The sequence below is a fragment of the Camellia sinensis genome, chromosome 8 (assembly GCF_055761805.1).
Source record: "Camellia sinensis isolate YWXY chromosome 8, ASM5576180v1, whole genome shotgun sequence".
NCBI lineage: Eukaryota > Viridiplantae > Streptophyta > Magnoliopsida > Ericales > Theaceae > Camellia > Camellia sinensis.
Window position 1 is genome coordinate 158,543,691 of NC_138968.1, and position 72,089 is coordinate 158,615,779.

Genomic DNA, 72,089 nt, shown 5'->3' on the forward strand with positions numbered 1-72,089 from the left:
ATGACAAGCCTCAGAGAAATAAAGCAGAACTACAGAGATGCCTGGAAGAAGATGGGTAAAGAGGCGGAACACACACTCCTCTAAGTGATCAATGTAGTCCACGAAAGGTCTATTAGTACTAACATTAGACCATCTAGAGATGCAAGGGAGAGAATGGTGCACATGTCTTATGACGGGTCGTCCCTCTGCATCTAGGACAGGACAACCGTCTATATCAAGGACTTCATCGGTGAAAAAGGGCTCATGCTCTTTAGGGACGGGGCCTATAGCAAGAAACCGCTTATAGAAAAAGGCGGTCATAAACTGAGTATGTACGAAGCTCCATACATCGTAACAGCCCATGGATCTCTCCATGTCCGAGTGAATGAGGTCCAGACGGAAGTATAAATTCCCTAAGAAGAAAAGAGCCAAGGGGATCTGACTGCCGCTGCAAAGTTTGACTCCAAGAGGGAACACCAAGGGATTGATGCTCTTAGCAAGGTTGCTGGAGAGGACAAAAAAGGAGATGAAATAACTGACAAAGGCAGCCAGGTACAAGTTGTCGCAGTAACCCGGGCCAACTATGAAGTCACAACTGTCCTCTGTAATGTCACCCACAACTAGTTGTATGTCCTTGAAAAAGTGTTTCAGCCAGGAGAGGTAGGTGGTTTTGTCTCTTTTGAGCCTCTCTTGAAGTAGTTTCCCAGTCTGAGATCGTACCAAGAGCCATACTTTCGTGCCTCCAGAAAGGCACCTTGGAGAGCAGTAACGGCAGTCTGTTCCGTAACAGTCAGGGATGCGGAATCAAAAGGGTAGTCCTCACGGGTGCTCAAGCAAAAGATAACAATAACATTTTCAAGAGTTGGGATTATCTCCCCCCAAGCCAGAACGAAGGTGTGAGTGTCGCTACTCCAGCGAGAAACAACCGTATCAGTATTGGTCTGTACCTTACGCACGAACCACTCCCTCAAAATCCAAATGGCATTGAAGAGACGGGGATCCCTCAAGCGCTACTTAAAACCATCATCTGCAATGATGTCATCAACCCAAAGGGACCAGTCTACTAAAGGGCCCGAGTGAGTGTGGTAATAGATGTACGAATGGAGAAAATCACCGCGTTCCACACGAAACCGCAACACAGAGATTGGGTTCACTATGTCAGCGTCATCCAAAGAGGCCTCACGAAGAAAGAGAAGAACTCTTCTAGAGGAGATGCGTCAGGAACAAAAGAATCAATGGCCTTCCAGAACAGGTCAGCAAGCCCCCTAAAGTATGGGGCCCTCCTCCACTCAGTACTGGGTAGGACAGCCCTATCGAGTAGAAACCTGGTGGTGGCCATGAAGAAGAATAAAGAAAAGTGAAGAAGACTTTGGAAGGTAGAGGCCAGAGAGAGAAGAAAACAAGGAGACAAGAAAGTGTGTTGTGGCAGAAGTGGGGGATCAGTGGACCCAAGAGGCACTATTTATAGGGAAAACGGAAAAAAATGCACCAACACGCTTCTCTAGACCCATAATGACCATCAATCAAAGGCACCTTTTCAGAGCCATTATGACTGTATAGAAAACTGACGTAACTCCTAGCCCAACCGACGCAACCCTTAGGTTGCTTGATGACGTCATGCACGCACGGGAAACAAGGAATGCGTCCCCGTGAGCTCAGGGGGCAAATGTAGAGGGTCAGAAAATTAAACTCCGAATTAAGTGTGGGCCTAAGTGTTGAGGTCGCCCCTTTAAGGCGACCAGGAATGACTAAAAGAGCATGGGCTAAAGCCCAAAGGAAGTGGGCCAACAGTGAGCCGAAACAGGTCCGACCCGCCAAGGATCCAAACAGACTCCACAAAGGAAAATGCTTAAGTGAAGTTACAGAGGCAACACATGCAGCGGTCAAGTTGCAAAGGCAACTCATGCAGTGGTCCAGTTGTTGAGACACTTTGCCTCAGCGTTGCCATTCCCCAATATTGTCGATTCCGCCGCCATCTGAAGTTACTAAAGGAAAAAGAAAAGCCGAAGCAACTAAGTTGCAGAGGCCATACTTGCGACAGCCAAGTTGCAGAGGCACTTTGTCTCAGCGTCGACATTCCAAGTATTGTCGGTACCGCCACCATTCCAAGTATTATCGGTACCACAGCAGCCTGGAGTTGCTGAGAGAATGAGAAAACCGAAGCAACTAAGTTCCAGAGGTAGTACTTGCAGCGCCCAAGTTACGGAGGCATTTTTGGCAGAGCCGCCATCTCCAATATTGTTGGTTTTACCATTTGAACTTTCTGCGGGACATGACTGCCACAGCAACTGCAGCCGCCGCAACTGACTTGCAGAGGAAATATCTCGCCAAGGTGATAGCAGCCATTGGGAGAAGCTTCCCCTCTACAAGTAGAAACTAATGCTTGGCGCTAATAGCAAGCTCCAAGGCATTTCTAGCCTAAGGCTGATAGCAGGCCCCAAAGTTCACTAACTTGGCACTAATAGAAGGCCCCACGGCTTACTAGTTGGAGTTGATAGCAGGCCCAGAGATACCAGTATACCGAGACAACCCCGCGAAGATGGGAGCAGGACAGCCCGAGCGCAAGGGACTCTCTTTCCATTTACCCAGGTTATGAATCTGTCTTGGTTGCGCAGGCAGGATCAAGAAAGCCCCCTTGGGCTTGGTACTAAGGCACAGCATGGCTGATAGTAGGTTTGGTTGTGGCTTTCGCCTTAGGAAATTGGGGAGTTTGTGGTTAGATGGGTAAGGGTAGAGGTTTCACCGAGGTGAACACGAACATAGCCGATAGCAAGCTAATAGAGTCCTGAGAATGCATGTACTGGCCAAATTGAACTGAGAAGTCAAGTACAGCAGCAAGGTTTACCGCTGCAAGTACACTTGTTGAGATTCAGGCTGAAAAGGCAAGTGCAGCGATAAACACTCCCACCACAATTGTGCTTGCTGAGGCTCAAAAGGGAGTTGCAGTGCCAAACACTACCGTCGCAACTACACCTGCTGAGGTTCAAAAAGATAGTCGCGAAGGAAAACAGATAGTACACGGTACATGCAGAGGGATATGTGACACCTTCAGCCTGGTGGCTCAAGACAGAATATTTGTGTGATCCTTAGGGACACATGTCTTCTCTCTGTTTGGCCACTTGATGTCATCTTGGTACTAAGGAAAAATCTATAAATATGACCCATTTCCCAAGGTCCAAGCAGAGGAATTTTGGAGATTTTTGGGAGATGCTGCCCATTTGTGCATTGCCATACACTTCTTCTTGAGCAATTTGCTCCACCCTCACCCGGCTGCTCACTCTCCAACCTCCCTGACAGTTACTGCAGCTCATCCTCCAGTCATTCCACCATTATTGAATCATCAACATAGTTTTGCCTTTCTAATCACCTTCCTAACCTTGAACCCCCCTACAGATACTTTGGGACTACTATGTGGTATTGTTTATGTAGTAGTCTAAACCAATAGTGTGGTGAGAAATCTTATGAGTTGAATACAATTAACTCATTATTTTCAAATAGTTGACAAATTACTTAATGTAATTTGTGATTTTTCATGCTTTGAGCATCACATATAGGCAACGCGATATGGTACTCTAAGACTATTTAATAATTTCCATTCAAAACACATCATTTATAAGCAATATCATCTCTTTAATATTTTCTATCAAATAAAAATTAAATATATTTTATAATAATTTGTGCTATAAATGATGTGTTTTTATTTTCTAAAATTATGAATTTTGATCTAGAATTTTTTGTGCTAAAATTAAAAACTTACATCACCATCGCGCACCGAGCTATTACACACTATTATAGAATTTTAGTTTGTTCCTATTAATAATGATTTTTAATTTCTTATATTTAAATTTAGCTCATAAAATTATTATTATCTTAATATTGATCATATTTTTTTAAAAATAAAAATTTGTAATTAATAAGTGCCTCCTCTAACTTAATTTCTTAATCTTGATCACATAATTCCTCACTCCTTTTTTTCATTAAAATTCATTAGTTATGTAGATGAAAAAATAATATACTAAATTGTATTTTTTTTCCCTCATTTATAATTGTGTTTTAACACTATTTATATCAATTTCGATCTCATTAGCTTTACTAAAAAGAAAGTTGATCGATACAGTTTTGTCAAAATCATTAAAATATATATTTTTTTTTTTCAAATATTAAGAGAAGTCAATGTAATTGACCTTATATTTTTTTATTATTAGAGTCCAAGACTATAAAAATATATATTTGCTCATCACCTCTTTTGATTTTTTAACCAGATGTGGGGATGCAAATTAGCATGGATTATTAATACTAATGGTCAAAGTATGTCTTTTATTGTACTTTAGCCTTTAATTTTATCAATTTAATATACAAACTATATCGTGTGTGTTTTTTCTTTTCTTTTTCTCTTTTTTTTCTTTTTTTTTTAACCCAATATCATGTGTGATTAAATAGTTCCTAATGCTTATGCAAATTTAGGGGTGAGTATGGTCCAGATTAGATTGTATTGGGGTAAAATCAGGACTAATCCATTATCTACGGTTCTTGAAAAATTAGAACCAATCCAATCTGTTTAAATCGTGGAACCAATCCAAACCAATCCATTTAAACACGGATTGGATCGGTTTAGGACCACGGATTTACATAATTAAATAACAAAAAATATATATATAACACTTAATTTCATAAAAATATAAATATAACACCATATTAGTTTCACAATAAAAACATGTCTTTTCATAATAGCGACATATTGTTCTAGAATTTAAACAATCATAAGAAAACTAGTTCCACCATAAGTATTTAGACCATTACAAATTAACGCTAAAAACTAGCAAACAAAAGTAATAAAAGAAGATACTATGCGAGTTTAGGTTTGGATTTAAGTTTTATATAAAATAAGAGAAGATACTATGGAGGAGGGTGTATAATAAAAATATAGACTATTTGTATACAGTCCGGATCGGTTCCAATCCGGAATCGTGGGGTTCAATCCGGAACCAATCCGTGAACTACGAATTTTTAATTCTTTAATCCGGAACCGAACCACATATTCAAAAAACCAATCCAAACCTACTGAATTGAACTGGACTGGATCGGATTACGAATTTTACTCTGCCCTAGTTAAATTGATTGACGAGAATTGGGGGTATTTTCTGAATTTAACATGAAATCTCTACAAAATATATATTATAAAAAATAAAAAATAAAAAATAAACTACCAATAGGCCCTAATAGTTTGACTTAATTATCATCAAGTCCTATTGAAAATAAGTCTTAGTAAAATTGTCGCTAAAATAATTTTTTTGTAACAATTTTTTATATATGTCGCTAAAAATTGACAATTAGTGACTTTTTTTTTGTCATGATTTTTATAAATAGTCACTAAAACTTATAATTAGTGACGTTTTCTTATGACAATTTTTTTTCATAAGATCTATTAGACAATAAATTTACTTATTAAGACCTATACGTAAGTATCCCAAAAAAAATGCTTGGGAGCAGGACTGGCTTTGGGCGCCACTTTGGGCCCTGAAAAATTGATTTAAAAAATCGAACTCAAAATTTTGTTAACTATTATATTAGTTTATAAAATAAAATAAAAAATCTCACTAGAATTTAAAGGGTCTCAATAAAATTCAATAATGATTTAAAATTAATAGATAATTGATGTGGTAAATTATTAAAACTAATAGATAGTTATTTTTAACTGAAAGAAACTAAAAAACTTATTGATGACGTGCATTGTTTGAAATTATTTAATGGTTATTTTCTAAATATATAGATTATGTATAGAATACGATTAACTATACTACTTACAATTTCTCTTTTCAAATTAAAGTTGATTAAATCTTACATTTGCTCAACTATATTAGATGAATTAGCAATTTTATCCATCGAAAATGATTTAGTTTATAATTTGGATTATGCGAACTAGAATTAGTAATTTTACAGCTACAAATGTGAGAAGAATGATGTTTAAGTGGTTTTTGTTACAGTTTGTTTAATTTTTATTTGGTACTTCGGTTTTAAATTATTTTGGTCAATTTTCTTATTGTAAATTTTAATATATATTTAAATAAATTTTAATAGATGTACACAGGAGGTAACATTTTCACGAGTACTATCAAATATCCACCAAAAAAAATTAGACACATAAATTTTTTTTTTTAAATATGGGTGAAAGGCCCCATGTTGAAAGTTCACTTTGAGTCCCGAAAAAGTTAGAACCGACTCTGCTTGGGAGTTCTAATTGAGTACCTCTAATCCATCTCTAATGATGTGAAATTGACCCCACTCCTTACTCCTCATTTTTTCTCTCTTTCACCTTATTAGAGGCTAAAATATAAGTGATATATTAAAAAATGTAATCCTACTCGTAACCAAAAAAAAAATTGTAGCCCTTTTTTATTTTTTTTTTGTAAAGTCCCAAAATTTCTTACCCACGTTAGTCAAATTTGACGGCATAAGAGTTAGGACCATTCAAACTCATATATTTTTATTGTAAGAAGCAAATTGACCAAAATTAAGAATTACAGTGCACAAAATCTGTTATTTAAGGACCATTGATGTAATTTGTGATACATGCACCAATTGAGTACTAGCATGAGTGATTATTATAACTTAACAAAATGAGATGAAAATTAGATGAAGTTATGAAATAGTTTGTAACAGTGAAGTGAGGTGGGACACAAATCAGTTTCAAAAATATTGATTGCACCATCTACCGAAAAAATTATTCCATGTCCCATACGACATTGGTTTCACACAAATAAATGACTTGAATTGATTTGTGATATTGTTTAGACAATGAATAATTGCTTTCTACTCTAAAGTAACTTCAACCACCATCACAGCCTATCTAATAGAAGTCTAGCCATACATATTGATTTATTTAGGCTTTGTTTAAATTATAAATTTAAGCATCATTTATGAAGAAAAAGATAACAAGGTTCATTTTTCTCTATAAATTCTTACTCACATTTTTAATTCAAATACAGCCAATTTAAGTAATGAAAAGCTAGAAATTGAATAGAAGATTGCTTTGATCATCTGCAACTACCCAAGGCATAAAATTATATGTTGTGGACCAGGCTCATTAGCATAAGCATTTTGTCAGAATCCCTTTCTAAAATACAAGCTCATATGAATACCAATTAAAAAAATGATGCATTGGTTTTGGGTCTCAAAGCAAATGTATCTCCCATTTCCTCCGTCCCATTTTCCGGCGTAATTACCGGCCGCTCATGTGCTCTCCCCACCACACCACCCTTTGTATTTTTTTTTTTGGTAATCCAAATTTGAAGTCGAAAGTGACTGATGTGTCGCGACATTGTTGGAGATTGATTATAGTGGGGCCCATCATCGGCCAATACATGACTGCCACCTTAATCAGTTTTGGACCGATATCGGGCCCCAATAGCAGTGTTAAAAAACACAACTCAAGGCACCCCAAACCACCACCCCTCCCTCTTTATATTTCATCTCTCTCTCCCTCTCTCTCTCTCTCCCCCTCCTTTGTTTCTTTCCATCTCTATAATGGGAAATTGCGTGACAAGTAACAAGATTTTAGGACAAGATGAGAAAGATGAGCAACCAAGAGAAGAAAGAGCAATTGAAAGGTCTGTGAGGCATGTTGATGGTGGAAAGAAGAAGAGTGTGAGGTTCAAACTACATGAAGAAGAAGAAGAAGAAGAAGAAGAAGAAGATGGTAATGGCGAAGAGAGACAAGGGTGTTCAAAAGGTGGGGCAGTGAGGATTAGAGTTGTGGTGACACAAAGAGAGTTGATTCAGATTTTGAATACCAAGTCTAAATACTCTTCTGTGGAGCAAATGTTGAGTGCAATGAAGCTGAAAAGCAGAAAGATTTCTCAAATCCGATCGAGTGACGATGAAGGCACAAATGGCAGTTGGAGGCCTGCTCTGGAGAGCATCCCAGAAGACCATTAATGCCCGGATTAGGATCTTCTGCAATGATCTTTCTAACTAACAGTTAAGTTTAAAGTTGAAGCAAAATGATGTTTTAAGAAGTGCGACCTTTTTTTTAAAAGAAAAAAAATGTGCATTTTGATTTCATTTTGCTTTAGTTTTAAACTTGGATCTTTAGATTATGTATTTTACTGACTTGTCTTGTTATGGTCTCTCTCTCATTTGTAAACAAGTTTTGACTTTAATGGGTGAAGCTAGTTTGGGCACCATGATGGTATTTGTTTGAAATTGGTACTAATTTTAAGATTGATTGGATGCTTGTCTTTTGTTATTGTATCTATTCTATATCATGGTAAATTTCTTGGCAATCTCACAAAATTATGTAACATATATATAAAACACCTTTAATTTGGAAATAGAAGTGTTGTTTTGAAGGCTATGACATAGAATTCATGTCTTGGAATTTAGAATATAAGAGTACAACCAATTTCACTTTCAATTAAGCAGTGGATTCCACAACATTTTTAATTTGGCTTTACAACTTTAGAAACAGTTAGTTGGGTTGTATGTCTAAATTTTGTTTGAATCAAAGATTTGAAAAGAGAATTGTGCAGGAGAGGGGAAAAAAGTGAACAAAATTTAGAAACAATTGTTAGCAAGAAAGTTTAGAAAAGCGATTTAGTTGTTTTGAACTAAGTTCTTAGGGATCAAGTTTTATGATTATATCAAATGTATAAACAATTGTATGGTGATCCCACTAGTAGATGCAAACTTAAACAAAACTAAAAAGGTAGTGATATTTAAAGATACTTTCCATTGCTCCGTTTGGATCAAGTGATTTGATTTGAATATGAAAGGTTATTCTTGTTAAACCCAAAAAAACAAAGAACTGTATCCTTTTTTTTTCTATAGATATGGAATCAATTTCTCTCTCTGTCGGCTGGAGGTGAGTACAAAAAGACTTGTTGGGTTAGCTTCATAAGATATTTGCATTGCTTGCTTATTTTTAAATGTATTTACTTGAGAATGATTTGGAGATGAAAGTAGGACATCAGGAATCATTCTAATGTCTCTCAGTATCAGTGATTGAACAAACCACTTTGTGAATTCGCATACACAAATGCCAACATCCACATTCCATACCACTCTGGTGGCACCAAACGGTAGTGCTACATGTACCAATTAGTATATTAACTAGTGTACCAACACTAGTTATGACGTATTATTGACCTCACTCATTAATCACATTACAAATTCCAAGAACCTCTTAAATTGTGTCACATCATTAATTAATACACTAGTTAATATACCAATTGATACATATAGCATTATTCGGCACCAAATGGCATTAGCTTGCACAACGGCTACATATGTCGACAATTTCAATTTAAGTATGACGATAATTTCTTTGTCAACCGTTACATTTCCAATTGTAAAAGGCTCTGCTAGGTTCCTTATCCTATTTGTCGGCGGCCTGCTCTAGCCCCTTTTTCATGGAAATTTACTTGTATAACTTATAAGAGTGTATTGGTATTGGGCAATAATTTTAATAAATATATAATATTTGTACCAAAAAATATAAAACGATATCTGAAAAACATCCCAATTCCAATATATACCATATCGATAGGAAAAACAGTATCTTATCTGGTATGAGATTACAATTTTACTACAGAGTTAATCTTCGTACTCATAGGATCCCAAGGAACAAATTCAAGCACCAAGTATAGACAATAATCTGAAGTGAAATATATATATATATACTAGTATGAAATGCCTATGCAAGGCACGGGCTATCGGCATAGACAAGCAATCCGGTTCAGTTAGAATATAAGAAAAAATTTAGTACCTTTTTTTTTTTTTATCAGCATGAAAAAAATAATAATTTTATAAAATTTTATAGAATCACACATTAAAATAAATGAAGGAAAATGATGAAAGTTACTCTATAAACACCTTTTTTTGAAGACATGTATTATTAATCACTTAGAATACTCACAGAATTGCGATATAAAAATATGTTAATCTATTCAAATAATACCAAAAATTAAAATTTGGGTTAATTTTCAACACTCATTGAGGTTCTGTCAATTCTTCTTATGAAACAATTAGAACAAATATGCATAAGAAAGTGACTTTTATATTTCCAAGAGTATAATCTCAGTTTGTTGAGACACAAGAATTACAAGGCAACTGAAAACTTTGTTGGAGTGTTCAATAACAGTGCCAGCTTTGGGCACAAGTACCGTTTTGGACTCTCGGAAATTGATTGAAAAAAAGGCTCAAAAAATTTGAAAACATATTAAATAAGTTTTGTTATTATTATTACTATTACATTTGCTTGCCCTTAAAAAAAACTTATTAACATGATGAATTACAAATTAATTGATGGTTATTTTTCAAATGTATAAATTGTGCTCTTTGTGTCTCAATTTGTTTGTCCATTATAAAAAATCTAACTTATTAAGGAGACCTGTAATCATTACATTTTAATTCAAATTTTGAAATATTTTTTCCATTATTGCCCTTTTATTTGAATTTTGAAATGTGTTTATAATGAGTTATAAGGGGTAATTTTGGAAATCTAACAAAATTTAGTATCTCAACCTGGAATGGGGACAAACATTTTAGGATAGACTAAAACGGAAATGTGGACCAACAAAATGGAACCTCCAATCACTACCCTACCACCTCACACACACACGTGGCGAGTGGTGATTGGAGAACAAGGGGAAAAAAAATAAAATAAAATAAAATCCAACCGATGAGAGAGAGAGTGAGTCAAAAGGGGTGGGAAAAAAATGGCGTCTTAGACACTTTTGTATTAATTATAGTTATTACATACAATTGTTTAGGGGAAAAAAAGGTTTCAAATTTAAAATTGATTAAATCATACATTCAGTGAAGTAATTGAATGAGTTTGATTGATAAATTGGATAAAACAAACTTGATTAGTAATTTTACAATTAAAAATGTGAAAGTCTAAAAAAGAAATAAAATTTGAATTACCAACTAGTCGGATTCTGTCAAAAAATGATTTAAAAATCGATTCATATTAGAGTTCTGCTTTGGGATATATGTATATATATATATATGTATGTATGTATGTATGCATGTATGTATGTATAAAAGGTATCGTATTAGAAATTTGCTTTGGGCCCCGAAAAATACAGAGTCAGCCCTGTTTATGACGATCATATTTTCTTAGAGATTTATTAGTTAACAAGTGTCTAACGACATTGGTAAATAATGCTTGAATTGATTGTGTATTATTTGTTACACATATTTTCATGGATTATTTGTACAGATTTTAAATTTCTTTACAAGTATCTTAAGGGTATTCATAAAAAATAGAAACATGCTAAGAATCCACCCTTACAGGTCCCAAATTTACCCCGAATGTGTTTGTGTGGTAAAAATTGAATTAATAAAGTGTAGAATCCACATATAAAATGAATCAGAATCATTGCTTTCTTCTTTTAAGTAAATTCTAAATTGATAAGAGTGGATTTGTGATATTGTTCTTAAAAAAATAACATGATGTAAAGCACTATTCCAATTACCCAAAATAGTTTTTCCCTTTTTCAAAAGTCAATTTTTTTTTTTTTGAATATAAAAATGTGCAAAAAAAAATAAAAAGATGATGACTCAAAAAGTTAAAAATCCAAAAAATTGATTTTTAACCCGGTTGACAAAATTGGCCAACATATGTGAGATAATTTCATCAAGGAAAACTCTACTTTTATGTAGCATTCTTACCAAAAATAAATAAATGGTGTGCCAATGTCCCTTTTCTAATTAAAAATTGGGTTACTATATTTTGCATTGTGCGCTTTCATGATAATTCTACTTGGTCCGTTCACTTTTAATTATAACAATTAATTCTTAACACTGTCAAGTTGTAATGTTAATGTTAGCCTTCATTTGGAAAGAGTTAATTTAACTTAACTTTTTGTTTTTTTTTTATTAATTCAACCTAACTTTTTAACTAATTTAACCTAACTTAACCTCGCTTAAAAAAAAACTATTAACTTTTCAGTTTGAATGTGATACTTATGAGGGAAAAAAATAATTATAATTAAATGTGACATTTTATCTTTATTTATTAGATTAGCCTATTTTATTTTTTTATACTTTTTTAGTCATTTTAGTCTTTCCCAAGCAAGGCTTAATAGGGTTTACTAAAATTATCATGCGAGTTAACCGTGACTTTTTTTTTTTTATCTCATTAGCACCTCTACATTTTTTTTTCAAAATTTTACTTTGATCCTCACACTTTTACTAACTCTCACTTTGATTCATACACCTTTAATTTTTGTTAACCGTATTAATGATAGATGAATGAAATAGTGAAATTAGAACTTAACTTAAAATGTAGATGAATGAAATAGTAAAATTATAACTTAAGAGTTATTTGGAGTGTCGTAAATAAGTGCACTTTTTGTCTTTTTAAACTAAAAAATTGAGGAAAAAATATGAATATTTAGATTAACTTTTCGACTTTTTATGAAAAAATGTATAATAAAAAATTATAAAAATTAATTTGTAGAAAAAAATTAAGATTGAGAGTTGTGCAACCGTAATTATTGACTTTTGATGAATAGTATTAACTTTTTAAGTAACTTTTTGATTTTTTTTAAATATCCCAAACTTGGCCTCCACTTAAAATGTGAAAGGTTGATTGTCACCATTGAAATCGGAGAAACTTCAGTTAGATTAAGCTAAGTACAATTAACCCATCAAATTTATTTCGTTGGTGTTTTCTCATTGAAATGCTTTATAATTTATATCTTACAATTCATCCATAATAATTGAATTGAATTTTACATGATTAAATTTGTAAATGGACACATAATTTATTATATTATTATTGGTACAACTATAAAACTCTAAATTGTGAATTTTTTTTTTTTTTTTAATATTAGTAATTTTTCCTCAAATTAAATAGGACAAAGGTTACATGGATGTCTGCCTCACAAAGCAACACGTATCAAAGGCATATGGGCAACAAAGTTAAAATCACAATTAATAAACCTATGTCAGAGAGTATAAGCCAGACCTCATAGGAGAGAACAAATCTTCTTAAGGGTAAATTAACATCTTCACTGGTATTCATCAGTATGATACGTAGCTTAGTAGTAGTGAAGGATATGACCAAAAAGAAAGCCAAAATACAAGCCAAAAACACTAGAGCAAAGTAGAAGAGCCTCTTATAGTACATAGGGAAGACATATTATTAAAAAATTGTTCTTCCTTTTGTTGGCAAGCTAACTTGCCTTTTACCTGGAAGAAATTTGAATCTAAGAAACTTTATTCCCTTCTCGCGTGTTGGAATTGAAAGAGCTCAACGGGAGGAGAGCATGGCTGCTGACTCAAAATCAATCAATTACTGCTTAGCAAGTTGCCGAATAACGTAAGGAAGTATGCCTCCATGGTTGAAATAAGCCAACTCCACCTGTAAATGCAATTAAAGGGTAGTCCAGTATTAATTCAGAGCTTATGCTTGCAAAAACAACTTCCCAATAGACCCAAGAAAAAAGAAAAAACCAACACGCACAGGTGGAATGTTGACAGTATTGTCTAGTACTTAATTCATATATATATATATATATATATATATATATTTCATTTATAATACTTTATTTCATGTATTGCTTCAGGGAATACAAAAACTAGTGTGTGGTTCAAGAAATTTACAGCAATGAAAAACTCAACTGCAATACATCATAGTTTATGAAAGTGTGAAACTTTTAAAACAACTGTAGAAAAATATTTTCGTTTTTTTTTTTTTTTTTTTTTTTTTTGTCATCAAACTGGTATTGCCCAAATACGTTGATTACATTAATATGTATTCTAGACAATGATTTCCATCAAAATCGACAGTCGTCAGAAGACAACTTGATTCTATGCAACACATCAATATTCTTGCTTTCCAAACATGCGATGAACAAATCCTATCACAGATTCTCTTTTTTATGTTTTTCTAATAAGAATCACATGCCACACTACCATTCCACAGCATGAAAACAGAACTTTAAAAAAGAGAAGTACCTCAGTATCAAAGCGAGCAGTGCAGGTAAAAGATTTTCCGGTGTCAGTCTTGACAGTAACATCTTGACCAGGCTTAATCTCACTAATTTTGCTTGCGAGGTCAATGGTATACCGCTCGTGACCTGTCAATCCAAGTGAGTCTGCATCCTCCCCAGCCTTGAAACAGAGTGGAATAATTCCCATTCCTACCAAATTACTGCGGTGGATCCTCTCAAAACTTTTTGCAATCACTGCCTTGACTCCCTGTTACATGCCAATAGTTTACCAAAAAGGACAGAAGACAAAACAAGATAAAGCCCAAATAGAAGAGGATGTGAGAACTAGTGAATTCCCATATACAAAGACTCACCAGCAACATTGGACCTTTAGCAGCCCAGTCGCGCGAGCTCCCACTTCCGTACTCTGCTCCAGCCAAGACAATAGTATCCTGTCCGGCAGCTTTGTACCTCTGAAGAAGGGGAGGGGAAATGATAGAACCCAAAAATTAGTAATGACTAGTAAATTCTGGAAGGGCATTGTGACTGTCTGCAGTTAGTGACATGTTATGAGTCAATCATTCTTACAAGTCAGTAGTTTACAGGAAAGTACTTCCAACTCACTAAATTAAAATTACATAAAATGAGTTTGATGTTCATATAATGAAAATGTCACACTAAGGGAGGTTAAGAAACAAACAGCTACAAACTCCTATGATGAAAATAATAATGCTTCCGGTTCACATTGACAAAGCATGTAATCAGATTGATTGAGCAAAATTGACAAAATACTATAGATGTAAAGAGGGCTCGTATTATGACAACGTCTCAAATCTTTCAGCTTCCATCAACGAATTCTGTTGTTTTACACAACGTTGCTGACAAATGTTCATTTGCCTGGCTTAAAATAGTAGTAAGAGTTCAATCTTATTAAAGAGAACTAGTAAATCACCCCAGGCATAGGACACAGGATGAATAGGCAAGATAAGAACATAAGTGCAAAAATATATATAATAATAAGATGTTGAATTATGAAACTCACCGTTGCTGCATCAAAGACATAAAGTTTCTCCCCTGTAGGAATATGAATTGTCTTTGGGCCAACCTCCCCATTTAATAGCTTGTTAACAATACGGATATTTGCAAAAGTTCCTCTTGCCATCACTTCATCATTACCCCGACGGCTACCATAAGAATTGAAGTCCTTGCGTTCCACCCCACGCTCAAGGAGGAACTTGGCGGCAGGACTATCCTTGTGAATGCTTCCTGCCGGGGAAATGTGATCTGTTGTAATACTATCACCAAAATTCAGTATGCAGTACGCATCCTTCACTCCACTTGGCCCTGGAGGATCCATAGTCATGTTCTTGAAATATGGTGGCTCATGAATGTAGGTAGAATTAGGGTCCCATGAGTACAGTTTGGATTCTGGAATTGATAGCTGATTCCACATGGGATTTCCCGTAGTGATAGCCTCATATGTACTCTTGAACATATCAGGCAACACACTGGTTTGAACAACCTACACAGCATTCCAGCCCAAGTTAGTTTATAATAACATAACTTAGCTCAAACATCTACAAGCTCATTGCTATGTACCTCTGCAATTTCTTCTGTAGAAGGCCAGATATCCCTGAAATAGACATTCTTGCCATCCTTCCCAACTCCAATAGGCTCCTTATCAAAGTCAATGTCAACCTATTAAGAAAAAAATTATACCATCATAAGCTTAGGCAAAGAGTCAAAACCGGCACCATGAAGGGTTATCACATGACAAAGTAAGAAATGCCCAACGGGTGTCCATAAAATTATACAATTTAACCTCCACATCCGCGCAATAAAGAGAAAGGCAGGTTAATTTGACCAAATAAATTATATTAACCAAGTCCAATACAAACAAGTAGGAAAAAGTGGACAGCACTTCCATCTGTTTTTGGAGAAGTTATTATATGAGCTGACCAACCCCAGGACGCCACATTTAAGTACTTCTTGTCAAGAACTGTACACAAACCACTGGATATAGTAGCTTCAGTTATATTGAGGAGAACATTGAACACATTAAATACATTGATCATGCAATCAGCTATCATTCCTGCACATCGGACACAGATTGCATTTTCTAATTCCTTGTACTTCCAAATTATGCCTCCTTAAGCATTATAGAATGTTTCTTCCTTAAGCTAATGTTGCCTATTGATAGTGTCTCTTGGTCATATTGCATTGTCAAGTGCATGTTGTCTCCTGCAAAATTGACACTGTTGGATGAATTGATTGGTAATGTCCAAGACAAGCTCTATATGGCTCCTTACATGTGGCTGTGGCTACAAGTGCAAACTGGGACACCAATGAAAGCCAAATATCTAGCAAACTTACCCAATTTAAAATTTTGATAATGTTACAAAATGGGCTTCCACAGTAGTATTTTATAGCTAGTTAACCATAGCTAGAAGGTATGCACATATAATGAAGATGGACCAGATAGAAGAGGATCTTCTCCCACAGGAAAGTGGGTCTTGTTGAGAGGATAGATGAAGTATGAATATAGCATTGTGGTGAGGCACAAAGATTCTTTCGTATGGAACTGGACTTAGTAATGGTATTTAATATGCTTTACACCCTAAGATTACAATATCAGACAACTTGAAGGCAATTATAGGCTGCGAAGCCTATAGGTGTAAAGACTAGGAAAAACTGTGAGAACATCCATCTCAAGTTGATGGTAATGCTTGGTGAATGTGGGTGAATTCCCACAGTGACAAGCATCCATCCTCAGAATCTATTTAAATTGTGTAGAATAGAGAATTCTTCAGCTTTGACTACTTTCACCTATTCCCACTTGCAATAGATTTCTCAAAACATGCAACAAAGAAACACAAAAACTTGGAATATTTTGTTTTAGTTACTTACAGTGCCAGCAAGGGCATAAGCAACCACCAAAGGAGGTGAAGCAAGATAGTTAGCTCTTGTCAGGGCATGAACACGACCCTCAAAATTCCGGTTCCCAGAAAGAACCGCAGCTGCAACAATGTCTGTGAAAGAAGACCACACATAAATTAGATGGGCATTTGCCAGTCAATATGATAATCCTGCAATAAGTGAGAAGCCGGCAGTGAGAATGCTCAATTTTATTTACAAACTCAAAGTACTAAAATGCAACACTACCATTTTCTGATATTGCTGAAGCAACTGATTCATCCAAGTCCCCAGAATTTCCAATACAAGTTGTGCAGCCATATCCAACAATATGGAAGCCCTGCTCATTGAAATATTTCTGCAGCCCACTGCATCAGGCAAAAACAAAATCATAATTTCTTTTTATCTCATTGGCAAACAGAACATCAAATTAAATTTAAAAAAAATAATACAACTTAATCTGTAAAAAATTAACAAGCAACACCTTTTAAGTAAATATTTTGTAACAACGCCAGAACCAGGGGCAAGGCTTGTTTTCACCCAAGGCTTGACCTGGCAAATTATCATTTAAGCAAATGTGAGAAGCAAATATCAAAGCCCAATAATATCATTTCACAGAAGAGGTAAATCCAATCAGAATTGAGCATGAAAAGAAATAGGGGAATAAATAAAAAAATAAACACCAGATCCTACGACATAAGTCGTTAGGCCATAGCTAACCTGCAAACCCAGTTCACAAGCCTTTTTCGCAACAAGGCCAGCCCCAAGCATGACACTAGGGTTTGATGTATTTGTGCAGCTGGTGATAGCAGCAATCACAACACTACCATGCTTAAGCTCTGCAGGCTGTCCATGGAACGAAAATTTTGCCACCTTGTCTTGAGCCTCTTTTGGTACAGCAAAGCCCTATATCATAATTGACATTAAGAACACTCATCTTCAGGATTTATCATTAGACACGGCTGGCAACACAACCAATATACAAATTCAACTTTACAAGCCTAAAGTTATCTGATATTTCCTTGTTAATGAATGATATTTTAGCATACTATCATCACTAAATGTCTTACATACAATTAATGAAACCTTTGATTCAAGGTTGTTAAGGTAAGAAAATATTTGCATTAAAAATTTTGAAGAAAAGAAAAATCTAACTTGCTAAAATAATTCAAAACAGCACTGCTCGGACATAAAAAAACAAGTAGGTTAATCAGGCAACAATATGATAAGAAGTCAACATCTCTTTAGGTTCAAAAAGTCACCTTGAATCCAACTTTGTTATCTAGACAAGAGTGCCAATCAGCCTTCATTTCTTTCAAAGGAACCCGATCATGAGGTCTGGCAATAAAAGCAAGTACAGTTAGATCTACACTAAACAAAATTTGTCACCGCCAATAAGTGAGAGTGTGATGAAGCATTAAGCACGCACCTTTTTGGACCAGAAACACAGGGTTCAACATTGGCAAGGTCTAGCTCTATATAGGATGAGTAAGCTCTTTGTTGTTGAGGCTGAAATTAGGGGCAAATAGTTATATCCCAAATGGAACTTAAAGGAGTAAATTATGAGAAGAGAAAGACAGAAAGTCTTACCTCATTATAGTCAACAAACATGTTATTTGCACGCAAATATGCTTCAATCATTGCCACCTGAATTTTAACACAAATAAGTACAACCTCGTGAAAATTTAAATAAAAGCAATAAGATGAGACATACATCAAACATCATGATCATTAGATTTATGCACACGCATGAAGGTTGAAAATACTTACAGTTTCATCACTTCTTCCAGTCAATTTCAGATATTGCAAAGTAACCTTGTCAACAGGAAAGAACCCCATTGTTGCACCATACTCTGGAGACATATTGGCAATAGTGGCCCTGTCAGCTAATGATATTTTACCCACGCCTTCTCCTACATGAAGGACATATTAGTGAGTTAGGACCTGTTGTGGACAAAATCATGGCAGTTGAAAATTACTAAGGCTTAAATTTTTATTACCATAGAACTCAACAAATTTGCCAACTACACCATGCTTCCTTAGCATTTGGGTCACAGTTAAAACCAAATCAGTAGCTGTGACACCATCGTTTAATTTTCCAGACAACTTGAATCCAACCACACCAGGTAACACCATACTCATTGGCTGTCATTGTGAAAAATATAGCATTAGAAAACCAAAATGCAGAACTCTTAAATGCACTAATTTTCAAAAGCAGTATAAAAGCTGCATGACTCATAGGTTCAAAGAACCTCGTGCAATTAGAAGTTAGTCTAAACAGTTAAATGGGCTCACAGAGTCCCTACATTACATTATTTTATTAAAGTATGAGGGAGGCCATAGCAAAAAAACTAAAAAGCATCTGATGAAAACAAAAGGCTCAAATGTGTTCCTTTCAGGATTGTGAATGGCAATGGGTGGATTTCAAAAACTTGGAAGAAGGGAGAGGATGAAGGAAAAGCCTGACTTTGACAAGATTAAAAGGCAGCATAGCATCATATTAACATTAACACACATTTCAGGTTTCAGAATATACCACCCCAACCTACATCTAATCCAGATATAGTGCCTGTTTGGCACAGCTTATACGCAGCTCAAATCAGCTTTTGGCTTAAAATAAGTCATTTTGGAGTGTTTGGTTGAGCTTATGAGAGATAGATTATAACTTAAATTAATTGATTTTGAGCTAAAAGTTGTAAGCTGCCTCAGAGGTGCTTTTTCTTTTAGCTTATGCGTGCAGCTCGTTGTGGAAGGGCGAAATGACTTAAATGCCCCTTCAAAAATTCAAAAATAACCAAAATACCACTATATAAACTTGACAATGAAACACTGTTCACGTCCACACAGAGAAAGAGAAAGCGTGAGAGGCGATTTCCGGTGGCCTGAGAGGCGATTTCCGGCAACTATTTCTGGCTAAGATTTCAAGCTATTCTCTCTCTATCTCTCCCTCTCTCTCTCTCCGGCGTTGGTTTGTCGCGCTGTTCTCTCTCTGTCTCTCTCTCTTCGATGTTGGTTCATCGCGAAGCCTTGGTTTGTCGCGATGTTCTCTCTCTGTCTCCCTCTCTCCGGAGTTGGTTCATCACGAAGCCTTGGTTCGGCGCTCTCTCTCTCTCTCTCTCTCTCTCTCTCTCTCTCCGGCGTTGGTTCGTCACCATCGCGATCTAAACCAACGCCGTCGTCGCAATTTACGTTGTTGTTGCTCTCTCTCTCTCTCTCTCTGTGTGCCTCCGTCGTCGTCCCCCATCCCCCATCGCAATCAGCCATGCGAGGCTATCTCAAACCCTAGCGCCGGTTCGTCGCCGCCGCTGTGCCTATCAAAGCTAGGGATTTCAGTTTTTTTTTTTTTTTTTTTTTGGGTGTGTGCGCGTGTGTGAGACACAAATTGACACAAATTAATTTATTAAGCCATTAATTTATAATAATCTATAATGAAAAAATGAAAATAAGCCATTAATTGACACAAATTAATTTATAATGAAAAAATAAAATAATTTTATACTAATTGATTTATAATGAAAGAATGGAAATAATAATCTATAACGAAAAAATGAAAATAAGCCATTAATTGACACTAATCAATTTATAATAAAACAATTTTATACTAATTGATTTATAATGAAAAAATAAAAATAAGCCATTAATTGACATTAATTAATTTATAATGAAAAAATGAAATAATTTTATACTAATCAATTTATAATGAAAAAATGAAAATAATAATTTATGTAATACTAATTATATTAACTTTTACTGAAAAAATGACAAAATAATCATTTTTATATCATATAAGAGCAAAAATGACAATTACACAGCAAAAAATTATTTTCCAGCTTATCAACCAAACACTACTCTCTTGCTTAAATTCATACTCCCACAGCTACACCAAACAGGTTAACAGCTTATATTCACAGCTATAAATTATAATCTGTTAAGCTATAATCTATAATCACTTTTCCACAACTCTACCAAACGGGACTATAGTTAATCATGTGATTAAATAATTCTTATTTAAACGTGTAATATGTATATACAAGAAAAGTACATGCAAAGGTGCACAAATGTAGAAGAAACGAGCTTAATATAGAAATAACATCCCAGCAAAGTTTTAAAAGGCTTTACTGAGGCTCGCCTCAATGCTCGCCTCGCCTCGAGGCTCAGGTGCAACAAAGCTTTGATTTTTAGGCTTTACTCCCCAAAGGCTAGCGCGTAACACCTTGAGACATGTGCCATGAGTGCGTCTTATACACCTTTTGCGCATAAGCATATGAGAAGTATGCATATGAAGAGGTCGCCTTAGGCTTTTGTTAAACTTAGTCTAGCAAATTGTTTAAACATAAAAAAGCAAAAAATAAAAATAAAAAAACCACCATTTTGCAAATTGTAAAAGAAAAATTAAGTAAATGACCAATCAAGAAAAAATACAATTAATTCTCAAGTGAGAAGCTCAATCACTAAAACTAGGCCTCGTTTGGGAACAGGCTAATTTAGTAATTTTTTGGCTATTTGGCTAAAATATGAGCTAAAAAAAACTAGTATGTTTGGGATGACTTTTTGACTTTTAACGAAAAGATGTGCAAAAAGTAGAGAGAAAAGAGAATCTCTGACTTTTTTGTATGGGTTGTTGGCTTTTTGGCTAATTTAGTAACTTTTTGGCTTTTTGACTAAAATGGAGGGTTCCCAAATGAGACCTAAGGATATTAATTTCACTTTCAATGAAAGAAAACTTCATTTTTTGCAATGAAATATTCAATACCTTAAGGAGAAAAGTATTTACACCTTTATATATTTATTTATTTTTACTATGTTAAAATATTTAATTTATTCACTAAATATTAAAATTTAAAATTCAAAATGCTTACGCCTCAATGTCTTAAGGCTTACGCCTCGCCTCATGAGGGGTAAAACATCTCGCACATTCGCCTTTAAAAACTTTGCATCACAGTAGGTCCCCCATACTGAACCCCCAGCCAGGCTTAAAAAAATTCCCTGGCCCAATCCCATTGGAAGAGGCATGGCCAAGAAATAATACTAAAGTAGAGAATATGATAATTAAGTTCCGTTATATGCAATACAGAATGCAGGACAATACAACTTAAAGCTTCTGCATCCAGAAGCTGCAATATTGACCATAATAAGCATATGTCATGGGGTGATGGGGTGATGCCTCATCCGGCGCTTCAATAGCATACAAGCAAGAAAATGAGTGTACTAACAAAACAGGCACAATCACCATAAACGAAGTAGTTATGATGAAATAATGCTTTTCAGAGAACAAAACAAATACAACATTCAATCATAGGTCTGGGAAAAACCTTCCTGTAGTTTCATCACATCAAGTGCATTATTTACCTGACCAAGCATCACTGCCTCTGCTTCAATACCTCCAACTCCCCAACCAGCAACTCCTAACCCATCTATCATAGTAGTGTGGGAATCAGTTCCAACCACACTATCGGGATAGAGCATGCCATCAGAGTTAAAAACAACCCTTCCAAGATATTCAAGATTAACCTGAATGTTCATCATGACAATCTACTTAGTAACATCATATTATATACAAGAAAATTTAACAAATTAACAAACTCACTTCACTCTAAAAATTAACTAAGCCTGAAAAGGAAAAACTTAAAAGAGTAAGCCAACTGAAATTATCAAAGCTTGCTTCACTTTGTACAAGAATTAAAATTTAAAAGTTTTCTTTTTTTAAAAAAAAACAAAGCCTGAAAAGGAAAGCTGGAAGTGTTTAAAGAAAATTGCATGAAAAACAAAAACAAAAAAAGAAGAAAAAGATAGATAAGCAATTCAATATATTGAAACACTATAATTTGCCAAAGCAGCTATGTTAACTCCCATACCTGATGAACAATACCAGAACCTGGAGGAACAACAAGCATGTTGTGAAAAGCACTCGACCCCCATTTCAGAAAAGCAAATCTCTCCTTGTTCCTTTGGAGTTCAAGCTCCATATTTGCCTGAACTGCATTTTCTGATCTAGTGACGTCAACTTGAACTGAATGATCAATGACAAGATCAACAGGAACCTGCATGCAGGATATACACAAACAGATCATTGGAAGAACAAAAAAGGTAATTAATAGCTCAATACAAATGCCAATGAGACAGATCATGATAGTTTGGAATGCAGCTTGAAATGAATGATGTATGTATGACACTAAATCATTCTAATAAGGTTATGTTTTATGGAGTTTTCTAGGGTTCCCACAGAAATTGTGACCTGGAAAGAAAATGTTCAACTTCAACCATATTATATTACACAAATAATAATGTAATCACCAAAAAATTGTTCAGTGCTTGTTATCTCACATGATGCAGTAGAGAAAAGGATTCAGTAAAAACATGACCTACAAGTTACTGATCTCAATTCGGTATGTTCCTGACCCACACTGGTAGTACTAGACCACTCCTGGGATTAGAAGGGCGGGGGTGCATGGGATAAATCTTCAGAAGGAACTCAATATAACTAATTCTTAGGGAACAATACAAAGGCAGTTGATGAGAATGGCACTCACCAAAGGATTGATCTTGTTAGAATCACTGCCAAGCTTGTTCATGGCATCACGCATACAAGCAAGGTCGACCACAGCTGGAACACCAGTAAAATCCTGACACAGAACAGAAGCTTTAGTTTAGAACCAGAATACATGTCTGATAACACTATGTGCCAATGTGGGATATCGTTGACCAATACCTGAAGGAGAACACGAGCAGGCTTGAAGGGAATTTCTACTTGCTTTGGAGAAGTGTTTTCCCAATCGATTATCTTCTCAACATCATCCTTGGTAACTTGGAAGTTGTCACAATTACGAATTGCTGATTCGAGAAGGATCCTAATAGAGTACGGCAGCTTATCTGTTATGGATACAGGGGCAACAATCAATTGTTTGGTAAGTCATTTGTGCAACAAAAAGAAGACCTCATAACCCAGACACTGTGAGAAAGTGTCTTAAAAAGTATATTTAATTAAAGATTTCATTGCTCTATATAAATCTTATGACTTATTATATAAATATAATCAATTTTAGTTGGGAATCCAGAAACAATACCAAAAATGGCTCAAAATTATACATAAAACTACAATGAAACAGGGAAAGAAAAAATCATTTCAAATAAAAATAAAATCTTATGCAACATGGCAAGTTGGCAACTGACTTTAGAATAAAAGGTAACTAACCTATCACCTGTGCTATGCACGGGATAACTATAGATATTTATATTTGCTTTAGAATTTTTTTAATATATAAATTATGTTTTTTAAGATTTTTTATAAAAATAATTTAACAACTTATCACTATATATAAATTATGTTTTTTAAGATTTTTTATAAAAATAATTTAACAATCCTATCACTAACCATAATGTGTGGAAAAAGTTGAAAAGGGTACTACAGTAACTATACCCGGATTGTATCTATAATCATTTATATAAGGAGATTTTAAATGCTGATCAGGGGATTTTGACCAGATCAATAAATGCAGGTATGTGGAAAGACATGTGGATTAAAAAAAGTTAATAAATGCTGATCAGAGGATTTTGACCAAATCAATAAATTCTAAGTTTTTTTTTTATATAAAATAAAAAATTTAGAAAATTCAGATTGGGATATTGAAGCTCCCACAGGCCTTGGGGGTTAAAAACCCTCTTTTGCTTAATATATAATATAGATATAGATATATATATATATATTGGTTATTTTATCAAATAAAAATTTTATGTTTGATTTTGGCTGATTTAGGTGACAAGGGGGAAAGTAAAAAATATATTTTAACAGCAACGGCCATTTTGATAAACGAAAAAAAAAAAAGAAAAAAGAGAGAGATTTGCATTTTTGTGTTTACCATTATCTATATATATGAATTTCGATTTTTAAATGTCTTCTTTTTTCTTTTTTTTTAAATGCCTTCTTTTTTTTCTTTTTTATATTATATTAAAGTTTAATATTTTGATAATAATCATCAATAATGCTACAGACCCCAGTACGGACGACCCCCACCGAACCCCCCCCCCCAGTGCCACGTGTCAGCCTGGGATTGGTCGGGAACTTAAAAAAAAAAAAAAAAAAAACTGTTTTTTTTGCCCAATCATGGGCGACCCCCAGCACCCCCAACTGGGGGGTCCAAGTCATTTTTCAATAATCATATGTATTAGACTTTTCAAGGAATTAAATGTCTTTTTTTTATTATATTATATTAAAGTTTAATATTTTGATAATAGTCATATGTTTTTGACTTTTCAAGAAATTTTTTTTATGCTTGTTCTTAATGCATTAAAGTGTTATTATGAGGGATAATAATCATATGTGTTGGGACTTTTCAAGAAATTCATATGTGTTGGATTTCAAAGAATTTCTTTTATGCTTGTTCTTAATGCATTAAAATGTTATCGCGAGGGTAAGACTTGGGGGTTGGGAGAAGTTAATAAATGCTAAGAGTTTTTTTTTTTTTTTAAATCAAAAAAACAGGAAATTTAGATTGGGAGATTGGGGCTCCCACAAGACTTGGGGTTAAAAACTCTCTTTTGCTTAATATATAGTATAGTATAGATTTACTTATTCTTTCTTTCTTTTCCTTTTTTTCATTTTTTTTCCCCCCTTTTATGAGCAACTTATATTATTCATGCAGTGAATATCAGCAAAGGAACCAAACAAAAATATTATATTGATCAAAACCTTAAAAAGATATTAAGAAACTTACCAATCCTTGGATCATTCAGTGCTGGTAGGCTATAGAACTTTCCAAACTCACCACCTCCTGCCTTGGGAAGACTGGTCAGAATTCCTTTGAAAGCATTCTCAGATGCTGAACACATACAGTAAAAACATAAAAATTGCATTCATATAGCCGATCACAACTTCTAAAAGTGACTCATTCGAACCAAAACTAAAAAAACCAATGGTTAGCAGGAAAATGAGATCAAATACCACCTAAAATGGTTTGCACCAGTACCATTATAACCTAATTCAAAATCCAAAATCTTTGAGTACAATAACTTTGAAGCAACTAGAAAAAGAAAAAACATGAAAATTCAGCACAAAACTATGATAAACTTTAGTCCACGTTAAGTAATGTATTCCTTTGTTTCTGACAAATATTTAAAACCAAATCACTGCTACTGGGCTTATATAATCCAAATCCACCAAAAAAAATCAAAAAACTATTCATCTCTTGTATAACAAAATTATCAATGCACCATTTAGGCCCCGATTGGATAGCAAAGTGAAAAATAACATAAATGAGTTTGAAAAAAGAAAATAAATGATTGTGATTTGTGACCGAAAAAAACAAAAAAACAAAAAAAAAAAACAAAAAAAAAAAAACAGCAACAACAACAACCAGTTAGTAGACATTAAACCTTTGGCATATGCACTGATTATCAACATATGAATAATAAATAAATAATAAATAAAAAGGACACATGTCATAAAATTTTATTTATTTTGTATTAGAATAATTGTAAAAAAAATTATAAAGAGCAATTTTGGTGTCAATAAAACTTAAGTTTTAAAATATTGCTCTTTCTCATCATTTTCTCAATAGTTCTCTCATCTCTTTAATCATTCAACAAGTGATGAGAGATTTTATTTTCTCTCAATTTCTTTTCTTCACTCAACAAAACCCCCAATCCAGCCTACATCATGTGCCAAAAATTCAAATATTAATAATATATTTTCCATCAATCGCAACACCCGCGAAAACTAACATCTAAGCTCTAGCGATCCCCATTAAAAAAAAAATAGCATTTGATTTCCATTTGTTCAACAACCAGATCAATCGAAACCACATCAGAAAACAGAATCACAAACAGAACAATCCAAGAATAAATCGTATCAAAATCACCAAAAAAATACCCATGGTGGCGATCTTGCGCTCGAAGCGACCGATAAGAGGAGAAGCAGTCCTGATCTGAGCAGTAAGACTGGCGGGGGAGTTCCAATCGACGCCGTGACTCCACCGCGGAACAGAGCAGCGGAGGTTGCGAAACGCGGAGGAGAAGCTGAAAGATCGGCACTGATTGGAAATAGAAGGAGAGGACAGAACAGGCGAAGAAGAGGAAGAATAGACGGGTTTAGAGAGAGAAGAGAAAGATGAGGAGAAAGAAGAAGGTCGAGTCCGTGACGCTCTGCGAAGCGCAGCTGAGGAATAGGTGGTTATATACATGACGATTGTCACGCATTCAAAGGCTTGAAGATAAGGATTGAATGCAAACAACGGAGTAATGGAGCTTGAAACGGTTGTCAATGGATTGATCTGCTAGAGAAGAAGGAGAGAGAGAGGGCGTGTGGAGGGCGAAGGTGAGATATGTATGGAAAAGTAAGACTTAGGGCTGCGTGCCGAGTTCTAGAAGAAAGAAACAACTACTGGTTGCGCAGAGAGAGGTGAGGACTGGGAATGGTAAGCTTCGTTGGCGCTTTGCCTTGCTTTTCTTGGTTAAAATATGTGACTAGTCCTAATTCGTTGGCTTCGGAGGAGAAAATTCGCAGTGGAATGGAATACAAGGCCATTTAGGCCCACCGAAGTTCAATTTTTTTTTATTATTATTAAATTACAAATATATTTTTTAAAATTTACTATTTAAAATATTAATTTTATTTGTAATTTTAAAAGTTATAAATATTCTTTTGTCATAATATTTTATTTAATAAAAACAATTGAAAAATAAAATTTTTAATTATTTTTTTATATAATGATAAAATTATATGAATTATTAATTAAAATAAATTTTAAATATCATTAAAAAATATTAATTAATTTTATGATTTAGGATAAATTACACTGATAATTCTTATATTTTGTCTTTTATGTCATTTTTGTTTCTACACTTTCAATTAACTCAATTTTTACTCTTAATTTTAAATTTTATATCAATTTGATCTAATTGATAACGTCATTAGTATTTTTTACAAAAATTGATCACTGAATTGCTTGAGGTTAACTCATTGAATTGAGAAAGTCTATAATTTTAACTTTAAAAATATGGCATGTGTCACTTATATGTATATTTTTTATTAAAAAAATACTAATAATTGTAAGTAATTTGACTAAATTGAGATAAAATTATAAATTCATTATCAAAATTAAGCCATTTAAAATCACAAGAATGAAAAAGACACACAGAACAAAATACAAATAGTCTCAACATAATTTGCCCTATGATTTATTAATAAAATTGGTAATGAAATTAAAATTTTCAAAAGGTGAGATATAATTTCTAAAATTAAATTATGGCAAATTGTATTTTAAGCAAACTTCAATCAGTGTATTTATATTTTACCCTTCTATTTTTTATGAAGCGACTCCTCTCTGGAATGCAATCGGATTAGAGAGGCGGGGTAGACTCATCATGAACTCATTTTAATAATTTAAATTATTTATTTTACATAAATTATTAAACATATTATTTATATTAAAAATTTAGTTAATTAAATATTAATAATCATTTGATCGAATTATACAATTAATTTATTTAGTTTCAAATAGATATAATCCGACTAAGTATTTATTGATGTGCAATTAATATATTTTTTCTATACATAATATATTCAATATACCTTATAAAATAAATAATTCAATTTATCTAGAGTAATCTAAAATATGATGAATGAGCCGAACCAAATAGCAATTATCTCTTATTTTTATATTAAAAAAATATTTAAATATATTTTTCATTTTCATAGGGCTATCCCAAAATCGAATGGTTATGTATAAACATATATCAAAAAGTAATTCAAGAAAAAAGCGTTAGACACTATCATGAGCAAACATACAATAAAAATATAAATAGAGAACCACTAATGCCGCGGTCAAAAATATAACTCTCCGCAACTTTTTGAGAATGACCCAATTGCCTCTCAATTACTTTATGGGTTTTAATTTGCCTCCGTTTGGCAAGAAAAAACCCAGATTTTTTTGGCTAAAATAGTCACAAAAAACAAAATAGGTTATTTTAGCCACAAAAAACAAAACATCAAATCCAACCTATAATCATTACAATCCTCTCTCACAAAAAAAGTCAAAAAAGCCAAAAAGCCAAAAAGCCCTTCCCAAACCAGGCTAAAATAGCCAAAAAGCCAAAAAGCCAACCCACTTCCCAAACGGAGGCATAAATTTAGACTCCGTTTAATAAGTTGGTGAAATTGGTTGGAGTTAAAATAATTAATAAGTTAAAATATTCAATTGCATCACTATATGTGCTTTTTTATATGTATTTTTGTAAAATATTAAAATAACAATTAAGATAATATATTCTTAAATACTTTTTTAATTTATCTTTTTCCTCCATCTTGTTCTTTCTATCTAGGGGTGTAATTTTGACCTGTGATCCGCAGGTGGCTAGCAACTGGCTCGCGGCCCGAGGTGGGACCAGTCCGTTTAGGCCCGGGCCAGTCCAACCCAGCCCAAGGCCAGGGCCATCGTTTTGAAGCCCGGCCTATGGGCCCAACCCGATTGGCTCAACCCGTGGCTCAGCCCGTCGACCCCCTCAAGGCCCGCTCAAAAGCCCGGCCCGAAACTCGGCCCGGTGTTATTTTTAATGAAAAATAATAAAATTTTGAAAAAAATAATAATAAATAATTTAAAATTTGTTTAGGCCTGCCCAAAAGCTCGAGCCCATACCCAAGCCCAGGGGCCCAACCCACAGCTCGAATACCCCTGGGCCTTGGCTTGGGCATGGGTCTAGTTTTCTGGTCCGTGGGACGGGCCAGGCCGGCCCGATTTTTTACGGGAACTCACAAGGCTTGACATGGGCCCAGCCCGAATAGACCAAGCCGGGCTAAAATTACACCCTTTTTATCACAAAAACAACACAAGACTAATATTTTAATAAGACAAGTTTTTCTATCTTTCTTCCAAACATCCGCAATTGGCCAAAGATCAAGTATATAACTTCACGTTCCTCTCTTCACAATCACCCCTACAAAGTTATATTTCCCCTTGCAATTCAAATTAGATCGGAATAAAATTTATTAAATATACATATCATAAAAGCCTACATATATGCATAAACCAATATATGTGTATGAATACATATCCATAAGAGGAATGGTAGGTTTCATTTGTATTGAGTTCATAACCCAAACCAAATTAAACAACTATATTTTGTCATCCTATTAATTTTTTACCCAACTCATTTTCGGTGGTAAAGTTTAGGAAGTCATTTGATCCCTCACTATATCCATATTTATACAATATATATAGATGACAATAATGGAATATGTGGTTTGACTAGATCGTAGATTGTAGTGTTTCTATAGGTAAAATGGAAGAGAGAGAGAGAGAGAGAGAGAGAGAGAGAGAGAGAGAGAGAGAGAGAGAGAGAGAGAGAGAGAGAGAGAGAAATTGGGACAAATATCCAAGCTTCAAGAGTCCAAAAAAATATGGACAAATGTCCTTTTAAAATAATACATATGGACTTCCGTCAAAAAAAAAAAAAAAAAACTAATACATATGGAATCATAACTTTATGTCGTGGCATATCCTCAGTTAGTCTAATTCATAAGGGAATGGCTTCTGTCCAGTTCTTAATCGGATTGGATTATGTTGTTGGGTCCGTGGAGGCCCACCACGGGTCCCGTTTTGATAATCTGAACCGTTCAATGTGTAGAACTCGTCGAGTAATATATGCCTATAAAAAATCACGTTGATCGAATATCGATAGCTATGTGATCAAAACAAATTTTTGTCAACCGTTAATTTATTCACTGTCCATTTTTTTATACAAAACTAATTTGATCACATAGCTATCGATATCTGATTAACGTGATTTTTTATAAACATATAGTACTCGACGAGTTCTACACATTAAACGATTCAGATTATCAAAACAGGACTCGTGATGAGCTCCACGGACCCAATAACACGGTTCAGTCCGATTAAGGACCGGACAGAAGCCATGCCCAATTCAAAATATGTCTTGACCTTTCATTTTCAGGAGCAATCATAAACAAAAAGAGAAGTGAATGAATAGTGCATCTTTCACGTGAATTTAAATTTAATGAGAGTTTAATTAATGTACATCTATCAGTAATCTTTCACGTAAGAAAAGGTTGATATATTTTTTCATAAATTCAAATTTCAAATTATAAATTCATTGAATGTTAAATATACAATTACTTGAGCTCAATTTTAATTTTATTACATTATTTTAATCAGCAAAAATATATGTTTTGCACACACACAACATTTTTGTTAACACTAATAATATTTTAATTTATTACTTTAGCTATTAATCAGCTTGTTTGGTTTCACTTTTTAGGATTAACTTTTTAAAAAATTGAAATTTTTTGGTTTTCGTATTTTTTTGTTTTTATTAAATTTTTTTAATATTTTAAGCAAATTTTTTTAATTCTTAGATACACCTAACATAAATACATTTAAAAAATATAATATTTGTTATTTTTTTTTTAAATTCACTAAATACAACAAAAGCAAAAACAAAAAATGAAAATCCAATACGTTTTTGTATTATTGTACTCCTATATTTATTGATTTTTTATAAATATTTTGTTTTTTAAATACATCTAAGTAAGATATATTTAAAAAAATAAAAAAATTACTGAAAATTTTAAAAACATTCACTAAAAACAAAAAAAAAATTAAAAAAATCAATTTTTAAAACATTAAATTCAAAAAATTAAAATCAAACACCATCAATAATTTTATTTATGACTTGGGCCCACCATTGGGCTGAAGTAGTATACTCCCGTCGCTTTGTTTTCACATGCTTTGCATGGGATGAAAACTATCACGTGTGCTAAAGGTGAGTTTTCTGTCACTAGACCAGCAATCCCCTGTTAGGTTAGGGTGGCACTCACGTTTATTTTAATTTTTTATTAAATTTAAATAAAAAATTGATGAAAATTTTCATATGACACATGTATTGCAATGCTAATTTTTTAAGTTTCATCAAATAATCAGTTGATCAAGAGGATAACTTGCAGGACAATTAATAACGGGCAAATTTGCAAACAACAATAGGCAACTTTGTAAGTAATCACTACAAGAAAAAATACCTTTGACGGCTAAATTTTGTCGTCAAAAGTTGACTTTTTAGTTTTTCTGACTAAATTTTTTAGTCACCGATTTTGTCGCAGAAACGTGGTCGCTGGAGGTATTGGCGACTAAAAAAAGTTTAGTCGGCAAAAAATAGGTCTTTAGCGACCAAAGTTTTGGTCGCCAATAGTCAGTTACACTTTTTAAAATTATACATTTACCGATTAATCTTTTAGTCGTCAATAGTCAATGAATCGCTGACCAAACCTTTTAGTCGCCAAAAGGAACACTTTTAACGACCAATAATTTTAGTCGCCAAAGCTCATTCCGTGAAAAAAAAAAACTTTTCTTTTTCTTTCGCCGAGATTCAAACCACCAACCTTCCACGTTCTAAACCTTAAGCAACACATTCTCTCCACTATGCCTCTACAACACCACATGATTATATATGCAACATATATTATTTATATAGTATATTGACCCGTATTAATATAAAACTATATATATAAACATAATTATTTTTATTCAATATAATTTATGTAAAAAATAAATTATTTACTAAAAAAAATAGGAGACAACTTTTGGCGACTAAATCTGTTTTTTAGTCGTCAATTCTATACTTTTGGCTACTAATTATTTTTTAGTCGCTAAAAGAATTATTTCCCGCCTAAAACCTCCACTTTTGGCGACTAATTGAATCTTAGTGGCCAATTGTAGACTTTTAGATACTAAATTTTTTTTAGTAGCCAAAAAGCTTCACTTTTGGCTACAAAATTTAATTTTGTCAGTAAAACATGTATAATCGGCAACTAAACTATTTTTTAGTCGCCAAAACCTGTACTTTTGGCTACTAAATTTTTTTAGTCGCCAAAAACCTTCACTTTTGGCTATCAAAAATTTTTTAGTCGCTAAAACCCATATAATCGGCGACTAAACTGATTTTTAGTCGCCAATAACTATACATTTGGCTACTGAACTATTTTAGTCGCCAAAAGTCTTCATTTTTGGCTACTAATTCCATTTTAGTCGCCAATTCTGCTACTTTCAGTGACGAAAATTCTATTTTTAGTTGCCAATTCTACTTTTTCTTGTAGTGAATGATTGTTCAGGAAGACAACCGGCTGTTCGTCCAATGTATGTGAAGTTTCAATGGCTATTTGCCAGAATTTTATGAATATTGAAATCTCCCTCAATTTGATGAAAATTTTGGATTTCCCCTCATTTGATATGGATTTTATGCCAACGTTGGAGCAAAAAAAGTGAATATTTTTCATCAAATTTAAATTTGATAAAAAGTCTAAGTAAAGATCGAAGACGCTCTTATTAACTCACATTTTGGTTATTTGGATATTAATTATTGAATAAAAAGTAATTATATTAATTATCGAATAAAAACCATTTGGGATGTTCTACATAAATGCACTTTTTAATTTCTTATAAAAAATGTGTAGAAAAATAGAGAGGAGATGTTGATTGATGTGACCTAAATAAGTGTATTTATGTAAAAAAAAAATATACTTTTTTAGTACATACTAAACACCTGCTATGTATTAAACTAATTTTTTGTTGGATAGTTAATATCTAAATAATTGATATTGGATATTACTTTGTCACAAATCCATAAAAAATAAATTTAAAAAAAATGAATTGGACTGACTATATTCACAAAATAAATAAATAAAACGCCTATGCTACTGTGTGGCAACTCTATCAAAGAGGAAAAAAAAAAACCACCCATTGGCCTGTTGGTTAAATTTAAAAATATTTTTATAATTAAAACACGTATACTTGTTGTGTTAAAATTCCATGAAATAATTAAATTTCAAACTTCTCCATCAAAACTTCTAGTTTATTTATTCAAACTCTTGGTTATAGCCTCAGCTAAAAAAATAAAAAAAATAGGATAAATTACACTCACCTCCCTTGAGGTTTCTAACCAATATAAGAACTTCCCTTGTGGTTTGAATAATTACATAAACTTCCCCTACTTTACCTGACATTCTCCAGATTCTCCCCTGTTGTAACTTCTATTAGCACAAGCAACAGAAAGTGCTAAGGTCATCAAAGACAATCTCAAAAATATCAATAATGCCCTCAGGGCTCTTAAGCCCAGCTATATATACCTAAGGAAATATCTCATCTTCAAAACCAAGCACAACACACAGAACTGAAAGTAAATAAAGCAAAAGACAGAGCTCCACAACCAAGCACAACACAGCTTCATAACCAAGCACGACACAGGTATGCTACCATTCACATTCACATTCACATTCACATTCACATTAAGTAATTATTTAAAATAAAAAATTAAAAAAAACAAAATCAAGTCCACAGTCCAACACAAGTCACAAATATAGCACAATCAAGCACAATAATGCAATATATGTTCTAAAAAATGTATTATAACTCTCATATTCCATGAAATGTAAGATCATATGGATATGTCATCATCAAGTAATGAAGGGGGATGATCAAGTATAGGAGTAAGATCTGTTATTGTGGGAGCAAAGTAACAATTAAAGTAGCTGAATCAGAGAAAAACAGAGGCAAATTATATTATTTATGCCCACATGGGAAATGCTTTTTCTGGGACTGGTGCAAACCAGTAAACTCATCTGTTGGAGGACAAATGATGATGGAAGACACTGAAGCTACTAATAACAGACACACTCTATCCTATGAAAAAGATACCACTACAGTGAATTTAATGAACCAAATAAGGGCTATGCAAACAAGAATGCAAGTACTTGAAGCAAACATGGGGTTTATGAAAATAGTAATGATCATGAATGTTGTATTGTGTTTGATTTCCTTGATGGTTACTCTGAAAATGTAATAGGAATTGCTAAGACTTTAAAGGTTTTATAATGTTTTGTAAGAATGTTTTATAATGGACTTTATGTGACCATCAATATATAAGTATGATGCAGTTTTTTTGACTATACATCATTCCATTACATTCCTAAAATATAAATATAAACACCAAGTGTGCACTATACATCATGCCATTACATTTTGTACTAGCTGCTATGTCTAATACAAAAATACAAAAAGTGGAACATTGTCTTCATGGTCTATGCTTATTATTTCATATCCACTACAAAAATACAAAAAATGGAACATGATTATCACTAATTGTGCACTAAAGCAATATGTATTATACACCTTGTACCAAAAACATCATCATCATCATAGCTAATTCATCTGCAAGAAACAATGAAACAAACAAAAAGAACCACTGTTAGATTCATGCTATGTGAACAAAAACTTACATGTGCATGCTAAAGTAATGTAATAGGTAGACTAAACAAATATGAAAAACTTACACTCAAACATGCTTGGCATTGGCCTTGCCTCTGCCTCTCCCAAATGATTTTTCGCTCTTAGTTGAAGTGCCCCTCCCAGATGAAGTGCCTCTTCTAGATGAACTGCCCCTTCCAACTGAATTGTCTCTCACAGAACCTCTACCTACTACTTGCCTTTATAGTTGATAATTAGATTAAAATAAGGAAATGCAGCCATACTGTGATCACAATGAGTAACAATTAATTACAAGAAAAAACAACTCCATTCAACAATTACTCACCTAAATGTAACAAAATTCATAAGCAGGAGACATAAAAAAAATAATAATAAAAACTCATATAATCATAGTTGCATAACAAAAACAATAAAAAATAAAATAAAATTCCTTAAATCATTATTCTAAGAAAATTAAGAAGGAAACTATTTTTTATGGTAAATTGACAAAACCAAATCCAAACTTTCATAACAAACATAAATAAAAGTTCATATAATATAATCATAATTGCATAAAATCAAAAATCATAACAAAAAGAAGACCCAAAAAAAATAAAAATGGCAAACGTGTAAAAAAAAAAAAAAAAAAGGCTTGGCCGGTTAATCGACCGGACGTCCAGCAGGACGTCCCCACGGACAACTGGTCACTCAACATCTCCTAGCTAAACTGCTCATCTGTTTGTAAAGGCATACAAATCTGAAAGGAACTACGAATCCGAAAGGGACTACAAATCTAGAGTTTCAAAATCAAAACAAACATGAGCTAGATGATTGTTACTCCAGAAAACAAACAAGATGAAGTATGAAAGAACTGGACTTACTCCAGAAAACCATTGAAGACGAAATATAAAAGGTTTGAAATCTTACCTAGAAGTCCTAAAACCAACTTCTCACTGATCGATCTCTTTCACATTTTGCACTGATAATGATGATCAAACCAAAATCTCAAGCTTATTCGTCGTTTGTTCACACTGATCGATTTTCTTCAAAGATTTCATCTCTCTCTCTTCTTTCTTTCACAAATTCCATCAAAATCAGAATAGATAGTAAACTAGGGATTTAGAGTACAAAGGTTATTATCATCTTTTTGTACTCCAAAGCAAGGCTAATAAGGTCATTTAGTATATGTAAGTAACGTCGTTTGTGCCAATTTGACGGAATGGGGGAACCTAGAGAATGTCAGATAAAGTAAGGGAAGTTTATGTAATTATTCAAATCACAGGAAAAGTCTCTGTATTTGTCAAAAACCTCAGGGGAGGTGAGTGTAATTTACCTAAAAAATAAAATTCTTTGATTCTTTCAAGTTATTCCATGTTGCTCTCGTCAACTTTCCAAAGAGAATCGAATACTTATGCATGCTTTTGGTAGCAAGTAGATGATTAGGTGCACAATTAACAGTTACGATTCCCCAATTAAGGAGCATGTGCTGACTGAAGTGTGTATCTCAAAGAAAGAAACAAAACAAAACAAACAATGTGTTTGGTTGTAATTTTTTAAAAATTGAATTTTTTATTTTTTGTATTTTTTTTTTATTTTTAGTAAATGCTTTTGGAATTTTAAGTATTTTTTAACTTTTTCAAATGCACATTACTTAGGTTATGTTTGGCATGCCCATTTGGGCTAAAATAGCCATATAAGACACCAAATAGGACAAAATATCACATTTAAATCATAATTATTTTATTTTTTCTCTCACAAAAGTAAAAAAAAGTCAAGAAAATTTATCTTAAACAAGGCTTTTTAGCTCCCAAGCTAAAATAATAAAAAAGCCAAAAAATCAGCCTACATTCCAAATGAAGGCTTAGATATATCTAAAAAGTAAAATATTTATGAAAAAATATTTTAAAAATTAATAAGTACACAAAAATATGAAAAATATATTGAAGTTTCATATTTTTTTTATATTTTTGGTATTTAGTGAATTTTTTTAAAGATTTTTTTCACAACAATCATACTTTTCAAATGCATTTATATTAGGTGTGTCTAAAAATTAAGTAACAACAAAAAAAATACAAAAATCAATAAAGTATAATTTTTTGAAAAGTGTTTTTAAAAAATTAAAACCAAACAAATTGATGTTATGATTTTTCAATATAGGGGGCTTAATGTGAAGCTTTCTCGTAGTTTTATATATTATATTTTGAATTTTTAAAAATATTTATATACCAGTTATATGGGCAGTTATGTCTTAAGTTTAATTTTTTTTTTTAGATCTTTGAATTTTTTACTTTTCTACAATTATTTTAATTTTTAGTTTTTGAATATAACCATACAGTTTATAATTTTATTTTTTGAAATAAAATGATGATATATGCAAGTATCACATGATCCATCACTTTTAATTATTTTATAAATGATGATTACAAGATAATATGAAATGTGACATTTTATTTATTAATTTGTGAGGAAATTCTATATGCACATTTGGTCATAATTTTTATATCTTTAGTTATGATTTATGGTATGATTAATTTGATTATAATATTATTTTAATTATAATTTATATGCATTATATTATGATTGTACGGGGAAGAAATAATTCTCCTCGTATAATCCTGTTGACCAAGTCCACGCTCCTCCGTACGACGTCGCTTTGTCACCTGAAAACACAAACGTGAGCTAGCCGGCGGGTGTGTGCCGGAAACCTCTCCGATGCCTAAGTCAGAAAACTTGACAAATAGACAAAGCTCTAAGTTCTCAGAAAGATTGTGTTCAATTACCTCCTCCAAGGTGATGCTTGTGAGCTTTTATAAGTTTCATATGGCACAATCCTAGTAGGACTTGTATTTCTCCATGCAGAGTCCTCCTAGGATTCAAACTCCTAAGGATAATGCTTATCCTTTTACACCCTCCCCCACTGCTTAAACCAAGTGGGATGGTTTTCTCCATAGCCGAACTACCACACGGCCGAAATAACACTGGCTATGCTGAGCCACAGAGAAGGCCGAACTATCCTTAGCTCGGTCTTCCCCTTTAACTCATTACTTCGGCTGCCCCTGTTCAACCTTGGTGTGCTTAGATCAAACTTCCAAGTAACAAGTTCTGACTGACCTAGCCAGAGTATGTTATGACCGGACTAACTCCGAAGCCGGTCTTCCCAGAACATACTGCGACCGGACTAACTCTAAGACCGGCCCTACTCCGAGTTGTCTCTGGACCGGAGTAGCCTTACTCTTCCTTGGGCCGAAGTAACTATCTCTTCTTGAGCCGGAATAAACTTACCTCCTTGGGCCGAAGTAACTTTGTCTCCCCAAGGCCGGAGTAACCTTGCCCTCTAGGCCTGAGTATTCAGTACGGCCTTTTTACGCAGTCCTACGCGTTTTGGGCCTTAATGCCCAACTCTCAGCTCGGCCCAATTTTTCCCAAAAATTACCCTCTCAATTGCCCCTTAATTCCATCTGTGCAACATGATTGGGATTACCAGTCTTCTGGCCGAGCTAGAGTTTGTCATACTTTTTCAGCCGAGCTAAAAACCCTTTAGCCTTTCCAGCCGAGCTAAGTTTACCTCGGGTACAACTATGTCCGGTCAAAACGTCTCTTCAATCACAGCGACTGTATCGCTTCCCATTCCCGTGACACGTGGCAAACTCTGATAGGCTATGGCCAACTGTCACGCCGTCCTTCAGAATTTTCGTACTGTTCCCGCCTCTTTTTGCCGCCTTTTTCTCTCTCCCCTTTACACAAAACAGCCCTTTTGATTCTGGAATCATTTACTCTATTGTTTTCATCTTCTTCTCTCTTTGTGCCTCTGCTTCTTCAGCCTCTGAGCCTCCCGAATCTGTGTTCTTCGTTGGTTCCGTTGCTCCTGTCCTCTGCTTCATCTTTTCCTGGTAAGCAATCCTTTTTCCTTTCCTTTGTTTTGCTTTCATATTTCGTTTTCCATGCTCTGCTTGTTTTTGCAAAACATTTTTCTTCTATCTCTAATTTGCTTTAGTACTTTCTATGAAGAAACCAGTAGAACTTGTATGTGTATGAACTGTTATGTAGAAAAACAAGCCTCAGATCCAAAATCGCATTGCGACCGAACTATGATTCTGTTTGCCCCTAATACGTAGACTTCTGTAGTCAATAACCGAACTAGAACTTGTAGGAATGTCAGTAGTTTCCTCTGAACCACTCTAGCCAAGATAAGATTTACCGAACAAGCTTGCACATACCGAACTAGGTACTTCGGTCTCCAACCGAGCTAAGACCTTGGGGCCAAGCCGGCTTTCTTAGTTCTGAAACCGAACTCAGAAAGCCGCCCCTAGGGCTTAGCCGGAGTAACTTTCCTCACATCGCAACCGATTTAGGCCTTGGGACTAAACCAGCTTTCTTAGATTTTTTGGACCGAACTTAGAAAGCTGGCCCTAGACGTTAAGCCGGTCTAAACTGCTCGAAACCGAGCTAAGAAACCTTCTGATGAGCCGAGGTAGAACAAACCCCTTTGAACCGAAGTAGGATTTGTATATCTTGCTTGTAATTTGCAGCGCGGTCCAACGATCTGTGCTTAACCCCTTTGTTTTCTACTTTGCAGACTTAGGTTGCCCAGGCACTCCCGCGTGTGCTCAACCGAGCTACCGAGCCAAATTTTTGTACCGAAATAATTTATTCGTAATTTATACAACAAATGGGTAAGTATAGATATTTAGTCGAAACCCCTGGTGGTATGGCCGAATTTAGGCAGGACTACCAGATTCCTGATGATGTCCAACTGGTATTGGCAAAAAAAGATGCTACTCCCTGGGACAATGAGGGCTTCGTCCCTTTTACCCTTCAATCTATAATAGAAACCGGACTACGGTTTCCTGTTCAACCGCTAATCTGCGAATTTCTTAGACAGACTAGGTTGTGCCCCACCCAACTGTCTACCAATACATATCGTATCATAATGGGAATAGCCGCATTAAATCATCAAACCGGACTAAATCTCGGCCTAGCCGAAATATTCCATCAGTATTCCATCGGTTCAAAGAATGCTGGGTGGGTATATTACCTTAGAATTCGCCGCCGCCGAGAGAAGATAATTAAGCACACTCCGGACAAAGATCTTAACGATGATGATTTCTTTTGGGTCTCTGGGAACTTTGAGGATTTTCAAGCTCAAATTCCTGGCCGACCTATAAATTGGAAAATGGGAGAGCCTGGTAATTTTACTTCGGTCTTCTGCTTTGTGTGTTATCTCGGTTATTTAGTCTACTAGCCGAACTAACACTTCTCTTTTTTGCAGATTTCGCCCATCTCCACTCCTTGTATAGCTATCCTAACCTCGGCGTTTTGCGAGCCGCATTTCGGGTTAAAGAAAGAGATTGGGCCAAGCTTTTAAATTTCGAACCGACCTACCGTTACAGCGGTCGACGGAAAGCAAAGGTAACCGATTTTCTTCTCGAGGAAGCACCGGAGCCGGACCCAACTTTGCCCGAGATAAGACTTGTTCCATTAACCGCTGAGGAAGAAATGGCAAAGAAGAGCAGAGTCAGGGCCCTTCTAACTTCAACAACTAGAGCCGACGTAACACCAACTACCGAGGTGCAGCCTGCCGTCGTGGCCCTTCCTTCACAACGGCCTTCTTCATCTCGCCCTTCAAAACGCGCCCGATCTACGTCAGCCGAACAACAACTTGTTGATGAAATCGAATCCGTCCCCCAAAGTCCTCATCCTGCGTCCCAACCAGAGCAAACTGACCGAGCTCGTTCTCCGAAGTGGGCTCCGCCTTTGATCTTCAATGACCGAAACATCAAGGCCACTGATTCGGTCGTGGCTGAAAAAGACCACCAACTGGCCTTTAACCTGGCCAAAAGTGTGTGCCTCCCCAAGGATATGGAGCACCACTTGAAGCAACTGAACACCGAAATGAAATCAATTCGGTCTGCTTCCAAGTCCATGATTTTGGTAAGTAGCTCTGTCTGCTTTTTTCCTGTCTAAATTTTTCCTAACTTTTGCTTCGGCTGAGATGAGATTTTTGTTTTGCCAGGCCTTGCAAAAGAACAATGTCACTTATAGGAAAGTCCAAGAACTCCGCAAAACCACAAGGCAGGCGATGGCGGAAGCCGAAGCAAAGTCGGCCGAACTACTACAAGCCGAAAAGAGAATGGCCGAGCTAGAAGCGGAGAACGGTCGTCTTGCCGATCTAGTTAATTCGGCGGAAGCGGAGAAGCAGAAGGCTGCCATCGTTATGAAGGACAAGTATTTGCGGGAGTTGTTGAAGCTTGAGAAGAGGAAGGACGCCGAAATAAGCGAACTAAAAGAGAACATGGAGGCTGTCGACAAGGGGGGGTACAAGCGAGGTTTCAAGGAGGCAGAAGTGGCCTACGTCAAGCAATGCGATGCCGCCAAGGAGCTCTTCTTCAAGTGCGGCTGGAGGGCGGCTGTGGAGAAGCTCGGTTATGATCAACAGACCGAGGTCTTCAACCCTCCAGAGTACTTTATACCGAAGTCCCTTGCGGGGTTTGCGGATGCCATGCAGCAGCAATTCCTTGAGGGTTCAGATACTGACGAAGATTCTGCTTCTGAGGATACTCCGGTTGAAAACGTGGATCAGATAGATCGGCCGGAGTCTAGAGTTGAAGATCTGACTATTGAACAGCCAAATGAAACTGTGGCTCCGGTCGATGCCACTATTGTGACTGAAGGAGTCCTGCCCCCAGAGACCGGTCTTCCAGCTGACACTGATGCGGCCTTTGATGCCGAGATAGATGAACTTTTCTCTTAAATTTGTACTCTTTTCTCTGTAACCGAACTAAGCCCCCTTGTAATGACTTCTTTTTGAATGAAAATTTTACTGCAACTCTTATTCTGGTTGTGATATGTATACTTGTAATTTATAATGCCTTCACCTACTTTTGTTTCGGTTTTAGGTGGTTTAAACTATACTTGCCAGCCAACCACTCCTTAACCGAAATAATTACTTCGGCTGAGGAGTACACAGTGTTGGTTCATTTCAGCCAACCACTCTTCAGCCATACACTTACTTCGGCTGAAGAGAAACAAGTGTTGGTTTAATCCAGCCAACCACTCTTCAGCCTTGCACTTACTTCGGCTGAAGAGTAACAAGAGTTGGTTTATTCCAGCCAACCACTCTTCAGCCTTGCACTTACTTCGGCTGAAGAGTAACAAGAGTTTGTTTATTCCAGCCAACCACTCTTCAGCCTTGCACTTACTTCGGCTGAAGAGTAACAAGAGTTGGTTTATTCCAGCCAACCACTCTTCAGCCTTGCACTTACTTCGGCTGAAGAGTAACAAGAGTTGGTTTATTCCAGCCAACCACTCTTCAGCCTTGCACTTACTTCGGCTGAAGAGTAACAAGAGTTGGTTTATTCCAGCCAACCACTCTTCAGCCTTGTACTTACTTCGGCTGAAGAGTAACAAGAGTTGGTTTATTCCAGCCAACCACTCTTCAGCCATGCGCTTACTTCGGCTGAAGAGTAACAAGAGTTGGTTTATTCCAGCCAACCACTCTTCAGCCATACGCTTACTTCGGCTGAAGAGTAACAAGTGTTGGTTTAATCCAGCCAACCACTCTTCAGCCATACCCTTACTTCGGCTGAAGAGTAACAAGTGTTGGTTTAATCCAGCCAACCACTCTTCAGCCATACGCTTACTTCGGCTGAAGAGTAACAAGTGTTGGTTTAATCCAGCCAACTATTGAAGTTAGTTTTTCCAGCTAACTTATAGAATGCTTGCAATAAACATAGTTTCTAAAACTAACTTTTACAAAGAATATTTTGTGCTAAAAAGAATTGCTCATTTTATTGAAGGAAAGAAAAAATTACATATGTTCAAAAAGAGAAAAGCTAAAAGTAAAATAACTTGAGATTGGCCGTATTCCATGGCCTAGGGATTGCCTTGCCATCCTTGTCTTCTAGGTGGTATGCCCCTTTGCCTGCTAACCCAACCACCTTGTAAGGACCTTCCCAATTTGGGCCTAACTTGCCGTCTCCTGGGATTAAGGTGTTCCCCATTACTTTGCGCAGTACCCAATCGCCAATTTTGAATTGTCTTGGATGAACCTTTTTGCTGTATTTTTTGATTAACTCTCGTTGGTATGCGGCGATGTGGACCAACGCTCTTTCTCTTCTTTCTTCTGCAAGGTTGAGTTCTAAGGCTATGGCTTCTCCATTTAAGTCTGGATCAAAATTTTCGCTTCGAATTGTGGGGAGGCCAACTTCTAGTGGGATCACCGCTTCCATTCCATATGCTAAGGAGAATGGTGTTTCTCCTGTTGATCGCCGAGGTGTGGTGCGGTAGGCCCATAAAACATGAGGAAGTTCATCCGCCCACTTGCCTTTTGCTTTCTCTAGCCTTTTCTTTAGTCCATCCAAGACGACTTTATTTGATGCTTCAGCCTGCCCATTTGCTTGAGGATACGCCGGTGTGGAATTGTAGAACTCTATCTTGTATTCTTCACAAAAGCTTCTGAAGATTCTGCCGTCGAACTGAGTTCCATTGTCTGAGATCAGTGCTTTTGGTATGCCAAACCGAGTGATAATATTTTGCCAAACGAACTTCTTCACATCTTTTTCTTTGATTGATGCCAATGCTTCTGCTTCCACCCATTTTGTGAAGTAGTCTGTTGCTGCGAGAAAGAATTTTCTGCCTCCGGATGCTGTTGGAAGTGGTCCTACTATGTCTAAGCCCCACATTGCGAAAGGCCATGGGCTAGTTAAAGGTAGGAGTTCTCTTGCTGGTTGATGTATTTGGTGCGCGAATTTCTGGCATTTTTCACACTTCTTCACATATTTCTCTGAGTCTGCTTGCATATAAGGCCACCAATATCCTTGTGAAATAGCCTTGTAAGCGAGCGACCTTCCCCCTTGATGACTTCCACATACCCCTTCATGTATTTCGAATAGGAAGGCTTCTACTTTGCTGGGATGAACGCATTTGAGGTAAGACCCAGAGAATGACTTCTTGTATAATGCCAAAGATGGAGATAGCCAAAATCGCTGCGACTTTGCCCTTATTTTGTTGGCTTCTTTTTTCTCTGCTGGTAGGATGCCGTCTTTTAGGAACAGGATGATGGGATCCATCCATGAAGGGCCTAATTCGGTGCAATATACTTCTTCTGCTTCGGGGTCTTCTATACTTGGTCTTGGTAAGAAGTCGATGAGTAATGGATGAGGGATTGATGTATCTGCCATTGAGGCCAGGCCTGCTAGCTCGTCCGCTCGGCTGTTTTCCTCCCTGCCAATTTGTTCTATCCTTACCACATCAAACTTCTTGATCTCTGTTCTGACTAACTCTTGGTATTTGGCCATTCTGTCGTCCTTTGCTTCGTATTCGCCAGAAATTTGGTTTACCACCAGCAGAGAGTCACTGTATACCATTAGTTCGGCTGCTTTCATGAAGTGTGCTGACTTGAGTCCTACGATAAGAGCCTCATACTCCGCTTCATTGTTGGATGCTGGGAAGCCAAGGTTGATTGCTTGTTCTATGACCAGACCGTCTGGAGAGATGAGGACTATGCCAAGCCCTGCGCCATGTCGGTTGGATGCTCCATCCACAAAGAGCTTCCACATCTCTCCAACGAATAATTTCCAGCAAGTGGAAGGATCAGATGATGTCGTGAGGTCAAGAATGGTGTTGTCTTCAAGGTCCATGTCGGCTATCTGTTCTGCGTCCTTTGTTTGAACTGTTGGTGAATCTTTGTTTGTCTCTTCCTTGCTATCCATAGCATGGTCTGCCTTGGTGCTTGATTGACTACCTTCTACTAGGGGTTGCGCTTTTCCGGCGTCAACTTCCGTCCCTAGTTCGGTTGTGTTAGTCAGGTCGACTGGGCAGATATGATGACTTCCAGGGGTGAATTCTGCGACGAAGTCTGCCAAGGATTGGGCTTTTATTGCGGTCTTTGGTTGGAACTTGATATCGAATTGTCCCAACTCTACTGCCCATTTCAAAATTCGCCCACTGAAGTTCGCCCTTTCAAACAGAGCTTTTAATGGAAAGGCCGTGAGGACGACTATGGTGTGGGCATGAAAGTAGTGCGCCAATTTCCTGGATGCCATCATTAATGCTAATGCTAGTTTCTCCAATGGTAAGTACCTTGTTTCGGCTCCCAACAATGTCTTGCTGACATAGAAGATGGGCAAGTGTTGTATTCCTTCTGCACGAACCAACACTGCGCTGACTGCGTGTTGAGAGACTGCTAGGTACAAAAAGAGTTCTTCACCAGGTACTGGAGTAACAAGTAGTGGTGGGGAAGACATGTATTCCTTCAAGCTTTCCAGAGCTCGGTCGCATTCTTCATCCCACTCAAATTTGGCTTTTAAAGCTTGGAAGAATGGTCGTAGTCTGTCTGACGACCTGCTTATGAACCGGTTTAGCGCAGCCGCCATACCAGTGAGATGCTGTACTTCTTTGACTGAGTTTGGTCTCTCCAACTCCTGGATTGCTCTGATCTGAGAGGGGTCTGCTTCTATACCTCGGTTGGTCACCAGGAAGCCCAAGAATTTGCCAGATCCAACTCCGAATGCGCATTTGGATGCGTTGAGGCGCAACTTGTGTTTCTTCAGGATCTGGAACATCTCGCCTAGGTCTTTCAGATGGTCATTCTCATCCTTGCTTTTGACCACCATGTCGTCGATGTACGCCTCCATTGTTCTGCCTAACAATGGTTCAAACATCTTGGTGACCATCCTTTGGAATGTCGCCCCTGCGTTCTTTAGGCCAAAGGGCATGACCTTGTAGCAATATAACCCCCTTGGTGTTGTGAAGGAAGTGACCTCCTGGTCTGGTTCATGCATGGCGATCTGGTGGTAGCCTCTGTATGCATCCAAAAAGCTAAGTCGGTTATGTCCTGCTGTTAAGTCCACCAGTTGATCTATCCTTGGTAGAGGGAAGCTATCTTTTGGGCACGCTTTGTTGACTGTTTTGTAGTCGACGCAGACACGCCATTTACCATTCTTTTTTGGCACTACGACGGTGTTGGAGATCCATTTTGGGTAGTGCACCTCTCTTATTGCTCCTGCCTCCAGCAGGTTGCCCACCTCTTCTGCCACTATTTCGGCGTGGTGGAGTGCCGATCTGCGTGTACGTTGAATGATTGGTCTGGCGGATGGGTGGACATTGAGTTGGTGACTGATGAAGTTTGGATCAATGCCTGGCATGTCGTACGGTGTCCAGGCAAACACTTCGATATTAGAGGTCAAGAATTCCATGACCTCTAATCTCTCAGCGCTGGACAATGATGAGCCAAGCAAGAAGAACTTATCCGGGTTCTTCTCATCTATTTTTACCTCTACCAAGTCTTCCACCGCTTTCTGATCAGCTTCTTTGCCGACGTCAGCGAATAGTTCATTACTCTCTGGTTCTTCCACCGAATGAACGTATCCTTTGGCAGCTCGGCTTCCATTTGCTGTGGCGAAGCATTGTTTTGACATGATCTGATCGCCATAAACTTCTTCGATTATACCGGCGTCATTGGGGAACCGCATTACCTGATGATATGATGACGCTACCGAACGCATGGCATGCAGCCATGTTCTGCCCAGGATGATGTTGTAGGTGGAGGGGACCTTCAATACCCAGAACTCCACCTGTTTTGATACACTTCCTGCTCTGACTGGAAGGATTATTTTGCCGACAGGCCACTCTGGCATGGAGTTGAATCCAATCAGGGGAGAAACTGCGGGTGCCAAGTCTTTGTCCTGCAGCTTTAGTTGTTTGAATGTGTCGTAATACATGATCTCACATGAACTACCCTGGTCAATCAGAATCCGCTTGACGTCAAAATCCTTGACTCGGAGAGTGACAACCAGGGCATCATTATGGGGGCAGTAAATTCGCTCTAAGTCCTTATCCGAAAAGGACATGACGTTTGTTGCCTCTGTCCTCCCCTTCTTGATGGCGGGTTGGGAACTTAATACTTCCCTAAAGTGTTCAGCCTTCTTGATTGAACCTCTAAGCTCGCATACGCGCTCAGGTTCAAAAACTCCATGAATTACATTGATAATGCCTTGTGGTGGTGCATCGTTTGGCATTCTGTTGGGTTGGTCATGATCTTGGGGGCCGATTGCGCTCCTCTTTCAATGTATTCGTCCAAGTGGCCTGCTGCCACCAATTCTTCTAAATGCTGTCTTAGGGGCGTGCAATTCTCAGTTCGGTGCCCCTTTTCTTTGTGGAAGGTGCACCGTGATCTGTCGTCGTAATTCTTCTGAGCTTCCCCGAGCTTGGCTGGCCACTTGACAAAAGGCTCATCTTTGATTTCGCTTAGAATCCGATATATTGGTTTTTTGAACACCGTTGTTATGGCAGTGCGGATTCTCAACCATCTTTTGTCTGGGTCTTCTCCGTTATCTCGTCTGCCACGTCCGTTTTTGTTACTTCGGTCCACCGTATTAACCTTTGCTGAGGTTTTCTTTTCTGGTACCGTGGCCGCACTTGTTTTGGCTTTGGAACGTGCGCCATCTTCTTCTACCCTGATGTGCTGATGCACTCTCTCCATCAGGGCTTCCATGGTGAGGGGTGGCGTCATTGTAATTGAATCCCTTAGTCTATTCCCTACTGGTAGACCTCTTTTATACTGCGCAATGGCTAGATTGGTTGGGCAGTCTCCAATTTGGTTGAATGTCTCCCAATAGCGACTGTTGTAAGATCTGAGGGTCTCTTTTTCACCCATGTCGATGGAGAGTAACTGGTCTATCTCCACCGGTGTTTTTGTGTTTGTCCGAAACCTTGTCACGAACGCTTCTGCCAATTGGGCCCAGGAGGCTATGCTGCCCTCTGGGAGCTTTTCGAACCAAGTCAAGCCTAAGTCGCCTAGACTTGATGGGAAAAGTATGCACATTAAGGCCTCGTTTCGCCTGTACACGGCCATGACTTGGCGAAAGTGGCTCAAGTGTGAATACGGGTCCGTCTTCCCTTCATATGTATTGAACTTCGGCTGAAGGAAGCCTGATGGCAGGGGTGCGTTTTCGATCGCTGGGACAAACGGCGAGGTCTGTAGTCTTGCCAATGCCTTGTCCGCTGGTTCGTAGGCCGGTCGCGGTATTGGCATTCCAACCTCGACGCTTCCATGCGTTCGAGGAGCCAACCGTTGTAGGGCCGAAATTCGGTGTGGATCCTTTGCCCTGGCATCCTCCTTGCATCGTGCTTTTTCTTCTAGCACGGTTCGTAAGTCGGATGACTTGGGTAGCTCGGTTTGTCTGGATCTGGTTTGGTGTGAATGTGAAGGCCAATACGTGCTTCCTTCAGTGTATGATCTTTCGGATCTCGTCCTTTCAGACCTGGAGTGACGAGTTCTTGAAGATAAGGAGTGAGTGTCGCCTGTCCTGAGGCTTCTGCTCTCTCTCTGGGAAGGTGTAGTATTCCTACTATGACTCTCTGAGTGGCGAGGGGGCGTCTTGTGTTTGCGCCCCTCTCCTGTCGCCACATCTTTGGTCTTCATCTGGCGTTTCAAGGCCTCCATGTCCGCCGCCATCCTTCGAATCAGTTCATCCTGTTCCTTTACGCGATCTTCCAGGACTTGAGGATCAATCCTCCTCCTTTGCCTGTCTGGACTTTGAGAGTGACGAGGGCTGCCATTCCGCCTTCCCCTGCCGCTCCTCCTGGAATTATGTTGTTGGGGCTCCAAGTCCGCCATGGGAGGGACAGCAGGTAATCCCTCACGCCTTGCGCCCCCTTCTGGAGTTAGTCCGTCGACGGCGGACTGCGGCAAGTCTTCAATGTGTGCCATTGAATGAGAAAAGGAGAAGCTTAGTCAAGAGGTTTTTGTTCTTGTCTGTTCTTCCCACAGACGGCGCCAATTGTACGGGGAAGAAATAATTCTCCTCGTATAATCCTGTTGACCAAGTCCACGCTCCTCCGTACGACGTCGCTTTGTCACCTGAAAACACAAACGTGAGCTAGCCGGCGGGTGTGTGCCGGAAACCTCTCCGATGCCTAAGTCAGAAAACTTGACAAATAGACAAAGCTCTAAGTTCTCAGAAAGATTGTGTTCAATTACCTCCTCCAAGGTGATGCTTGTGAGCTTTTATAAGTTTCATATGGCACAATCCTAGTAGGACTTGTATTTCTCCATGCAGAGTCCTCCTAGGATTCAAACTCCTCAGGATAATGCTTATCCTTTTACACCCTCCCCCACTGCTTAAACCAAGTGGGATGGTTTTCTCCATAGCCGAACTACCACACGGCCGAAATAACACTGGCTATGCTGAGCCACAGAGAAGGCCGAACTATCCTTAGCTCGGTCTTCCCCTTTAACTCATTACTTCGGCTGCCCCTGTTCAACCTTGGTGTGCTTAGATCAAACTTCCAAGTAACAAGTTCTGACTGACCTAGCCAGAGTATGTTATGACCGGACTAACTCCGAAGCCGGTCTTCCCAGAACATACTGCGACCGGACTAACTCTAAGACCGGCCCTACTCCGAGTTGTCTCTGGACCGGAGTAGCCTTACTCTTCCTTGGGCCGAAGCAACTATCTCTTCTTGAGCCGGAATAAACTTACCTCCTTGGGCCGAAGTAACTTTGTCTCCCCAAGGCCGGAGTAACCTTGCCCTCTAGGCCTGAGTATTCAGTACGGCCTTTTTACGCAGTCCTACGCGTTTTGGGCCTTAATGCCCAACTCTCAGCTCGGCCCAATTTTTTCCAAAAATTACCCTCTCAATGATGTTTGATTATAATGAATTATTATTATTATTATTGCGTATGAGGGTGTGTACCTCGTAGCATTATCCTAATTTGTGACATTGTCATCTCGATCCTTGGGTGCTGAATTAAAAAAAATATATTAAAAATTTGGAACGTAGGACCCAGTTGTAATTTACTTTTTATTAATGTTAACTTTTTATTTTCTTTTCAATAAACGAAATTATGATTGTAGTTGGATGAATGAACTTCTCCTAATAAGCTTCCGCGAAAGGAGGGGGAAGCGAGACTTGGCTTCTTGTTCATTTTTATTTTATTTTATTTGTTGGCGAATCACGCATAAGATTGTAACGTATTAATAAAATAGAGGGGTACTTATGTGCTACGTGTAGGTCATAATAAATAAATTTATTGTCTAATAAGTCTTACGGTAAAAAATTATCATATAAAAACGTTATTAATTCTAAGTTTTAACAGTAATTTATAAAAATCATGACAAAAAAAGTCATTAATTATCAATTTTTAGCGACATAAATAAAAAATTGTCACAAAAAAATTATTTTTAGCGACAATTTTACCAAGATTTATGTTCAATAAGACTTTATAGGAATTAAGTTTAACTATTAGAACCTATTGGTAGTTTACGTATAGATGTTCTAATAAGTAGATTTATTGTCTAATAGGCCCTATGAGAAAATTTTGCATAAAAAAAGTCATTAATTGTAAGTTTTAGCGATAATTTATAAAAATTATGACAAAAAAGGTCACTAATTGTCAATTTTTAGCGACATTTATAAAAAATTGTCACAAAAAAATTATTTTTAGTGACAATTTTACTAAGACTTATTTTCAATATAACTTGATTGGAATTAAGTCTAATTTATGGACTCCATTTTTTTTTCATATATGTTGTACAATTTATTATAAATTAATAATTAATAATCAAAAAATAAAAATAAAAAATATTATTTTTTTTAGCTTTTAATATAAGAATTTTTTTTTCTCTAACTTATTTAAATTAAATTTATATAATAAATTGTAAATAGAAACTGCAATAAATAATTTGACACGGACTTATAGACCTAAAAAAATTACACACAACTAGAATAAATTGTACCAAACAATACTATTGATTATGTCCTAAAATTATTGACCTTTATATTTTCAATGACAATTGGTTAGATGGAATGAATAATGTTATATGCACTAAGACAAAACTAGGAGGATATTATGGAGGGCCATGACTCATTGTTTCTGTGAAAAATACGATTTGCCATGATATTTTCAAAATATATATCTCATTTTATGCATAAAATGACCCTAGTATGAAAAATACATATCTTATTCCCATCTTACATTCTTTTTTTATTTTGTACCAAAAAAACTTTTTCATCCTATTAGAAATTGCTTTTATGGTATTTGAATTTTTTTTTTATGTGTATAAATATAATATATATCATACTGTACATACATATGTACTTATGTATGTGGTAAAAAAATTTATTTGTCTTTTGGGCTCTCTGATGATGAAATCCTAGTTCCGTCCCTACTAATAGATGATGTGGAAGTTTTGAGTATTTATAATTTGTATAATGAGTAGAGTCAGTAATAATATTATAACATATATTGATATACTAATTGATATATTACTTGATGCATGTAGTATAATATTTTCAAACCCGAACCGGCCCGGGCGGTCAAACCTGGAATTGGGCCTTTCTTCCGGTCCGAAAAACCCTGTAAACCCAGACTAGGCCAAAAATTGGCCTTATTTGTAAAAACTGAAAAAATCGATGGTTCAACCGGTAAAACAGGTGAACCGGTGTCGATTCTCGACCAACTTTTTTTTTTCTTTTTTTTTTCTTATATTTATATATATATATATATATATATATATATATATCAAAATTTTGACTAAGAACTGTTACTTCAAGTCTTCTCTCATGAGGATGAGTCTCATTGGGAAGTTATGAAAGTCTATTGTTATTTATTAGAAAAACTTGTTCAAAGAGAACTTAAAAATTTAATGTGGGATTCAATCAAATTGTTTGAATCATATTTGATTGGAGGGAGAGTTGAAATTTCATTTCTCTCCAAAATTAAATTTAGGGTTCAATCAATTTGTTTGGAAGGAAAGTTAAATTTTTTTAATTTCTTTAAAACTAGTGTCTTTTTTTTTTTATAAATTATGAATTTATTAAATATCATTAGTAAAAATTATGCAACACTTTTTTTTTATTATTTAAGTAATTATACATATTTTTATTTATTTATAATTTATAATTATATTTTTAATTATTTAATATTAATTATAATGTCACGGTTCGACCACTTCACCCGATAGTTGAACCAATAATCCATTCATCCGATTCATTTTTTGGTTCGCTTACCTATCCAACTTTCAAAACATTGATGTAGTATCACCACTCAGGGAATAAGGGATTGAAAATTGCATTACTTGAACTCAAATGCCAAATCTAATAAATAAACGCTTCCATCACGTACCCTTTTAGGTCCATTTTGGTATAAAAATAAAAAAAGTCACATTTTTTTGAATTTTTTTATCTTTAGTATTTTTTTAAAAAAAATTATGTCAAAAATTAAAAAGTATATTTTTTGGAAAAATTTCAAAAAAAATCACTGAAAAAAGTAAGCCAAAAAAAATTCTTTAGTTTGGCTTATTTTTGTCTATTCTGAGGGTTGGTTTGGGAAGTGAGTTGGCTTTTTAACTTTTTTGGCTATTTTAGCATGGGTTAAAAAGTTTGGTTTGGGAAAGACTTTTTGGCTTTTTTTAGTTTTTTTGTGAGAAAATAGTGTAATGATTATGGGTTGGATGTGATGTTTTATTTTTTGTGGCTAAAATAGCCTATTTTGTCTTTTGTGACTAAAATAACCAAAAAACCCCTAGCCCAACTTGTCAAACGGAGGCTGAATCTTTTTTGGATTTTTTTAAAAAGATTATAATTTTTCAGTTTATCTTGTCGGACTGAATTTAGATGCTTAAAATTTTTTGAATTTTTTTTTAAAAAAATTACTAAAAACAAAAATAAGCCAAAAAAGAAAACCAAAAAATGCACTTAATTTCGTTTGGCAAGTGGTGATTTTAGTCAAAAAGTTAAAAAGTTACTAAAAAAATAAAAAGCCAACAACCTTTACAAAAAAATCAAAGATTTTATTTTCTTTTTATTTTTTGCACATCTTTTCGTAAAAAAACTAAAAGGTCATCTTTAACATATTAGTTTTTTTTTACATTATATTTTGGTCAAAAAATTAAAAAATTACTAAAAAAACCTGTTCCTAAACGAGGGCTTTGGGATTGATTTTTTTTAATCTTTAATAATAATAATATTTTTTTTAAACATTTTTCGTTTATTTTGTAATGTGACTTTTCCATAGCATACTTACCCAAAAAAAATACTTTTCCATAGCCCCTAACCACTACTTTTCTATGTATAAAAAATATCGACAATGCTATATAATTCAAATTTTGTGCCTCTCGTTTTGGCCATTTGAGCCACTTTTGAACCACAAAATTTGAGCTACGAGACATTTTCCAAAAAATATTTTGGTTTTTGTTGATGCATTGAATGCCTCGTGCATATGCATGCAAAAATCAAATATTACCAAAATATAATTTATTTTTAAGTAATATTAGAGGTCATGAAAAAAATAACATGAAATGTTTCATGAAAATTTTTCATTCATTGATTAGTGTGTGGTATTTTCTTGTATGTGTAATCTAACGGTGAAAAAAATTTCATGAACACTTTCATAATATTTTTTTCATGATACGTAACATTACTCTTTATTTTTATTCCCCATATTAGGTGCGGTCATGGAAGTTGACCACTGGGAATAGTTGTGTTGTGTGTTTAGGATTAGTTTTTTTAGTATTTTTTTTTTATTTTTTGGTTTACATTTTTAGGTTTATTCAAGCAGACAGATTAGGGGGGAACAAAAAACAAATAGCTAGCCAAAATAATAATAAAAATTAATATTTAGTGATTTTTTTTTTGAATTTATTACTATTTTTAAAGTTATTCTACACTATTAATGATGAATCCAAGATTCAAATTTTTAAGAGACAAATACAAATGTAGCATCTCAGTTTTTAAAATTATCTTACTATTATTAATATAATACAGATAGTCTTTATAATTTCTGGTCGTACCTCTCTCCTCAGATTCCCTAAATCTAGGAGTGTTCGCGGTTCAGTTTTGAACCGTTTGGGAATTGGTTTGGACCTGCCTGCATATATGCAATTTGGAAAAAATTCAATTCGCAACCGCCCGCAGTGCGGATTGTGATTTGTGCGAAATAGAGTTCGTGAATGTGCGGGCAGTTTTGCAGATTGAACTTTTTTCAATTTCCAAATTCAATATAATATAAGATTAATTTCAATTTCAAAAGTAATTAATAGATTCAATTTTCCCTCCCTGAAGAAGTAGATTCAATTTCCTACAATGTTCACTGAGCAAACAAAAACAAAAACATTAAAAAATAATATTCTCTACAACATTTTTTTTTGTATCATGAAATTAGGGTTTGTTGCTTCGGCGAAAAATATCTAGAATAGGATGAATGAAATCAACGGTTCAGTGTTTTTTTTATAAAAATAAAATAAAATAAAATAAAATAAATCTAAGTGCAAGAGGGTTATTGCGAGTGTGGGTTAAACTTGCAATCCGCCCGTAATCCGCAATTATGCCATATTCCAAACCACATCCATCCGAATTGTATCTACAAAATTACCCATTTGTATGCGGATCGGTTCGGATTGAGCGAGTTGTCCGGTTCGAATAATTCTATACTCAGCCCTAACTAAATCCATCTCTTTGTACACTAGATAGACCTAAAAAAGAAAAAGTGATATAAATTTTAAAAAATCACTAAAAAGAAAGAACTCTCACTTGACCATATACATGTTTAGTAGTGCCAATTTGTTAGATATTGGGCAACTTGGAATTGAACACTTGACCCGTTGTTCATTGCAAAATTTGCAACTGTTTTTTATGCAAATTTTGCAACTGTTTTTGAAGAAATTTGAACTATTCATCTTCGAGGAAGTCTTGATGCAACGGCTCGGAGACTTTTTTGCCAAGCTGCTGGTCGTCGCAAGTGTGAAAGTAAATGGTGGCAAATTAGCATACCCCAATATGTCATACATGGGTCCGAACTGCATGGACCACTAGTTTAGTTTTTTATTTTTTATATATATGTTTTATTTGTTTTGTTTTTTTTGTTACTTTTTATAATAATCTTTAATTTTTTTACAAATATTTTAGTCAATTTTTTTTTTAGAAAAAACTTTTTTAGATGTATTTAAAAAGTAAGTATTTGTGAAAAATCTTTAAAAAGTTCTTAAAGATAACTTTTGGATGTTTATTGAACATTTTCATATTTTGTCATGAATATTTTACTTATGGTTACATCTATATTAGATGTATACAAAAAGTAAATTTTTTTTTAAAAAAATAGTTTAAAACAAAATGACTAAGAATCATTTTTTTGAAAATCTAGCATTAAGAATCATTTTTTAAAAAATCTAGCATAATTTATTGCCACATTTGTTTTGGAAAGTTGGTAAAAAACTTATTTTTTAACTTTTTGTTGACTTTTTTTTTAAAAAAAATAAAAAAATAAAAAGATGATGTGACCCAAAAGAGCGAAAAAGTCAAAAAATTAATTTTTAACCATATTCCCAGAATAGGATCACTTAATAATTTCTCATTTAATGGATTTACACAACCAACACACCACATATATTTTAGAATGAACCATAAATTTAAATGCCTTAAATTTAAGTACTTTGGATGTTGCTCTCCATTTTAATATATACACATGATTTGCATTCAATTGCAAAATTCAGGATTTACCCTCTAAATATGGGTCTAAAATAAGGCAAGCCTTCGAGGAATTTCAAGATTTTCATTTAATTTTAACAACAATGGTGGGAGAATGGGGACTGTGTTGCGTTGGGAAGTTTCAAGGACAAGTAATATTTGAGTATGTGACATTTTTATGTCTACGACATAGCATAAAGTTGTTTACTTAATATTGGCATGGAATGAGTGATTTTCATCGATAGACTTCAAACAAAGCTTGGTGGTTGGAAATCCAGATTACTCTCCTTTGCAGGTCGTTGTACCCTCGTCAAAGCTGTGAACCTAGCCATCCCCTCTTACATCATGCAATGTGTAAGAGGAGCTAATTTGAGCCCATTAAATTAATTAGGTCCAATAGTCCAAGGTTGGTAAGCCCAAATTTATCGTAAGTCCAAGATTGGTGGGCCCGGATTTTATCGCCATCAAACGGGCTGAATCGCTCTAAGCCTCGAAAGGGTTTGGATCTACGAATTTAGAGACTTACTCGGGCTCGAACTCAAAAGGGTTTGGATCCACAAACCTAGAGATCCGAAGCACTTGGCTTCGAACGGATTCAGACGCAATCTAGAAGCCGCTCCATTAATGAGTCCCAGAACACTTGCGGACTCGGAGGTTTCTGAGATCTACGTACCAGAACCATGGGCGTAATGGAGTCCGAACAGAGGACCCGATCCCAATGACGGTGAGTGGAGATAAATTCACTATTCAGTTAAACTAGCCTATATCCGGGTTGAGGTGGCACGATCTAGGAGGTCCTTGAGACTCGGCAATATTTGCGGCAGGGCGTTCTCTTGAACTATCCTGACCCTTATGCAGCAGGACGTCCTCTAGGACTACCCCTGACCCTTTGGGATGATTGGGGATCATTGGTTAGGTGTGGCTAAGAAGAAGGGTTCGCCGAGAGGTTGATCTCTTCTTTGAGGGTTTTCCTCATCCTCGGAGAGGTCACCTCATCGGACAAGGTGGTTAGAGAGAATATTCCCCATGTGCCTTGCACATGGGCTTCATCCTACATCATGAGGTGTCTATAAATAGCACCCACCCATAGTTTTACAAGGGATGGATTTTTGAGAGATAACTTTTGGGAAAGAACTAATTTCCCTTCTTCATTATCAATCTTGAGAGTGATAGTGAGAAATCCATGGGAGCGTCTTGCCATTATTCTCTCTCTAACTACTTTGCATTCTTCTTCACCCAATCTTTTATCTCCATCATCTCAATGATTTTGTGTTCTTAGCTGTGACTATTGAAGAATCTAAGCCTCTCATCATTTTCTAGAGAATTCAAATTTTTCTTCAAAGATCTTCGAAGATCTTCAAATTTTCCAACGACGTTCTTGAACCCTCTCATACACAATGTAACTTCCTCCCTTCCTCCATCTCTAAAATTGTAGACAAAATCAATCGTGATTTTCTTTGAAATGCATTCAGTTGGTTGGGAAACAATCACTAAACCAAAATGAACGGGGGATTGGGTATCTGTCAAATTTTGTTGGCAAATAAAGTGGCTATGGCTAAGTTGGGGTGGCGACTTCAAAATAATACAGAGGATCTTTGGGCCCGTGTTCTTAAAGCTAAGTACCCATCTTCCAGTATTAGTACCAATAGAACCTCAACTACTTGAAGAGGATTAAAAAAGGGCAACGACATCCTCTCTAAAGGATCCAAGGTTATTTTACGAAATGGAGAAAGCACATCCTTTTGGCTTGATGATTGGCTTGGCACGGGACCTCTAAGAAACCGGTTGGAGGGCCCTCTTCAAAATGGTGAAAACAAACTCAAAGTCTCTGACTGTTGGCACAATAAATAGAGGATCTCTCTACTTTCTCCTACCTAATTCCCACTGACCTTCTCCACACTATTTTTAGCACACCTATTCCTTGGTTCAATTCTTGCCTGATCTCAAAATCTGGAAAGCTACGACCAATGGAATCTTCTCGAGCAAAGCATCTCTTACTCGGGCGCAATCTTGCTCAATCTTGCTCTCCCTCCTATCTTTTTACTGATTGGTCATGGATTTGGCACGCACCAGCCCCCCTAAAATTGTTCTTTTTATCTGGTTGGCTGCACACCAGAAGCTCAACACCAAACTCATACTCTTCTATTGGAATATTACCACTGATAACCTCTGCCCTGGTTGCAAAATGTTTCCTGAAACTACCTGTTATGTTCTTAGGGACTGCACTATAGCTCATAACAGCTGGGCCGAAATGGGTATCCCTCCGGATTGCCTTGCTTCCTTTGATCTTGATTTTCCTACTTGCCTTGAGAAAAACTGTCGCTTTACTGCTACACATGCTTCATCTATTAGCTGGAACACACTCTTCCCTCTTGTTTGTTGGAATATTTGGAAAACTAGAAATTCCCTTTGTTTTTCACCTAGTTGTTTCCCCACAAGTAAATCAATCAATGGGAATAAAAACTAATGTGAAAAAATTAAATCAGAAGCAACACAAGAATTTTTACGTGGTTCCCTCAATGTGAGGTACGTCCATGGGATCGAAATCCGATTCCACTATCAACCAAATAGTTTCCAAACGATTACAAACAAGACACAAATGGTCTCACAAAACTACCCTTAGGTGAATTCCAAATAATCACAAATAAACAAGAGGAAAGATCTCACCAAATAGATGAACCAAAATCTTCAAAACCAGAATTGCAGAAGACCCAAAATAATATTCCGAATCAACTGAATATGCCCACAAATAATTCTTCAAAGCATCCAAAGAATCCCCAAGCACCAGCCGAAAAAAGGACCAAACCTTACAGTAGCCACCAATTGAAAATCTATACACCAAGCGCTATGCATATACCAAACCACCGAATTGATATACCAATATGCAGCGGCCGCTCCTTCTTTTTTTCGGGATAAGCAAAAAACAAAAACCCTAAAATATTGTGAATTTAGGATTTATTATCAAATCTTAGTTGTTTTCAAATTGGATTGGGTCTCCACAAATTAAATATAATATATAAAAATATATTATAATTAATACTAAACCAAATTAAACTCTTTTTCCAAAACTAATTTGTAGGAACCCACATTTTATGTCTTCGTCATGTTCATGAGCATCTGTGTGTTTATGGCTTGTTAAGTTGCATGTGTATGTTTGTGACTTGTTTCGCTTAAGCGAGTGTGATCCATGCCTTGTTTTGAAGCCTTCTGATTTGTCTAAGTGTAGTATGCTTGTCTTGTTCCTTCCTTGATGTGAAACTTAGGTCACGCCTTGCCTGAGTTATGCTAGCCGATGTTATTCCAAGCCGAGGTCATCCTCAGTCTAGAAGTATCTTGGAACCCCTTGTTGACCTCTGTCCTCGCCTTGACACATTAGCCGAGATGTTACCCTGCACCCCAGTGATCTCGTCCTGGAGTGGTATGACCTAGACCGAGGTGTGGCGCATCTAGGCCAAGATGTGGCACAGCTTAGTCAAGTGTCGTCCTTCCTAGCCGAAGTCATTGTCACTATAGTTGCCGAAGTCCTTTCGTTAGCCGATGTCACCCCTTGCCGGAGTGCTATTCCGTATAGCTTGTTAAATACGCCTTGTTATTAGCCGATGTCATTGCCTCGTCAGAGAGCCCATACCGCTTTACTTGTTGAACACCCTTCCACCATGCTTTGTCTGGGCTGTCAGCCACCTTTTCAGGGAAAACCCAACCAGTCACCGCCACGTGTCTCAGTAGAGGGTTAACCCCAGAACCGGGTAAAGAAAACTATCATTTGGTATCATAACCTTGCCTTGTAGAGAGAGAAGCTCTAGGAGGAAGAAGGAGTTTTAGAGTGAGGAAGTAGATCTTCAAGCTTGATTCCTAGAGATCGAACCGTTAGATCCGTGTTCTAAGGTTAGATTCTTGATCTGCTCATGATGTTCTCTATGTTCATGTTATTGCATTGCATGATCGGATATGATTTGTAAGCCATGCATTGTTTTGAAGTTCGATTTTAGAAAGAGAAAATGACATTCATGTGTTCTTCAAGAAAGTCTTGTTTTGATCCGAAAGCTTGCATGAAGAATCATGTTTTTGTGTTTATTTCCGCAAGAATTCCAAGTACGGGTACCCAGGTCCATGTTTTCAAACTCGTAGCATGAAAATCCCAGATTTGTGATAACAGATTGTGATCGAACATTCATATTTTTCATGTTTTCATACTCATGTTCTTCATGTTCATCAGCAGAGGGAAACCCAGAGTTCCCGACCTCTTTTCCTTGCATGTGGCCCTCGGGGACACACCTCGGCAAGGAGGTGTGGAACCTCGGCCTCGACCTGGTTAGTGCCCAGCATGCTTTCCGAGATCATTTGCATACATAAGAGACTTGTTTGAAAGTGCATTCAATAGGCTTGCCATGTGTTTGTAGGACTTGGGCTTGTCTCGACCCCGACGTTTGAAGAACTATGTGAGTGGTATTTTTAATAAAGCTATGTTACACTTGCTTTCATAAATCTCGTCTTGCCTTGTTTTGAAAAGTACTTGATCTAGCATGAATGACTATCCCTACTTGTATATTAAGCACTATCTTGTTTTGATGACATTTCTTGAAAGTCCTTAGTTGCAGGGGACTATAATGCAACTGCACTCTTGTCTTGAAAGTCCTTAGTTGCAGGGGACTATAATGCAACTGCACTCTTGTCTTGAAAGTCCTTAGCTGCAGGGGACTATAATGCAACTGCACTCTTGTCTTGAAAGTCCTTAGCTGCAGGGGACTATAATGCAACTGCACTCTTGTCTTGAAAGTCCTTAGGTGCAGGGGACTATAATGCAACTGCACTCTTGTCTTGAAAGTCCTTAGTTGCAGGGGACTATAATGCAACTGCACTCTTGTCTTGAAAGTCCTTAGCTGCAGGGGACTATAATGCAACTGCACTCTTGTCTTAAAAGTCCTTAGCTGCAGGGGACTATAATGCAACTGCACTCTTGTCTTAAAAGTCCTTAGCTGCAGGGGACTATAATGCAACTGCACTCTTGTCTTGGAATTGTCATCACCCCCTTGTATTAAGTAGATGTAATAACATCCAAGGAACTTGAAAGGCCGGCAATGAACTTGATTTCCCACTTAATAGTAAAGTATGCTATGTATTGTTTTGAAAGAAATCTTGGATATCAATCATACAAAACCTTTATTTCTAATATCATTCACTGAGTATCCAAGCTCACCCTCTCTATATATATGTAGGTGATGAGCAAGAAGGCAATGAGGCCTAGACGTGTAGCCGATGTGTTTTTGGGTGCATTGCCGACGTGTTTTGGATTAGCATTTTTGTACCATCTTGAAGATTATGCTTCTTAGTCTATATTCCATGTGTACTTGTATATGTCGGCTTGAGAAGCCTTTTGGTCAAGATGTATTTTGTATCTCATTTCCTCGTTGTATCTAAGTTGTAAGACTTTGTAAAAATGTATGTCATTTCGTTGGACTTAAGCACGGCTCTCATGGACTATCTAGATTCAGTATATGTATAAATGTTGCTTCCGCACTTGTAAGCCCCATATTTTATACTCTGATTGTGTGTGATTCTTGTAAGTCGGCCTTCGGTAATCTCGGATTACTGGCCATCACGGCACCAAACTACTAGGGGCGGTTTGGGGGCGTGACATAATTGGGTCCCACATTCCAATAAAGAGGTATACCCAACAATTCTCCCCCTACCAACTTAGGTGGAGAAATCAACCATACCCGCCAAAGTTCAACAATTTAAATGTTTGTCCCTCGACAAAGTCTTTGTTAACATATCTGAAATATTATCATCTGTGTGAACCTTTTCGAGTTGTAACAATTTCGAATCTAACACATCACGAATCCAATGGTATCTCACATCAATGTGTTTCGATCTCGAATGAAAAGTAGAATTTTTACTCAAGTGAATAGCACTTTGACTATCACAATAAAGCACATACTTTTCTTGCTTCAAACCCAACTCTTGCAAAAATTTCTTCAACCATAACTCTTCTTTGCAAGCTTCCGTAATAGTAATAAATTCAGCTTCGGTAGTTGAGAGAGTAACACATTTTTGTAATTTAGATTGCCATGCCACAGCTCCCCCTACAAAAGTCATCAAATACCCCGAAGTAGATTTTCTAGAATCAATATCACCGGCCATGTCAGAATCTGTGAACCCATCAAGCATCGGCTTACCATCCCCAAAACACAAACACACCTTCGAAGTCCCTCGAAGATACCTTAAAATCCATTTTACCGCTGCCCAAATGTTCTTTACCCGGATTAGAGAGAAACCGACTCACCACGCCAACGGCGTGAGCAACATCCGGCCTTGTACAAACCATGGCGTATATCAAAGAACCAACTGCTGAAGCATAAGGAACTTTCAGCATCTCTTCCTTGTCTTTCTCACTTGTAGGACATTGATTCGAACTAAGTTTGAAGTGACCCGCAAGTGGACAACCAACCGGCTTTGCTTTTTCCATGTTGAACCTCTCAAGAACTTTCTCAATGTAGCTCTCTTGAGACAACCAAATTAGTCCCTTTTTGTGATCATGAACAATTTTCATACCAAGAATTTACTTTGCGGTCCCAAATCTTTCATAGCAAAAGACTTGCTCAACTCTAATTTCAACCTGTTTATCATGGTAGAATCTTGACCCACAATTAACATGTCATCAACATAAAGCAAAAGAATAATAAATTTGTCATCCGGAAAATTTTTCACAAACACACAATGGTCCGAAGTGGTTTTAGAAAAACCATTATTCATCATGAAACAGTCAAATTTTTTGTACCATTGCCGCGGAGCTTGCTTGAGGCCATACAAACTTTTCTTCAATTTACAAACAAATTTCTCTTTCCCTTTCTTTGCAAAACCTTTTGGTTGCTCCATGTAGATTTTTTCTTCAAGGTCACCATGAAGAAATACGGTCTTCACATCAAGTTGTTCAACTTCAAGATTCATACTTGCAGCCATGCCAAGTACAACCCGAATAGAAGACATCTTCACAACCGGCGAGAAAATCTCATCAAAGTCAATACCTTTCTTTGCCCAAAGCCTTTCACAACAAGACGCGCTTTGTACCTTAGATTCTTGCCATCATTCTTCAATTTGAAAACCCACTTATTTTTCAAAATTTTCCTCCCTTTAGGCAACTTCACTAAATCATAAGTCTGGTTTTCAAGTAAGGAATTCATCTCCTCTTGCATGGCCTTTTTCCAATCACCTTTCTTTGCATGCTCAATTGCTTTTTGGTAGCTCTCCGGTTCCCCTTGATCAGAAATTAACACAAATTCATTGGGAGGATACTTTCTTGAAGGTTGTCGGTCCCTTGTAGATTTCCTCAACTCAAGTTGTGGTGGCGGTTCTTGAGTTAGATGCTCTTCCTCAATTTCTGGCTCAACTTCATTAGGATTAGCATCATCATCTACATCTTCAATAGGTGGCTGCACATCTCCCATGTTTTCATCATTAACTGAAGATGAAGGAGATGAATCCATGTCAATGAGATCACTAGTTTTTGGATCCGGTTGATCACCTTTGCCAAAATCTTCAATTGTTTGGTCTTCAAGAAACACAACATCACGGCTTCGAATGACTTTCTTGTCAACCGGATCCCACAATCTATAGCCAAATTCATCACGCCCATAGCCAAGAAAAATACATTGTCTTGACTTGCTATCAAGCTCGGACCTCTCATCTTTTAGAATGTGAACAAAGGCTCGGCAACCAAACACTCTCAAGTGCTCATAAGACACATCTTTGTCGGTCAAAACTCTTTCTGAAACATCAACATTCAATGGATAGGAAGGAGACAAATTGATCATGTCAACCACAGTCTTCAATGCCTCACCCTAAAACGATCTTGGCAATTTAGTTTGTGAAAGCAAACACCTTGTTCTTTCCACAATGGTGCGGTTCATCCTCTCGGTAACTCCATTTTGTTAAGGAGTCTTCTTAACTGTCTTTTAATGCCGAATACCTTGGCTGCAACAATACTCATCAAATGGCCCAATGTATTCACCACCATTGTCTGATCGGATGCACTTCAATTTCTACCCTGTTTCTCTTTCAACCGTGGCCTGAAAATGCTTAAATACTTCTAGAACTTGATCTTTAGTTTTTAGTAGAAAAGCCCAAACTTTCCTTGAATAATCATCAATGAAAGTAACAAAATAAAGTGCACCACTATGTGTTCTAACTTTTAAAGGACCACAAACATCCGAATGAATCAATTCCAAAATATTTTCTTTTCTAGAAGCAACATTTTTATGAAAAGAAACTCTATGTTGTTTACCCGCCAAACAATGAACACAAGTTTTAAGATGTGTACCTTTCAAACCGGGTAGAAGCTCTTTCTTGAACAATACTTGCAGTCCCTTTTCACTCATGTGGCCAAGCCGCTTATGCCACAATTCGATAAAAGTATCATCTTCAAGTGCATTGACAACACGTTTACAAATTTTTCCTTGCATCGAATAAAGTGTATGAGTCTTCTTGCACTTAGCCATCACCAAAGAACCCTTTGTGAGCTTCCATATTCCATCATCAAATTTGTCGTTGAAGCCTTCATCATCTAGCTTCCCAGTAGAGATCAAATTGAGGCGAATGTCGGGAACATGGCTCACATCTTTAAGCAACAATTTGCAGCCCAAATTTGTTTCCAAGTAAACATCACCCATGCTGATAATCTTGAACAAACCTTCATTACCCATTCGAACAGAACCATAATCTCCTGCACTGTAGGTAGTGAGAAAATCAACTCGAGAAGTCACATGAAAAGAAGCACCGGAATCAATCACCCAATTGCTCCCTTGGCCCACAAAATTGATACAATCATCTTCACAAATGTCCATGAGATCATTGGTAGTAACTGCCGTTGTGCCTTCTTGTTTCTTATCCACACTTTTGTCACGCCTTTTCTCTTTGTTCTTGAGCTTTCGGCATTCCCGCTTCATGTGCCCTTTCTCATGGCAATAATAGCACTCAATGTCTTTCTTTGAAAAAGAATCATCTTTTGATTTGTCACGGCTTTGATCACGACCATGAGGAGTCTTACTCCTCCCCCTTGTTTTGCTTCGGCCTCTCACAACAAATGCTTCTGAATGAGAGGAACCCGTTGATTTTCTTTTAGTTTCTTCATTCAACATGCTACTAGTGACTTGGCCCATTGTGACAACTCCATCAGGTGCCGAATTACTAACCGTCACAACCAAAGTCTCCCAACTTTCGGGCAAAGAACTAAGTAGCATCAAAGCCTGCAACTCATCATCAAAAACAATTTTCATAGAGGCAAGTTGATTAACAATACTCTTTATTTCATTCAGATGTTCCGAAATAGGGCTGCCCTCTTTATATTTTAAATTAACCAACTTACGAAACAGAAAAGCTTTATTTGTGGCTGATTTCCTATCATAAAGGCCTTCTAATTTTTTCCATAAATCATGTGCTGAAGTTTCCATAACAACATGATGAAACACACTGTCATCAATCCATTGACGGATAATACCAACGGCTTTTCGATTAAGCCTATTCCATTCATCATCTTTCATACTCTCGGGTTTGCCAGAATCACCCTCAATGGGTCCATACAAATCTTTACAAAATAATAGGTCCTCCATTTTAGTTTTCCAAGTTACCCAATTGCTTCCATTGAAGCTAGACATACGACCCACATTCCCCTCCATTGATTTACACAAATAAATAAACTCAAATAAATCGTAAGCTCTGATACTAGTTGTTAGGGAAAATATGTGATTCCCCACAAGTAAATCAATCAATGGGAATAAAAACTAATGCGAAAAAATTAAATCAGAAGCAACACAAGAATTTTTACGTGGTTCCCTCAACGTGAGGTGCGTCCACGGGATCGAAATCTGATTCCACTATCAACCAAATAGTTTCCAAACGATTACAAACGAGACACGAATGGTCTCACAAAACCACCCTTAGGTGAATTCCAAATAATCACAAATAAACAAGAGGAAAGACCTCACCAAATATGTCACGTCCTCAAAATAAGCCTATTATATATTTATCATTGACATGCAATATTTAAAGAAAACAATTCATTATCTCATTCATCAGAGTATTACTAAATAAAAGCGTTACATGTAACATCAAATTAAATGCCCTACGGGCTTACATCTTTCCAAGCCAACACTTGGACACAAAAATATGAGTTCTAACTCAAATACAAGTAAAGCCCTAGGCTTGAATGTTTACATGTACTATCAAATAAAAACAACTAACTGAAAATAGTCTTCAAAATCCAAAAGTCAAATCCTTCCAAGCTAAGTCCTTGGAGGTAGCTTATCACCTGAACCTGAAAATGATGTCCCAATATAGGGTGAGCCACAGCCCAGTAGAAATATACTAAACCAAATATAAGTATTGAATAAAAAAATAGCATTCAATAGATGGTTAACCAAGATAATCAATTTTATCATTATACAATCTCATGACACTAATGTCTAAGACACATTTCACTTTCCATTATTATCAACATGGCTCAGAACCTGTCCAAACTTACAACAGTGAACTATATATCATATTCACATTACTTTCAATATCAACAAAACAAATGAGACCCAGGCTCATATCAAAACACTTCATACTTCTCGTTTGATACACATTTTAGTGCTGTATCCATAACATGTAAAAACACTTCAACATCAATAAGCACACATAATAGTGATGCTAGTGGAGTCCATCCCCTATCTCCTCCCAAACAAAATCCGGTTTAGAGGTCCATCCCCTATCTTTCCCTAAACCGTGGAGTACATCCCCTATCTCCTCTCAAACAAAAATGCATATACAATGTATTAAACACTTGTCATATACAACACACAATCAATACATGTATTTTCTGTATTAATTCAACAGTCTAAATCAATGACTTAACCAATGCGATTAGTTTCAGTTTTCCCTAATCCACATGCAATGTCTACAACAATCACGACTATCCTCCACCGATAGCCCAAAACAGTTAGTTCTAAACAGGAAATAAATGTATCAACTAACATAATTCCAACATTTTCATAGGTGAGTGATTAAACTACCAACTACACCACTTAATCAATAAATTCATTAATTCCATGAATTCAACTAAATTTCCTAATTTTCCCTAAATTAATTATATAAATTAATTTATCACAACAACTAGGGTTTTTCCCAAAATTACCAAACAACCCTCAACATATCAAAATACCAAAACTTAGAACAAAACCTATAATATGGAGTAGGAAATCCCTACCTCGAAGTGAAGAACTCGAATGGAGAAGATGGCGAAAAACCAAAGTGCTCCAAACCCAAGATTGTTCAGATTAAACGGAAGCCCTCGACCCACTCTATCTTTTTAACAAAGGACTTAGGGTAGAAATACACTCTAAGTAGATCAAACCTAAGAGAGAAGGTGTGTAGGGAGAGGGAGAAGACGGTTCTAGGGTTTTAGAATCAAAAGGGAGATGAAAAATGATCCAGAAAGTCCGATCTCGGATTTTTATAACAGTCGCCCCGCTCGAGCGTGGAAACCCCCGCTTGAGCGCCACTCACAGACTCCCGCTCGAGCGGCCAAACTCCCGCTCGAGCTGCGGATGCACACTCCCAGAAGTTTTTGCAGATAGGTCCCCGCTCGAGCGCCCAACTCCCCGCTCGAGCGTCACTCACAACCTCCCGCTCGAGCGGCCAATCCCCCGCTCGAGCGTCCAACACTGCACAGGACATACTGGATGGGTGTATTCTCCGCTCGAGCGCCCAAACTCCCGCTCGAGTGGACAAGCCAAAATCTGGGCAACTAGACTTGGTTCCTAAGCTCAACTAACCTGCTCCAAATCTTCCCAGCACAACCCACGACTCAATATACAAAGAGATTAAAGGACGACAACAACCAATTTATAATGACAGGATCCACGGAACCTAAGTCCGGATACAATAATCTAAAGGGAAAAGACCGGGGTCGCTATAACCTCCCCTCCTTAAAAGAATTTCGTCCCCGAAATTTAGCATAAGGTTTCGAAAACAAGTTTTTCTCAAATTCCAACAATATGATAACTCAAAAATAAACAACTTGACCCAACACCAGCCATTTCATCTCTTATCAAGAGCCATTTCGCAATATATAAAACAACATATATTTCAATTTGTATTATCAATATGCATTTCCTTTCAATTCAACAATATTTTCTACATACACAATATTCCATTAAACTTTCATTATAAGGCAAGTTTCAAAATACTTCCATCAACCAAAAACATAAACCATGTTTCACAACCTAAGTTATATTCAATACACTGGAGGTTCAATATTACAAATAAACAACATATGCTCAAGCATCTACAAACAGATCCGGATATTTCTCGCGGACTTCCAACTCACGTTCCCAAGTGGCTTCCTCCATTCCGTGATGCTTCCACAGAATCTTTACCAAAGGGATGGTTTTGCCTCGCAAAACTTGGTCCCGCTTATCCAAGACCCTAACCGGTCTCTCCTCATACGAGACATCCTCGTCAACTACTAAATCGGTCCAATCCAATACATGCGATGGATCCGGCTCATATTTCCGAAGCATACTCACATGAAATACGTCATGAACTTCAGACAACTGCGGCGGCAAAGCTAAACGATAAGCAACCTCGCCAATCCTCTCGAGGATCTCAAAAGGACCAATAAACCAAGGGGATAACTTCCCAGTCTTCCCAAACCTCGTCAACCCCTGCCTAGGTGATATTTTCAGAAAGACATGATCACCCACTTCAAACACCAAGGGTCTCCTCCTACGGTCGGCATAAGATCTCTGACGACTCTGGGCTGTAACAAGCCTCCTACGGATAAGCTCAACTTTCTCCGTCGTTTCCCTCACTAACTCTGGACCCAACAAAGGTGCATCACCCACCTCAGCCTAACAAACTGGAGACCTACACGGTCGGCCGTACAAGGCCTCAAACGGTGCCATACCGATACTAGACTGGAAACTATTGTTGTAAGCAAACTCCACCAAAGGCAAGTGCCTCTCCTACGACCCACTAAAGTCAGGAACACAACCCCGAAGCATATCCTCAAGGATCTGAATAGTACGCTCGGACTGCCCATCAGTCTGAGGATGATAAGCTGTGCTAAAGGTCAACTTAGTGCCTAAGGCACTCTGCAAGCTCTGCCACAATCTGGCAGTAAAACGAGGGTCCCTATCGGAGACGATCGTCATTGGAACCCCGTGCAACCTCACTATGTCCCGAATATACAAGTCGGCAAGATGATCTACTGAATCTCTAACGCGCATAGGAATGAAGTGCGTCGACTTAGTCAACCGGTCTACAACCACCCAAATAGCATCACTACCTCGCTGAGTCCTCGGAAGACCTACAACGAAGTCCATAGTGACATGCTTCCACTTCCACTCGACAATAGGCAAGGGTTGCAACAAACCCGCTGGCCTCTGATGCTCGGCCTTTACTTACTGACAAGTAAGGCACTTAGACACGAAAGCTGCCACATCTCTCTTCATACCCCGCCACCAAAACTGGCGACCTAAATCCCTATACATCTTAGTACCTCCCGGATGCACCGCAAGGCGTGAATGATGAAACTCTTGGAGTACCTCCTCTCGGCAAGACTCCGGCACAAACAGACGGTCTTGGTATCTCACACTCAGGTCAGAATACACCGTCAAACCCTTCTCAACCTTCCCACTGGAGATCTTCTCTCGGAGGGATTCTACCTCAAGGTCACCCCTCTGAGCCTCTAACACTCGAGTCATAAGTGTAGGCTGCGCAACAACAGAAAACAAGGCCGCAGCCTCAACGGATTCGCCCAGAAGCAAATCAAACTCCCCAAGTGCACCCAACATCTTCCACTCCCGAATGACTATACTAGCTATGTCACCAACAGGTTTCCTGCTAAGGGCGTCGGCCACCATATTGGCCTTTTCTGGATGATAATGCAATTCAAAGTCATAATCCTCAATAAACTCCATCCACCTCCTCTGCCTCAAATTCAAGTCTTTCTGTGTGAACAGATATTTCAGACTCTTATGATCCGAGAATACCTCGAACCTCTCACCGTAAAGATAATGCCTCCAAATTTTCAAGGCAAATATCACAGCTGCTAACTCTAAATCATGCGTAGGGTAATTCTTCTCGTGAATTTTCAACTGACGTGAGCCATAGGCAACCACTTTCCCCTCTTGTATCAACACACAACCCAGACCCTCTCGTGAGGTGTCACAATAGACTGCATAGCTCAACCCTCTCTCCGGAATAATCAATACTGGAGCGGTGGTCAGTCTAACTTTCAACTCCTGGAACGACTTTTCACAAGTCTCACTCCAAACAAATTTGACTCCCTTCCGAGTCAATCTAGTCAAAGGCGAAGCTAACCTGGAGAAATCCTTCACAAACCGGCGATAATACCCAGCTAATCCCAGAAAACTGCGTATCTCAAACACACTCTTAGGCTGTGCCCAATCTTGCACTGCCTCCGTCTTGGATGTATCAACAGACATCCCTTCCCCAGAAACTACATGGCCTAAGAACTTCACCTCTTCTAGCCAGAACTCACACTTCCCAAACTTAGCATAAAGCTTATGGGCTCTAAGTAACTCAAGCACCACTCTCAAGTGTTCCTTGTGCTCCTCCTCCGAAGGTGAATAGATCAGAATGTCGTCCACGAAGACGACTACAAAGCGATCTAGAAATTCCCAGAATATCCGGTTCATCAAATCCATAAACACTGCCGGTGCATTGGTGAGCCCAAATGGCATCACCAAAAATTCATAGAGGCCATACCACGTACGGAATGCGGTCTTTGGAATATCCTCCTCCCTGACTCTCAACTGATGATAACCCGATCTCAAATCTATCTTCGAGAAACAACATGAACCCTTCAACTGATCAAACAGATCATCTATACGAGGCATAGGGTACTTATTCTTAACCGTAGCTCGATTCAATTTCCGGTAATCGATACAAAGTCTCAAAGCACCACCTTTCTTTTTAACAAAGAGGGCTGGTGCTCCCCACGGCGAAACACTAGGACGGATATAGCCCTTATTTAGCAACTCTTGGAGCTGAATCTTCAACTCAACTAACTCGGCTGGGGCAAAACGGTAAGGTGCCATAGAAATTGGCGCCGTGCCGGGCACTAGGTCAATAGAGAACTCAATCTCTCGATGCGGTGGCAAACCAACAAGATCCTCGGGAAAGACGTCCGAGTACTCACAAACCACCCTTGGCAACACAATCTGGGTCTCATCACACTCACTACTCAAAAGGCTAGCAAGTAGACCACTAAGCTCACTCCGCCCTCGCGGATCATACCTGGGTGGAAAAACACTACCAACCCGGTCTCCCAGAAAATGAAAACACTCCCCGCTTAAGGTACATAGTGTGACCCTCTGGCGGTAGCAATCGATAACTGCCCGGTATGACGATAGCTAATCCATACCCAAAATAACATCAAAGCCCTTCATGGCCATAACTACAAAAGGAAACGGAAGCCTATGATCGGCGACCTCTATATCACAACTCCTAACACCTTGTTTCAAGATCAATTCACCCCCAAGAGGTGACACTACACAAATAGGAGATGCTAATTGTGCTAACTCCAACTCCAAAATAGATGCAAATGCAGCAGACACAAAGGAATGAGATGCACCCGTATCAATCAAAACACTAGCAACCGAATTGCAAAACAAGAAGATACCTCTCACAACCGATGGAGCCGGTACAAGATCCTGCGCGGTAACAGCGTACACGCGCCCAGTTGGTCTCTGATCAACCTGCTCACCCCTAGGAGCATAAGACTGCTGCACAGACTGGGACGATGAAGCCCCCTGATTGGCCTTCAAGGCCTGAACCGACTGTTGATGACTCTGAGTCTGCCTCAAACCAGATGCACCAGATGTGCCACTCAACTGCGGGCAATACCTCTTCAAGTGTCCTGGATGACCACACTGATAACACGAGAGTGGCTGGCCTTTACCCTGACTCTGGCTCTAAGATCGAGCCGAAAAAGATGCTGCTCTCTGTACTCCTCCCCTCTGCGGGCAAACCGGAGACTTGTGGCCCAGTTGACCACACTTGAAACAGGTAATGTCTCCCTGACTGCCTTTCCCCGAACCTGCACTCGGCACTGGAAAAGTTGATCTAGAAAAGCTACTCTGAGACTGTTGAGGAGTGAAACCTCTCTGTCTCCTGCCATCACTCTGGCCATCCTGACTCCTCTTGGAGCCTTTCTGCCCTTCCTCCTCTTCTTGCATCATGATCTCCATATGGGCTGCAGCATCAACCATACGCCCATAATCCCGAATCATAGTTCCTCCAACTCTCAGCTTGAGGCCACGTCTCAACTTCTTCTCAAACTCAATACAACGGCGTTCCTCAGACACCACCAACTCAGGTGCAAACCTGGATAAACTAGTAAATGCAGCCTCAAACTTGGCCACTGAAGAACTCGACTGCTTAAGCTGACAGAACTGGTCTCTCAGCTTTTCTCTGACAGCTGGAGATAAAAACTTCTCCTGAAAAGCATTTACAAAAGCCTCCCACGTACCTCCTATACGACCCT

General features: G+C 37.1%; 2 protein-coding genes across 2 annotated transcripts; one reads left to right on the forward strand and one right to left on the reverse strand.

Annotated features, from left to right (window-relative positions):
* The first annotated feature begins 7,503 nt into the window (after positions 1–7,503).
* LOC114263921 (uncharacterized) lies at positions 7,504–7,914 on the forward strand. The gene has a single exon (XM_028204505.2). It carries the CDS (start codon positions 7,504–7,506, stop codon positions 7,912–7,914), a length of 411 nt encoding a protein of 136 aa, XP_028060306.2.
* Positions 7,915–12,895: 4,981 nt separating this feature from the next.
* LOC114263909 (aconitate hydratase, cytoplasmic) lies at positions 12,896–27,326 on the reverse strand. Its single transcript, XM_028204487.2, has 20 exons — positions 26,698–27,326; positions 25,544–25,648; positions 23,542–23,702; positions 23,363–23,455; positions 22,688–22,873; positions 22,182–22,343; positions 18,833–18,977; positions 18,603–18,745; positions 18,423–18,479; positions 18,262–18,341; positions 18,095–18,170; positions 17,553–17,738; positions 17,317–17,384; positions 17,082–17,200; positions 16,827–16,948; positions 15,519–15,617; positions 14,962–15,441; positions 14,294–14,392; positions 13,945–14,187; positions 12,896–13,348 (listed from the first exon to the last, which is right to left on the reverse strand). The coding sequence occupies exons 1-20, from the start codon at positions 27,005–27,007 to the stop codon at positions 13,280–13,282; spliced, it is 3,003 nt and encodes a 1,000-aa protein (XP_028060288.1). The 5' UTR covers positions 27,008–27,326; the 3' UTR covers positions 12,896–13,279.
* Between the last annotated feature and the right edge of the window lie 44,763 nt (positions 27,327–72,089).

Bases quoted from the DNA above. Each gene is read 5' to 3' on its own strand.
- LOC114263909 (XM_028204487.2), bottom strand. From the start codon at position 27,007: ATGTATATAACCACCTATTCCTCAGCTGCGCTTCGCAGAGCGTCACGG. The intron at 18,342-18,422 runs GTAAGACTTTCT...CCCTAATTTCAG, and splicing joins TGTTTGTTGACTATAATGAG to CCTCAACAACAAAGAGCTTA. The intron at 18,171-18,261 runs GTGCGTGCTTAA...TTTTATTGCCAG, and splicing joins TGTGTTTCTGGTCCAAAAAG to ACCTCATGATCGGGTTCCTT.
- LOC114263921 (XM_028204505.2), top strand. From the start codon at position 7,504: ATGGGAAATTGCGTGACAAGTAACAAGATTTTAGGACAAGATGAGAAA.